The 68,468-nt window shown below is 39.6% G+C and overlaps 8 protein-coding genes and 1 long non-coding RNA gene across 17 annotated transcripts in view; 2 read left to right on the top strand and 7 right to left on the bottom strand.

The window, feature by feature from the left end:
* Positions 1-22,332: 22,332 nt before the first annotated feature.
* On the bottom strand, positions 22,333-25,786 carry fbxl15 (F-box and leucine-rich repeat protein 15). Of its 4 annotated transcripts, none has more exons than XM_077501958.1 (4): positions 25,649-25,786; positions 25,137-25,290; positions 24,249-24,751; positions 22,333-23,411 (listed from the first exon to the last, which is right to left on the bottom strand). In XM_077501958.1, exons 1-4 carry the CDS (start codon positions 25,705-25,707, stop codon positions 23,228-23,230), a joined length of 900 nt encoding a protein of 299 aa, XP_077358084.1. In that variant the 5' UTR covers positions 25,708-25,786; the 3' UTR covers positions 22,333-23,227. The 4 variants fall into 4 exon arrangements, with proteins under 4 accessions (XP_077358084.1, XP_077358083.1, XP_077358086.1 ...); XM_077501957.1 differs by having other exon boundaries at positions 25,137-25,293; positions 25,649-25,768; XM_077501960.1 differs by lacking the exon at positions 25,649-25,786 and adding an exon at positions 25,452-25,636.
* Positions 25,787-29,037: 3,251 nt separating this feature from the next.
* On the top strand, positions 29,038-32,290 carry tbx6 (T-box transcription factor 6). Its single transcript, XM_077501939.1, is given in 8 exon segments — positions 29,038-29,063; positions 29,065-29,337; positions 29,412-29,679; positions 30,222-30,365; positions 30,442-30,512; positions 30,597-30,655; positions 30,761-31,049; positions 31,348-32,290. Coding segments are annotated over 8 exon segments (2,073 nt in total).
* A 1,471-nt stretch (positions 32,291-33,761) lies between these two features.
* LOC144004625 (uncharacterized) lies at positions 33,762-39,941 on the bottom strand. Of its 2 annotated transcripts, XR_013279416.1 has the most exons (4): positions 39,868-39,897; positions 37,811-39,768; positions 37,196-37,399; positions 33,762-34,298 (listed from the first exon to the last, which is right to left on the bottom strand). It is a non-coding gene; the product is annotated as an uncharacterized LOC144004625 (long non-coding RNA). The 2 variants fall into 2 exon arrangements; XR_013279415.1 differs by having other exon boundaries at positions 37,811-39,941.
* prodh2 (proline dehydrogenase 2) lies at positions 33,762-40,968 on the top strand. The gene is made up of 10 exons (XM_077501943.1): positions 33,762-33,851; positions 33,929-34,308; positions 37,226-37,416; positions 37,568-37,694; positions 37,800-37,952; positions 39,090-39,233; positions 39,336-39,502; positions 40,269-40,379; positions 40,474-40,562; positions 40,645-40,968. Exons 2-10 carry the CDS (start codon positions 34,069-34,071, stop codon positions 40,833-40,835), a joined length of 1,413 nt encoding a protein of 470 aa, XP_077358069.1. The 5' UTR covers positions 33,762-33,851; positions 33,929-34,068; the 3' UTR covers positions 40,836-40,968.
* A 192-nt stretch (positions 40,969-41,160) lies between these two features.
* Positions 41,161-50,276, bottom strand: eif3c (eukaryotic translation initiation factor 3, subunit C). The gene is made up of 23 exons (XM_077501936.1): positions 50,120-50,276; positions 49,762-49,879; positions 49,619-49,684; positions 49,337-49,526; positions 49,016-49,141; positions 48,796-48,847; positions 48,551-48,672; positions 48,303-48,433; positions 48,028-48,178; positions 47,853-47,956; positions 46,627-46,768; positions 46,421-46,546; positions 46,236-46,329; positions 45,450-45,637; positions 45,140-45,364; positions 43,520-43,711; positions 43,278-43,449; positions 43,043-43,202; positions 42,837-42,902; positions 41,852-41,939; positions 41,585-41,750; positions 41,474-41,515; positions 41,161-41,400 (listed from the first exon to the last, which is right to left on the bottom strand). Exons 2-23 carry the CDS (start codon positions 49,857-49,859, stop codon positions 41,321-41,323), a joined length of 2,781 nt encoding a protein of 926 aa, XP_077358062.1. The 5' UTR covers positions 49,860-49,879; positions 50,120-50,276; the 3' UTR covers positions 41,161-41,320.
* A 295-nt stretch (positions 50,277-50,571) lies between these two features.
* Positions 50,572-56,463, bottom strand: LOC144004606 (uncharacterized). Its single transcript, XM_077501930.1, has 8 exons — positions 56,338-56,463; positions 52,469-55,477; positions 52,252-52,392; positions 51,502-51,588; positions 51,291-51,413; positions 51,088-51,186; positions 50,823-50,894; positions 50,572-50,702 (listed from the first exon to the last, which is right to left on the bottom strand). The coding sequence occupies exons 2-8, from the start codon at positions 55,377-55,379 to the stop codon at positions 50,668-50,670; spliced, it is 3,468 nt and encodes a 1,155-aa protein (XP_077358056.1). The 5' UTR covers positions 55,380-55,477; positions 56,338-56,463; the 3' UTR covers positions 50,572-50,667.
* A 914-nt stretch (positions 56,464-57,377) lies between these two features.
* LOC144004621 (transcription factor 7-like 1-B) lies at positions 57,378-62,349 on the bottom strand. 3 transcript variants are annotated; one of them, XM_077501962.1, is made up of 10 exons: positions 62,182-62,349; positions 61,592-61,659; positions 60,696-61,009; positions 60,577-60,621; positions 60,373-60,434; positions 60,212-60,268; positions 58,949-59,111; positions 58,766-58,873; positions 57,872-57,920; positions 57,378-57,538 (listed from the first exon to the last, which is right to left on the bottom strand). In XM_077501962.1, the coding sequence occupies exons 3-10, from the start codon at positions 60,978-60,980 to the stop codon at positions 57,411-57,413; spliced, it is 897 nt and encodes a 298-aa protein (XP_077358088.1). In that variant the 5' UTR covers positions 60,981-61,009; positions 61,592-61,659; positions 62,182-62,349; the 3' UTR covers positions 57,378-57,410. The 3 variants fall into 3 exon arrangements, with proteins under 3 accessions (XP_077358088.1, XP_077358087.1, XP_077358089.1); XM_077501961.1 differs by having other exon boundaries at positions 60,696-61,012; positions 62,182-62,347; XM_077501963.1 differs by lacking the exon at positions 60,212-60,268 and having other exon boundaries at positions 60,696-61,012; positions 62,182-62,346.
* Positions 62,350-62,718: 369 nt separating this feature from the next.
* LOC144004610 (uncharacterized) lies at positions 62,719-67,652 on the bottom strand. 2 transcript variants are annotated; one of them, XM_077501938.1, is made up of 6 exons: positions 67,415-67,652; positions 64,839-66,380; positions 63,312-63,480; positions 63,179-63,222; positions 63,007-63,104; positions 62,719-62,916 (listed from the first exon to the last, which is right to left on the bottom strand). In XM_077501938.1, exons 1-6 carry the CDS (start codon positions 67,595-67,597, stop codon positions 62,856-62,858), a joined length of 2,097 nt encoding a protein of 698 aa, XP_077358064.1. In that variant the 5' UTR covers positions 67,598-67,652; the 3' UTR covers positions 62,719-62,855. The 2 variants fall into 2 exon arrangements, with proteins under 2 accessions (XP_077358064.1, XP_077358063.1); XM_077501937.1 differs by having other exon boundaries at positions 63,312-63,513; positions 67,415-67,649.
* A 723-nt stretch (positions 67,653-68,375) lies between these two features.
* Positions 68,376-68,468, bottom strand: part of LOC144004608 (uncharacterized) — a 16,960-nt gene continuing 16,867 nt past the window's right edge. For both annotated transcript variants that reach the window (XM_077501934.1, XM_077501935.1), the window contains exon 13: positions 68,376-68,468. This exon is cut by the window's right edge and continues 190 nt beyond it. The gene's annotated coding sequence lies outside the window, so the exon portion shown is untranslated.

Genomic DNA, 68,468 nt, shown 5'->3' with positions numbered 1-68,468 from the left:
AGGAGTCGACGATGTAAAATCTTGCTGAGGCACCAGGGAGGTGCTGGACATGCTTCCTTCACACCAAGTCGTTGTTCCGTGTTCCACATCTCCCCGCGCCCCTACCCTCCCTACCCCCTGGTGCCCCTGCGCTTAATCCCTCACCGCACTCGCTCAGTAACCCCAGCAGGTGCAGTGGGAATCCATAAACACAGCTGGTGCGCCTCAGAGCCAGAACGCTCAGATTTAGCCTCACCTTGCAACCTCGCTCTGTTCATTTTTACCAGAAAACCACACATAACATGGGTCTTAATTCCACCATACAATTTGCACCTTTGGGTTGATGACATTCCACAAATGTACTATAGATGGAGGTAATACACATCGGAAATCTTAAAAAAGCAATCTTAAAAGAAGAAGTGTTTTTTGCAGACACAAGTAGAATTGTACTGGTGGCTGTGATTTGATCTTTATTTCTTCTATTAGCGCATCAATCTTGTGGTAATGCTAACTGCGATTGCTAATCATTTAGCATAGGCGAATACTTTATTTTTTTATTTTTTTACTTAGGACATAATATTGAAGCATCGTCTGTAAGTGACTTTTAAGATATCACGTGTAATGTAGATATGATGTATGTGTGTAATGTTTGTTTACCTTAAGTTGTAATCGCTAGTGCGCTAATGCTAAGTGCGATTGCTAATCATTTAACGTAGGCGAATAACCCTTTTTTACTCGTGACATAATTTTGAAGCATCGTCTGTAAGCGACTTTTAAGATATTACATGTGTAATGTAGATATGATGTATGTGAACTAAATGGAAGTTAGTGTTTGTTTACCTTGAGTTGTAATCGCTAGTGCGCTAATGCTAATTGCGATTGCTGATCATTTAAGCATAGATGAACACCCTTTTTAACTCACGAAATAATGTTGAAGCATTGTCTGTAAGTGACTTTTAAGACACTATTACATGTGTCGAGTCGATATAATGATGTATGTGAACAAAATGATTGTGTTTGTTTGTTGCTAGTGCGCTAATGCTAATCGTGATTGCTAACCGTTTAGCATAGGCTAATTTTGTTGGTGTTATATGTATAAAGATAAATTATGAGTACTTACATCAACTCAATCCCCAATTACTCGATTAACAGATAGAATAATTATGATAATTAATAATAATTAAATACATGTGTCAAGTCGATATAATGATGTATGTGAACAAAATGATTGTGTTTGTTTGTTGCTAGTGCGCTAATGCTAATCGTGATTGCTAACCGTTTAGCATAGGCTAATTTTGTTGGTGTTATATGTATAAAGATAAATTATGAGTACTTACGTCAACTCAATCCCCAATTACTCGATTAACAGATAGAATAATTATGATAATTAATAATAATTAAATACATGTGTCAAGTCGATATAATGATGTGTGTGAACAAAATGTTTGTTTGTTTGTTGCTAGTGCGCTAATGCTAATAGTGATTGCTAACCGTTTAGCATAGGCTAATTTTGTTGGTGTTATATGTATAAAGATAAATTATGAGTACTTACATCAACTCAATCCCCAATTACTCGATTAACAGATAGAATAATTGAAAGGATAATTGATTTTAAAAGGATTCGATAGTGACTAGGACCAACCAAGAGATGCATGACAACTGCATTCCGATGTCGTCTTTAAGTTCTAACGTTGCGCTTACCTTTCCAAAAGGTTTTCTTAACGTTAGCAGCTCATCCACCGTCTCTGGTGGACCGGTTGCAATTCCGTGTTCTTCTGCGCCTTTGCATTGCGCCTCGTTAAAGCGCGGCGGCCCCGCGCCTGTCGGCCGCCGTTAGTCTTGATTGGCCGGGAAATTCACTGCCTCCTGTCCGTAATGAGAGTGGACAGAGGTTAGAACAGCTCAATAAAAGAGATAACCAGTCTTTGATCCAAACAGCCATGCAGAACATTGCCGCCAATAGCCGATCGGAAAATGTCGTGTCAGGAATTTTGGATTTTAAATTACACCTGATTAACCTGACGCAGGAAGACTTTGGCTGACTTGGGCAGAAAAGAAACATGAGGTGGAGTTTGAACCGATAAAGCTTTGCAGAATGAAAAGTATAAATGCTAAACATGTAGCACAGTAACCACATCCATTTTTAATTAAAACGCAAGTCCTCTGTGTTGAGGGATGTTTTTTGTTTTTTTTACTGTATGCACCTGTCATTCACTTCCACATGACGCCGTGCAGAAGGGCGAGAACAGACTTTGCTGATCAAGATCAGTGAACAGATTCATGTCTGCAGATGTCTGCTTGGATGTCAAGAGGAAAACCGCTGCTAGGAAACAGCGAGGCGTTTCAACCAAAGCAACATGTGCATGTGAATGACAACGCCATAACCACTAATTCATGTTCATGTAACATCAGTGACAACTACACTTCCCGTAATTGGTTACAATAAACAATTCTGTAGTTCTCAAGTTTGATTATGTTGAATTTTCATGCTGCAACGTGTAGTTTACTGCGGTCACAAAAAAAAAAAAGCGGGAATAGACCAGAAAAAGCTAATGCTAACAAATGCTAATCTTCGCTTGGTCAGTTACAACAAAAATGTGTTAATTTTTGACAGTTTAAATCGTTTAATTTGTCCACTCCCCCCTTTTTTGTGTGAATATTGTTCACTCACACAAAATTTAAGGAGCCACAATTCTGGTCTGTTTATATTCTGCTGTTCTTAGCTTAGCTAGCGGACATTAGCAATGATTATTGAATTTCAAACATAGTCTCATCACAAATCAATGATTTTAACAAAATCACAGAGAATACTCATAAAAGCTAATCAATGCTAAGATGCTAAAAGCTAATGAATGCTAAGCTTTACTTTGTAAACTGTGTATGATATAGTGAGAGCGGTCAATGAAACAAAACTGCAGGCTAACTACCGGTATGGCTTGTAAAACACATGGTTAGCGGGGAAATGGTTTAGCCAACCATGGATAATGATGTTCCTTTCGGTTAATCTATTGTCCGGTCTTTTCCAATTTGGAGGGTGTATCCTCACCCAGCACCGTCTATTACACCAAGGAGAAACCACCTTTACACCCCCAATCTTGTGGCACTCGAGTTTAATGTTAAAGAATGAAGCCAAGCAATTAAGCAATTAAGACGTTCCAATCGTGGAGCCAAAGAAGTGGACAGGATGGAATTCATTTGAGCGTAATACTCTATTATGTCACCTTTTATTTCCGCTGCTCTTTTGCGCGGACACTTGACAGAGCGATGGCAGCAAATGTGTGCTTAAAAGGGTCCTGAACATGTCGCTTTAAGACAGGGGTGTCCAAACCTTTTCATTTGAGGGCCACATACAGAAAATCAGAAGGACGCAAGGGCCACATAATGTTATGAAGAGAAATTGTGTTTAGTCCTAAAAATTGTACAAATAATTGATTTGTGCTTTTGCATATTTAGAAAAATGTTACAGTATATAAACCAATTTATTTGTAATATGGCAGTAGGGTTATTGTAGTTTTGGAATTTTTCATTTTAGTTTGTTATTTTTTATTAGTTTTCAGGGTGGTTCTGTTAGTTTTTTTTTTAATTAGTTTAGTTCTTTAAAAATGCTTAGTTTTAGTTTGTTAGTTTCAGTATTAGTATTAGTTTTTTTTAAGTGTATTACTTGTGCGCAATATTTAAAAAAAACACCATGGACGTGACGTCATCTGAAGGTGCTTTTCTATTGGCTGCTGTTAGATGACGTCACTTCTGTGTGACATACTTTCAAACGTCATTATTACGGTTTATATCAAAATAAATCTACTAAAAATCACATTTAAAGTCATCCCCAAAGGCTCGTGCATTAAATTAATTACCAAAGACTAAAACTAAGGACATTTGCTACAATTCTAGTTGGTTTTAGTTAGTTTTGTAAACATAAAATGTAGTTTCAGTTAGTTTTCGTTTTTTAAAAAGCATTTTCGTTTTTATTTTATTTCGGTAACAATATTGTTTTTTGAATTTTAGTTTTAGTTTTTTCTTTAGTTTTAGTGAATTAAAATAATTTAATGGCACCTGTTTTTCGATACTTCTTACTTTGACCATCTCCAAAATTTTTATTTTATTTGAACTGAGCCAAATGCCATTTGTAACATACGTCACAGGCCACTGCAAAATGGACGGCGGGCCGCAAATGGCCCCCGGGCCGTAGTTTGGACACCACTGCTTTAAGAGGGAATAATGGGAGGGTCTTTCAATGTTTTACTCCCAAGTAAGCTTCAGCCCCGCCCTCTTCTTTTGGTGTCCAACCAATCAGCTCCTTGTCTGCCCATATGTCTTTTGCACATGTCAATTATTGGTCAGTTCTGATGCTATAAAGTCATTTAGTGCAATTTGCGATTCATTGCTAGTGTATACATTTAGTCCCTCGGTTTTACCATTGGTTGGGTTATTGTTCGTCAGCTACAAATGTGGGGATGTGCTTATTAAATTACTCCTTCAGATGCTGTTCTCACAAAGTAAAAGCCGACACGTACACGTTTCCCCATTTCCAGTCAGCGTGTTTGTGCCCAAAACAACAGGCGTGATTAACACTTTTTAGCGACTGCATTTACACAACCCAACGCGCACACAATTGGAGAAAGATTACAGTCGTGCTTAAATATTCCCGATAAGTTCAATTACACTCCCTGCAGAATTTATTTAGTCGAGCAAGCTAATGTTAATCAGCATTGTATTGGGGTTAATCTAGCCGGTTATTACCAATTTGCTCGGCGCAACGGATGCGACCGTGACGAAAGAAAAAAGGCGTAAAAGGGGTAGCAATCATTTCCCCAATCATGAGCGCGATGGCTTATAGACACTAAATGTTTGAGAGCAAACCATTTTCTCTCCAGCTGGCCTCTTTATAGATCATGAAAATATACTACTTAAATCAAAGGGAGACACACAACGGCAGCCCTGCTGTTCAATAATGACTTTTGTATTGGAGATCATCTACCGAGGCTATCAATCATGTCGAGGATCTACCACTCTGGGGGGGGGGGGGAAGCTAACGGAAAACACTGACATATAAACTACCTCCTCCTCCGTATTTTTCCCTAATACATACAAACTGCGGTGTCACACGAGCTTGATATTTTACACTAAAGGGAGTCAATACAGCAAATTGTTCCAAATTCACTGCCAGGCATTTTCGCAGTTGAAAACTCCCTGGTTGAGCTAGAAACGTACAATTGACCCCGTCCGACTCGCCGGGAATGGTGCAACATTATAACCTGAGGCGACGTGTTGTCATCCAAATGAGATAAGTTTATTTTCCCGCCACCCGGCATTTGTCCCATCAGTCGGGAGGCGATAAAGCTGGAAAGGAGCGTCAGCGGGTGGGTGGTGGTGGTTGGGTTGTCGAGATCGACACATGTGGTCGGCAAGGCTTGGCCGCCGCCCAAATGTCTGCCCCTGCCTTCTGTGCAGGCGCAGGCACGGAAAGCGGGAGGTTGACAATATTGAGGTACAAATTTCCTCTAATCGGAGCGTGATGGTCTACAGGCTCCGGAGGGAAGGCGAGCTGCCGCCAACACACGGCAAGATGGATGCAATGTCAGCAGGTGGGACGGCGGCGGGGGGGTGCCGAGGTTTTACGGCTGATGTTTCCAGGGATTCGGGGCCCTTTGGTGGAGCGCTCATGTGTGCTCTCAGCAGGCCGGCGATCTGCCCTGGAGAAAGGAGCTCGGGGGATAAGGGCTGGCACGCACACGACAACGGTGAAACTTTCACAACTTTAAAGGCTCTTATTGGACGGAGATTAATTGCCAAGTGTGCCAACTTTTCAGATTGACTTTAAAACTTTGCGTCACGGAGTATTAGCGGTTTACATTTTAACCTGTGGGTCAAACTTTGAGCCACGGCGTCGTTATGGTTGCCTGGTTATACGGTAAAACCGCATGTATAATGCTACGTATGTTATGCTACGCTAACAAGCTAGCTAGAAACTGACCTCTACTACATTTACATTTCTAGCGTAAAATCAGTTCAACAATCACTTATGGTGTGTTAGCTGTTAAACATTTTCGTTTAATGTAAAAAAATTGACAATTTGACTGAAAGCTGACAATTTATCTTTCCCGTTTGAAAATGTGAGCAGTAGATGTGATGAAAAGCTTTAAAAAAAAAAAAAAAAAAAAAAAAAAAATATGAAGATGTTCATGAGAGCAATTACTTTCACTTAATGCCCATTTTTCGCGGGGGATTACGGTCATGAGCGTAAAAGACCCGCCGACTCATCCGCCCGAGAGATGTTACTCTGATGCGGCGGCCTTGCGGCTAAACCAATTTAAACATTCATCACATACTTGCTGTCTCGCGATGATCCTTTCATTACGCCGCCCCAAATTTGAGCGTAAGCCGGGAATCGCAGGTCACGAGGTGATGCTTGGAGAACTCTAACTCAAAGCCGTCGATTTAAAAGTTTTAAGAAAGTAGAAAGTTGTTTTTTTTTTTTTAGGGGTGTGAAAACAAAAGTGCTGGAGGCCCAAGTTGTGCAAATGTTAGCTACGAGCAGTAGGCACACAAAGTGAGTGATTTCTTTTTTTTTCTTTCTATGGCTGGAAATATAAGAACAATGCCGGCTATTTAAGTAAAAAGGTAAACGATTAAAAACGAGGAACATATAAGTGACACCAAGCTGCGCTTTGGTGGAACCAAGCACACAATCCGACAGATTCCAAAAATAGTTATAATTGTTAGCACGCTGTGAAGACAAAGAGTCTTGTTACCAAGAAACATTATGTGCTCATCTTTATTATTATTATTATTATTATTAATCGTGGTAAGGCACACCACTTCCAACCCGCCGGAGCCCATTCTAGGAAATGTTCCAGCTCCAAATCCGAGCTAAGCGTCCGAGTACACCCGGGGCCATTTTCCGTGCACTTTGAAACGGGGCAGAACAACACCAAAGTTGACGCGTTAACACGGAAAAGAAGCAAAGCAGGGAGGACTTGTATGGTCTCAAATGAGCAGTCGGGGGCATTTGCAAGCACTGGGGGGGGGGTGGATGAACAAGCCCCCCAACCCAAGAGGAAGATGAGGAGGAGGGGCTGCAATATCCATAGCAACAGTCAAGTCCCCAGCTGTCATGTTTGGGCTGAGATTTGGTGGCGCGAGCCCAGGGACCACTTAACCTCGACTGCACTTCAACTTAGGAAGTGAAGATGCCGCACCGCACCTCACTTAAAATGCAAACTTTACACCCCCATCCTCCACTTTTTTGGAATTAACCCGAGTAGCTCTCTCCTCAGAAATAATTAACCATCAATGAATGCTGTGGGATGTCATTGGAAAAAAAAAAAAAAAAAAAGTAGCGATGATAACATCAAGCTAAGCATATAAACGAAATGAATCCCCAGTTTATCACCGCGTGTCCTTGAGAATGTTTGCTTGTTGACATTTATTGTTGCCAGGCTCTATTTTACAACATTAATTAATCCAAGATTTAAATCCATATTAAATCCATGATGCAGTCGGGATAGACCCCCGTGTATCAAGATGGAATGTCAAAATAAAAGTCTACTTCGTAAATATTTCCATAAACTAGTGAAATAAAGAGCTTCAAACTGTCGCCACACATTTTTATAACTTTTTTTTTTTTTTTACCCAATTACAATTTACTTGACGCTGCGCAGATGATGTGTGGCCAGAGAGACAACTTTTATTTCAGAATAAAAGCTTGTAACACAGCCCACTAATTGGTGTGTTGGATTTGGACTCACATTTTTGGAGTAGAGAAGAATAAGTTTGAAAGTCTTCAAGACTCCATAAACTCAGTCACAGGATTTTTTTAAAAACATTATTGTGCACCATTTCACCCAGATCAGAGCCACATTTGTCACTAATTTTAATTCTTCAATGAATGTGAGGATGACTAATTTCAGATCAGATTTTATTCAGATTGAATTCTGATCCAGACTGCACATTCGGAAAATGCATATTTATGCATTCAGAAGTCACAATTCTATCAAAACATGTTCAATTTGAACAAACTTTCCAAGGGTCAAATGTTGTCATGTTAACCCAATTTCAATCCAAATCAAATACAAAACATAAGCTCTATCTTGATATGGTCAGAATTTCCTAAACATCTCTTTGCTAGGTTACTTATCATGTAAAACCTGTTATAATCAGGATCTGATCCAGATTACACATTCAGAATCACTCCCAATTTAAAATATGGAATTCAAAGTTTACATCTCTTAAATCGTGTCCAATCTGGATCAACTTTATGATCTATTGAATCTAAATTCATTCCAAATTCAGAGTTTACATGTCTGGCAAATTTTATGCGGTTTTGAGCATGGTAAAACCAGGTTTAATCTGGATCCGATCTATAATGCGCATTTAAAATCAATGTAAATATAACACAGAAATTCCCCCTGATGGCTCCGTTTTAAGACGTAATTCAAATTTAGCGGTTCATTGCATTGGATCTGATCAAATTGTTGTGGCTGGTGAAGCTTGACAAACTGGTTTTGAATCCAAATTTTAAAGCCCAAATCCTGCTTTCCTGTCTCTGCACATTCTGCCTTTAGAACTATTAGTGATCCCCAGTGATGGTGGTGATGGTTTCCTCCTTGGAGCCCATATTGCTCTCCACAGGCCAACCAAAATGGCGGCTGTTGTTTTGCAAGGGAAACTGCGGCATTGTCCCCGCACGGCGGTCCCCTTCTGGGCGTGAATGGCCATCTAATCGGGCTCCCACTTTCACTGCAGCTGCTTTACGGCGAGCGGCGGCTCTGACCTCTGAGGGCCCGCCTTCCAAACCCCCCCCTCCCTCCCTCTTTCTGGTCCTTAGGGACCCTTCAACAAGCTTTAGAGGCCAAATGAGGTGTAAGTCTATTAAAAGGGAGTTTGTGTGTAGATCACAGTCCCTATGGGGGCGGCAGCTTTTTTTTTTTTTGCCTTGTCATTCAGGTGCGGCTAATTTCCGTCTGCTCGGCGAAGCCCCGCCCACTCTCAAACCGGGGCCCGCTGCTAGAATTTCAAATGACGAGCGTCTCTCTGCGGAGGAGGAGGCAGGTGATTTATTATCGCGACGCCACGGTGACACAAAGAGACGTGGTTTTAATGGCGTGGATTCTTATTCCATTCCATGTGGCCGTGCCATGTGCGCCGATTCATTTACGAGAGTCGTAACTAGAGTGCAAATATCTCCGCATGCAAATGAGTTGGGCGGGCGCTTCAGAGTCCCTTTATCATGAAGTTCTGAACTACAGTGGTACCTCGTCATATCAGTTAAATTTATTCAGTGAAAAAAGTCGGTGTTGGAAATGTGTCATTAAGCTGTGTTGACCACTAGATGGCAGGCAACGCTTACCAGCGCCTCCATCCCTACTAGCGAAGAAGAGAGAGAGGGTCCTGGTATGGTCAAGAAAATGGCCGTTTCTCAATATCAAGAACAGAGTACGTTCTTGTGATGCAATGAGTACGTTCTCGGTAAGCCCGGTCTCAAGAACGTACTTCCCAAGCACGGGTATTTCCGTAATTCATCGCAGTTATATCATGTGACTAGATTTCAATGAATCTGTGCTACTATTTTGAGGTTTCAAAATGTGTTTGTACAACATATGTCGGTTAAAAACCTTACTTATGTTGTGAAACGTCATCCAACGTGTTCCAATCGAAAGTACACATCAGCCAAAACCAAATAGAATTTCCAGATGTATAATTCCAAATGACACTCAAATGACGTTGAGTGTCCTTCCTTGCCTGTAGCTGGCGCTACCCTGCAGCAGTTTAACACCATGGCAAATCATGAGGATCACTTCCTGTTTTGACAACAATGAACCCACGAGCATGTCTGTGCTTTTCACCAAAACTTCACCGGTTTGAAATTACTTCAAAATTGACGATTGCTGAAAATACAGAGATGCTTCTGTTCCTTAAAAAGAACCTTCCGCTTACCTTTTTAGTTTCAGAACGCAACTGACAGTTAAGCATTTAAAAGTTTAAGCTTTGTTTTTTTTGCTTCAGTTGTGCACCTTTGAATAAAACTCAGCGAGAGTAACGGTTTTTTTTTTTTGCACTGATTTTTTTTTTAAAACAAATACTAAAGCTCAGAAAGACCTGAGGTTTTTTTTTGTTTTGTACTTTTATTTATTACCTAAACTAAAAGAGCATTTTTGTGTTTCATTTTGAGCGTGAACATTATTGAAGAGTGACTGTGCTGTTTTTTGTCTAAATTAAAAAAATTAAATAAAGGGAATATTTTTGTTTAAAAATATCTTTTTGTGATTTTTTTTTTTTATTTATCAAAATGTACTACTGGTATCGGCACTTGGTATCGGTGAGTACTGAGAGTCTGAGTATCAGTATTGGTATCAGTCTGGAAAAAAGTGGTATCGAACATCCCTACTTGATAGTGTTACAAACCTGTAAGAGTATTACAACTAATATAGGTATTTAAAAAAGAAATAAATTAATTAATTAATTAATGTAAAGAGAATCAGCTACTCACAATTGATCTCTATTCACGTCAAGGTTTGGTCCCTTGTGACAACACTGTACGTCTACACAGCTAGCAACCACTTGGGGGCATTAACTCTTTGGCTGCCAAATGTTATCCAAAAAACAACAACGGTGGCAGCCGATTTGGAGCATTTTCACTCATCTTTCAAAACAAACAGAATATTGTGTGGTATGACAACATAAATATGGTGGATACCATATAAAAGATTGGATTCCATTCTTTCATGAGAAAAAAAAAGTATGTTTCTACCTTATTCCGTACTTTAGTAATCAGCATTTGAAATGAGGTCATTTGATATTAACAAGCTTTTTATGAAAAGATACATGTTTTTATTTTTTTGCACAAAAGTGACTTTGACACTAATATTTTTTTGTTTAGTGACAAGGCAGCGCAGCACAAGACGTTGCGCTGCCCATTGAGAGAAAAAAAACGTACTAAAAAACAAGAACGTAATAAACGGAAATTAACGTTTTTGGCAGCATTCATGAGGATTTTAGAATACGTCATTTAACGTTTCTGGCGGTCAAAGAGTTAATTGTCTTGATATCTATATGGACGGCGAGGATATGCAGAAATGTATGCGCCCCCTCCTTATGGGCTGAGGACCATCTTTTCCCGATCAAGCGCTGACAGAGTTTGTCAGAAGGGGGAACGGGGTCAGCGGTGCAGCATTAACCTCGGGGAGGCCATCTCTGTGCGGTGCATTAGTCACACTGGGGATCGGGGACCAGTGTGGGGGGGTGGTGGGCGCTTCGTAATAGATTATTGACTGGCGGGCAGCGGCCTGCACCGCACCATGTGGTCCTAAACCTGCACTGACCTCTTCATCGCCATCTGCAGAAAAGTGACACTAACACATGTAATATTCACATAGCGACTAATGACGAAAACAAGATTTTTTTTTCCGTGTGTGTGTTTGTTATCAGAACAAAAAAAAGCATATTCACGAATGGCTATAAAATGGTAGTCGCGGGCTCATCAAACGGAAAGTGCTGAGGGGAAAAAACAAACAAACAAAAAAAACAAAACAATTGCTTCCACCAACTTAGACGAGCTAATTAAAAAGGCAGGCAATTTCTCTCCAACAGTCACACTCAGGATCTTTAATTGAAATCAAAATGAATGGCGCTCAGAAGGAAAACGGGGAGCAGGCTGGTGGAGGAGGGATGGGGAGGTGTCGCCATTTTACTGGTCTCACTGGAAAATGGTGTTGTTATAATTAGATTTGTTTTGTTTTCTTGAAGGCAAAAAATAGATTGGTAGGCATGTTACAGTACGACACAAAAAAAATAACGTTTTTGTTTTTATTTTGTCGAAACTGGAATACATTTCAAATGAAACAAAATTCTCATGTTTAAATAAAACAATATCGATAGTTTAGCATTTCACTATGCAGAGGCTGAGCTGCACTATTTCTGTTTACGAATCACTGAATGTGTGACTCCCGACATCCACACACTGCAACTTACGATCGTTCCAGAACTCTTGCAGCTCTTCTCTGAAGAGTACAACCCACGATATGAACGAAATACTCTTCCATCCTCCTGTATGACAATATGTCCCAATACTTTTGCCCTTTTACTTTATTTTCCACTCATAACATGCCAGTTCCACGTGTGACTTCCCTTTGGCTCCGTAATTCATCTCCGAGCACTAATTTACCCCCCATCGTCAGCCCCGTACGGGCACGATGCTGAATTTCAAATGAGCCAATCGCGAAAAAAAAAAAAAAAGTACGGTAGCTATTTTCGGACGTGTTTGTTTGCCTTCCGTCAACGATTAACCCTTTAGGCGAGGAATGTCCGTATGTCGTCTTTTCGAGTGTTCCGGCGAACGTCCTTGAGCGGGAAAGTCACGCTGTGCTGGGGTCAGGTTGTTTTGCTCAGTGGCTCCATATTACGCATTAGCGTTATTAATTGGTATAATAATTTAGTCTACTTTTAAAAGTCCATGACCTACATCATATGACTTAAGTGGGATCTGTGTCACATTCATTTTTTTATTTTTATTCATAAGTAACAAGACAGACTTGTGTCTTTTCCGGAATGTACTTCAGGTTTTTAATTGGCTAAAATGCCTGCCACAAAATGTTTAGAATCGCCTTTAATAATTCAAACCACAAACTATGATCCAAGAATACTTAAATATCATTTACATTACACTTAACTCATTCACTCCCAGGACTTTTTCGCTATTTTACTGGATTTTGACTGATTTTGCAAGGCCCATAGAATATTGTGTCTTATTGCTATATAAACATGGAATCTACCGAAAGAAAGATTAGAGCCTCTTCTTTCATCAGGAAAAAAAAAAAAGTATATTTCTATCTTTTCCCATTTCGCATCAATTAGCATTAAAATATGGTTACGTTTCATCATTATTTACAAATCTGTTTAAAACTATGGGGAAAAAAGAGCTTTTTGATCTCTTATACTCTGCTGCCATCTGCTGGCTGCTTTTGTAATAACTACCATTACTTCAAGAATTCTCTTCAGTTCATAGGCTGCATCACAGCCAAAACGTATAAGTACATCTTTGGGGACATGGTAATATTTAAAATAGAACGTATTTATACGTTTTTGGGAGTAAATGAGTTAAAAAATAAATGGCTAACAGATTTATTTACAATGTAGCAGCCATAACTGACATGCTGCAAAAACTTCAAAACTACCAACAACTCAAGAACTCAACTTGAGATGCATCACTTGAACTTCCTTGGCAACAATGACTACTTTCCTATTAGGCCGGCTACAAACAGCACCACACGGATGAGCGGGGTTGAAGTGGGAGAGTCAGAAATAAAAATACATTTGACAACTCCCAACCACACCCTCACCCGACAAATTCACCGTGACGGAAAAATTGCAACTTGTGTTGTTCTTAACCGAACGACATTTTTGATCCACCGCGTACACTGTACTGTTTGAACCATAAACAACATGGCTTGATTGTCAAGGTACTGTAGCTCTCTTATAAGAATACAAAGAGTGGAAACAAATGTGTAGACTTTTCAAAGGCTGCTCCTTCCATCCAATAACACTTGTATTTCAGTAACAACAGAGACTCTCTGCGCTCACTTTTTTTTTTTTTTTTTATATGAAATTAGAAATGTAGTTAAGTTAAGCTCAACATCGACTGGGATAGGCTCCAGCTCACCTAATGAATTGAAAATTAATGGAAGGATGGACAATATTTCATTTACTGGGTGGATTTATTGCTAGAACTTTGTTACAGAACAGTGATTTTTGGCATTCTATACAACAAAAATTATATACACAAACGTAAGTATACTAGGAATGTAACGATATCCAAACATCACGATACGATATCACGATATGAAGGTCACGATACCATAATTATGACGATATTGTGGGGGCGTTGGAGATATTTAAAAAAGATCGCAATATTGTAAATAAGAGCGCTCCTACTGAAAAAAAAAAAAAGCACAATATTGTGCTTTTGTACGTAACAGCAATGCATAAACACCACCTACAATCTCTAATAACAATATTGAGGCACTTACTTGCTAATGCTAGCAGACATTGATCACTTCACAAGCACATTAGGTTCCCCTTTATCTGACAATTAGCATAGATTTTAAACATAGAAGGCCAAAACATCCCTAATGAAAATTAAATTGCACTAATAAACTAGCCACTAGAGGGTGCTAAAATTACACAAATGGAAATCAACCTGACTTTTTTAACAGATGTGTTCCTTTTAAATATTGTGAACATGACGACGACGATATTGTGGAAGTTTTAATATCACGATATTGCCCTTATCGTGACATCCCTAAAGTATACTATAATATAGAAATACAGTGTATTAGTACAAAAACAAATCACCGTGTGTTGAAGCTGACATTAGTAAACTAACTTAAGTGATCTTAAAATACGTGTTGTGCTCTTCAAGCGACTATGAACCTGTCAAGATGCGCACCAAAAGGTTCTGGGAATACGAGGCTATCAGCGGGCCATACATGACATTGACTGGTGGAGGTCTTCACTGTTTAAGTGGGGGGCAGCCTGCTGAGGTTTCCCTCCTCCGCCAGCAGGCCTATAAGAGTGGTAAGTGGCAGTGATGAGACACTGTCCCTTGTGCCTCCTTCGGCTGCCATTGCCTTTAAATTGAAACAGAGCCCTGCAAATAAATGCCACATTCTGAGCCGGAGGACGGTTGGTGGTGGTGATGGGTGCGGGGTGGGGGTTGGTTCGACGCCTGAAAGTTGCATTTCATATAAGCACCCGTCGGGGAATTGGCTTTGATTCGCTCTGTTTTTTGTTGTTTATATGGCGAAGGAACAGGGCTGCGCGGGGGTCAGCCGCCGTTCCATTTATCTTTTTATGTTGCGTCGTAAGGCGAGCCGCTGCAGTCAAAAGCATCAAATTCCGCAACATACAGCAAGTCCTCTGCATCCTCCGAGTATCAACACACATTAGTTTTACTCCCTGCTCATTAGCTTGAAATGGCGTCTCTCTTTAAGATTAATTGAAGCCGGGATAAGAGAAGATGGCTCCCAAGTGCGTCCCGCTGTTTGTTATTCCCGCCGCCCTGGATAAAAAGCGGTAACAGTAAATTCTCCGAGTTGTTGTTAAACTGGCGGCATTACCATATGTGTGCCATTTCCATAGAGTGACATCCACCCCAACAACCCCCTCCTGGATCAAATGGGGACTATTGATCCTGCAGCACTCCATTTCAAGTTAATTGTGCTTGAAATGAGGTGCACATACTCAAGCATACCTGCGCCTGGAAGGTTTTATTTATTTATATTTGTCAGGGAACCTCTTGTGACAGATAAACAGAACATATTCAATTCACACACACCAAAAAAAGGAGCCATTTAATCTCCATTGGATCAAACTTTTAGTTGGCTCATACATAGATGACTTGATTTTTTATTTTTTTCCCAGAAGTGTTTCCCAAACTTTTTAACTCTTTGACCGCCAAAAACGTTTAACGATCAGTAAAATCACAACGTATGCCGCCATAAACAGTTGACGTCATTTAACGTTTATGACGTCAACTAAGTTTTTTATTTTTTATTTTTTATCAGTGCAACGTCTAAGTGCAGTGCTGCCTGGTCAATGGGTTGTGGAATCACCCACTAACTATGGCCAGCAGATGGAAGCATTGTATTTCTTTTCGTGAATGATCAAAGCCTTTGCCATATCAAATTTTTTGGATAACGTGTGGCAGTAAAAGAGTTAAGCGTATAAATATGACTATCAAAAGGAAAACCCGAGGCCGGAAAAAGAACAACAACATTCAGCGGAAATTTGAATAATAAATTTCAGTTATATTCGAGGAAAAAAAAAAAAAAAAAAAAAGACTCATAAGTAACCGATGCCCCGCCTGTCCAAAAAATATTTTTTTTATAATTAGTTGCATATTTTTTCAAAACAAATACGATTCCAAAACACAATACACTTGAAACTTATTGTACAAGATTAGCGCCAAAAATAAATGACTTACAACTTGATTTAAAAACAAAATGCACTGAAGAGTCTTTCACTAACCAAGGCTAAACTTAGCTCCGACCTAAAATGAAGATTGTCACTTCCCTGTATAAGATTTTTAACCCAAAAACATAGTTCAAATAAAGTTTTATTGAAGAAACGAAAATGCCAAATCTTCTCTGACGTAAAATCAAAAAGCTACTCACAGCCCTAGCTTGCAAAACTGACTCATCTCTCTCAGGTGGAACGCTCGGAGTTCATTTTAATTCTCGCGTATGCAGAGGAGGTTTGCGTCTGTCTGAATGTTTGAGGGGCAGCATGGCTTGAAAAGTTTGGAAAAGGCTCTGCGCCAACGAATGCCTGCTCCGCCTCCTGTCCGTGGGGCGACATTGCAAAGAAAGAAAACGCTTGCAAGGCACCATATCAAAAACACAAACCGCTCCCTCTGTTTGTTTCAGAGGCGATTCTTTTATAATAGTATATATAAATAAGTGGAAACGCTGTAATGGATCGCATTAAACTGGCGGGCACACACACACACACGCGCACGCGGAGGCAGGATTTAATTTGCATGCCAGATTAGCTTGCTCTCGGGTCGGGCCGTTGCCCGAGGGCGGCCTGTTCATTAATAGGATCTAGTCTCTTTATATGCATTAAGTCAATTGAGCCCATACATAATCTGATTTCAGCAACGCTGTGTAAATGTTGAACTGTGCTCCCTTAAGTGCACCGCTGGTGTTGTTTGTAGTGGTGGAGGAGCTTGTCTAAGCATCCAATAAATAAATACAATCAGATAAAATGGGGACGCTTGTGTCTTTGTTTCCGAGCATTAGCATCATTGTAAAAGCGCCATTTTGCTCCAAAGTTACCTTAACCCACTGATATTGCTCCTTTTTGCGAACAGTTGATGGGTACTTACCTGGGTAGTGGCTAGCTAGCATTAGCTTTCAACACCATTGCTGGCTTTGTGACAGAAAACCAGGAATTTCTGATTATTTTTTTTTACTTCCACTGGCAAAAGTCCTGTTAGAAAGCTGCTCAAAATCAATTCTCACCTATAAAAAAAATATCCATAAGTCACCTACCAAACGTGAATGATAGTGAGTAGCTAGCTTAGAGCAACCGCTAACAATTAACTATTACAAGTCTTACCTCACTGCCGAGACTTTTGACTGAAAGTCTGAAATGTATGACTTCTGATTTAGAAAATAAAATGTAGAAAAGTATGTTGTGTTGGAATGGCAATAGTTTGTTCCTTGTCATCAGAGATTCATAAATTGACGGACAATGTCATGAAGAAAGTACACATAAGATATTTATGTGTATTTAATGCACTTTTATACAGGAACTCACCATTACACAAACTGTTTTTTTTAATGGATTTTGTTGTTATTGTTGTTATGAATCAGGGTTGGCGAAAATGAACTGAAAACGATTAAACAAATTAGCTTATTAGCTTATTAGCAAATTAGCTTACCATAAACAAAGCAAATATTGCTCAATTGTGACCATCCGCCATTTTTGTTTGTTTTGACTGATGCACTTTGAGAGTAGAAGTCATAATTGCAGAATAGGATATTTGACTTTGGAGCAGTCGTGAATGCAGACTGCTCGTTTCCAACAACAGAGATGGAAAGTGTGATTAAGAAATGTGTTGCCCACTAGAATTTTGGTTTTAGCATTTACTTTACAATTAAAATATTCAGTGTTTATGGACAAACTGATTTTTAGGGTTTCAGAACTAGTTTTGAAAGGCCGTTTCCAAGTAGAAAATAAATGTAGTTTGGTTCAGATGACCTCAAATCTGTGATGAGGAAGCTGGCTGGTCAAAGATGAGAAGTGGAGACGCTGCTGGTTGTAACCGAACGACGGGGCCCGACAGGGTGCAGGTCATGCCTGAGCAACCTGGCCAAGTCCTGCATTTGCACACTGTGTACACCCTAGCATCTGGGCCAATGGGAGCTCACAAAATTGCCCACAAAAAACATACACAGTGAAGATCTGAGGGAAGCTTGACAGCTGATAATGCAAATATCTAAACAAAGCAAGTTGACTTCAGGCTTTAAATGTGTCCTATAGTGACGGTTTGTCACTTTTCTGTGAGTTTTTTTTTTCCCAAAACACACAATTGAAGGAAAATTCAACCCTTAGAAAAGGATTTGGAGACTTATATAATCCCCCAATTATATTTTGTTCTCTCGTGAAAGCTCAGTGCCCTCCCTTCTGTTTATATGACTCACAAATATCTAACACTGAACCGTGTTGCACGCCAGTGCGGCCTCATGACTGCAGAAGAGGTTCTTTTACTTTCTGCCCGACTGCGTATGGCATAATGGGGGGCTTGAGAGGCGGTGGGCTTAAAGCAGCGAGAGCGCGCCGTCTTGACAAAGCCCTGGTGGCCTGCTGGGGAGTCCGTGGTGCATCCGAGGAGGCTGCCACAAGAAACTAATTTTCAAGAGCACTCGGCATGCTCTTAAAGCTGTCTAATGGAAGTGTACACGCAGGCTGGACATTAAAAAAAAAAAAAAAAAGCCTCCACTAAACTGTAGTAGAGCACAATTTGTTTTTTTTATTTTATTTTATTTTCCCATGTAAAGTTGTAACAGGAACTTCAATAAATGATCAGTAACAACTTCGCCAGGTTTCTGTTAGGGGTACAGACAATTTGGTACTAAAATCCTGGTACCAGAAGGTAGATGCACTCAAGTCTGTTGGTTGGTTGACTGAGAATAGTCAACGAATACCAAGAAGAGTAAATCTGTTACCAGTGTTCTAAAGACTGCGATAGAGACTGTTTGTGGATGTATTCCACTCATATTTCATTATAAAGCTAAAATCACTGACAGGACCACCCTGGCCTCAAATTTTCTAATTTCCTCAACTAATATTTCCCCCCACTACTCACCCGTGGGAGGTCCTACGAAAACAGCCACTCAAAATGCCATGGAGTAGCTTTTGATCAGATTTCAAGAAATGGCCGAAAGAGCAGTAAAAAGGGGTATGGGATCTCTCAGCAAAGTTCCCCTGGCCTGGCCCCAGGACCACCTAAACTGCAGCGAGGAGGGGTATTACCTTGTTCGATGACAGCGCTTCCTCCTTCCTCCCCGTCCCCTCTGAGACCTTACAGTGGGCAAACATAATGCGAGGCTTCATGAAGCCTGCGCTTATCGGGCCCCTGAAACTATGTGAAACATGCCAAGGAACAAAAGGCCGTCTCTCAGCCGGGAGGTGGTCCAGAAGATCTCTTTCAGCAGCCACAGATTGCCCTGTGTTTTCTTAATTGACAGACCTTGGGCACATTGGCAGGGAGCTCAAGGTCCTTTTAGGTGGACCACCTTTCAGTGGGAAAACCTTGAGTCTGGGTAAAATGATGGAGCTCAGATCATTCAAAAAAACACATTCCTAATCCACCTGCATGGGTAAAGGCATCCTCACCGTGCCTTTTGACACGAATAGGGCTAGTTATCAGACTGGATACTTTTCAGATATCAAAGTCGCCAAGTTGTACAAATCAAGGGTCCAAAGCCTCCCATTGAGCATTAGACCCCCGGTTATACCCGTAAGAGGTAAGACGTACATTTCATGATACACTATCAATCCAGTCACATGGTTCGATGAGTAATGATCAAAACCTGACAATATTCTCGTACTGGTGAACAACCTTGACATTGACAGTTTGGCCAAATGCGGTTGACTCCAGTGTCAGTCAAATTTGCAGGATGGAACTGATCACCATGTCCTCAAGGCTTCCAACAAAGATTGTTGAATAATGTCATAGGATATTTTAATCGATCTTATCCTTTTGGGTTAAAGGTGAAATGCCTCCAAGAGGTCCAACTGCCTTCTATGCCGCTGTACGACCTCAAATGGCTGAGAATCTACAGTTCACAGACGATTTGCTAAGATTTACTGTACAGCAAACCGGCACATAAAACTGAGACGTCCATATCTCAAGTCCCGATGATCCACTCGGTCTTATCTGTTGTCCAATGTTGGTGAACGGCTTTCAGCGGCTCAAAGCTGCGGCTGCTGGTTGATCCCCTGTGGATATTAGCGGGCTGTTGAGGAAAGGCCATCGCCGACAGATAGTTCCATGAGCGGGATATTGCGCTTCCACTTGGAATCCCCTCTGATCCGGAGATAGCAAAACGGCTCCTATTCAGGATGCTTTTCCAGAAAGATCTTTAGCGCCCGCAGCTATTCCACATAGGAAACTTTCTTTAGAGAGCATGATGGGAGGGGTCACAACCTCCCACCCGCGCGCTAAAGCTGCTCGGTTAATGAAGTAACAACAAATTGGGCTGGGAACTAATTTGGACTGGCGTCTCCTGGACCCTCTTGGCCTGTGGAGATGTGTTTCATTTTGTCTTATCAGCGACTCCGTCATGTGGATTTACGCACGGGCGCCTCCGTCTCCCCCTATCACTATGTTAATGGAAACTTCGTTAATGTCATTAAGGCTCAGGTGGACGGCCACTGTGTTGTCTTTTGTGCATTGGGGCGTGACGTTTGTTGGAGGTAAAGTACAAAATGACAGAGGCCGTATTGCCTTTGGATTTTGTTGACTATTGTATACTAAATTGCAAAAGTAAGGAGGAATTATGTTTAAATGCAAGCATCATTTGTATTGAAGTGAACGATGGAAGCGTCTTAACTGTGAACCGTGATTATAGCTCAATGCTGACCTCTGCTGGCAGCTGCACATCAGTTCAACAGTTGATTCATTTTACTGTAGTTGGATTTGTTAAAAATTACAAAAACAAAGGCAGAATTTATTTTGGGCATTTTAGAGGTGAAAAAAAAACTTTTGGAGCAAAATAGGGCCGTTTCAGTGTTGCATGTTTAACTGCTATGAACATAATCTTCATTTTGTATAACTTCATGCTATATAAGAGAAAATGAATCATGTCGATTTGTTGGAAGGCAAATTATCACTGTAGTCCAGTGGTGTCCAAACTACGGCCCGGGGGGCATTTACGGCTCGCCGTCCATTTATTAGCGGCCCGCAACATATGCTAAAATGGGTTTTGACTCAGTTCAAAGAAAATAGAAACAAAAATGTTTGGAGATGGTTAAAGTAAGAAGGGAGGATCTCGAAAAATAAAGGTGATATTAAAGGTTATTTTAGTTATCTAAAACTAACGGGAAAAATAAAATTCAAAAAATCAATTTTGTTAACAAAATAAAAACAAACTGAAACTACATTTTATGTTTGCAAAACTAACTAAAATAAAACTATAACTATAGCAAACATGTCCTTCGTTTTAGTCTTTGGTAATTAATTTAATGCATGAGCCTTTGGCGATGATTTTAAATGTGATTTTTAGTGGATTTATTTTTATATAAACCGGAATAATGACGTCGCACCCATGGTGTTTTTTTTAAATATTGCGCACAATACACACAAAAAAAACTAAAACTAATACTGAAACTAACTAAATTAAAACTAAGCATTTATTAAAGAACTAAAACTAATAAAAACAGAATCACCCTGAAAACTAATTAAAACTAACTAAATAAAAAAAATTAAAAAAAAATAAAAACGAAATAAAAAGTAAAATGAAAAATTCCAAAACTATAATAACCATATTCCAAATAAATCGGTTTATATACTGTAGCATTTTTCTAAATATGCAAAAGCAGTAATCAATTATTTGTACAATTTTTAGGACTAAACACAATTTCTCTTCATAACATTATGCGGCCCTTGCGTCCTTCTGATTTTCTGTATGTGGCCCTCAAATGAAAAAGTTTGGACACCCCTGCTGTAGTCAGTTAATTTTTGGTCCTACTTAAATCACAATATCCAAAGCAGTTGCATATTCTACCCATGCAACCATTTTGTACATCATTTATCCTCATCAAAAGAGTCGCGAGTGAGCTGGAGCCTATCCTAGCTGGCTGCGGGCGACAGACCAAGTAAACCCTGGACTAGTTGCCAGTTATCTCATGGTACATATAGAGACAAGCAGCAAGCATTCACAGATTGAGCAAACAAACAGAAGACCAATAGAAACAAGAACAGTGACAATTGGGTAAATCAGACATTGCAATGTGTATTACTAAAATTGTATTTCGATTTAACGCCTGTTCAGAAAGTTTGACACTTCAAGCTTCGGCTGTATACAGAATATAAATGTTTTGTTTAGGCATGAAAAGCATGAAAAACAAAATGGCAGCTTTTTGATACAAAAATAAAACAGGTGGGCTCCCCCATTCAAATCAAACAGAAATCATTGCATGCAAAGAACACACTGATGTTTCCCCCATCCCTGCAGATCAATGATAAGTGTGCTGCTGTATGATGACTGTAAACTAGAATGATTTCAATTCAACAAACCTTTCTTGCAAGCAATGGAAGGTGGCGCAGAAAAAAACTCAAATCTCAAGGTAATTATTGGCATTTTGTTTATTAAAAAATTAAGTGTATCAAATCTGTAAGTTTTTTGCAACACAAAAAAGCTCATCAAATGGGTTCATCCCATTTGGGTATAGCAGGTTTTTTTTTGGTTTTTTTAAAAGCACCATTTTTATGTTGTCACAAAGTCAGAGTGCAAACTGAACAGAATGCAGGGTCATATACACAATAAATTACTTTGAAAAAAAATAAAAAGATCAATAAAATGACTAGTAATAGTTAATTTTGTGTCCAATCTAATACAAGATAAAATCTTTTTGATTGTCATGACTGTAAATCAACATAAGTTAACACACGTGGCATAAATATTATCATGATGCCATTCTTCCATTCCATTCTTCAATTGAGCTTGTTATCATTTAGCTATAGCCTATCACAGTAAACACTGAGCCAGAGGTAGGGCACAGCCTGGGCTGGTTGCTAGTCATTCGCAGGGCACATATTGTGGACCAAAAGTTTTCAATTGACCCTAAAACCACTGTTTTAAAATGTGGAAGGAAGACGGACTGCCAAGATTCAAACCCACAACCCACAATCTCATCACTACTCCACCATGATTCGCTTGTACTATCATTTCAGCTAATCTAATATGTATAGAATGTTTAAACATAAACATTTTCTGTACACATAAGACACATATGTATGCCCAAGGTCATTTTAGAGCATCTTAAGTCATTTGTGGAAAAGGTTGTCAAAGGGAAATGAACTTTTACGCGTTAATAAAACAAACAAATCAAATTGGCTCAGTTTTTGACATGGTTTTTACAGTTTTATACTTTCAGTCCCTTAAAATGTGCAAAAATGTTGGCAAAAGGCCAAATAAAAACAAGCATTTTTTTTTTTTTTTTCATCCAGTGTGAACATGGCTTATACCTGGATATTGACATAAGGACCACAGTGCACGGCGAGGGAAAGCCGCTCCCTCCCGGGTGGCGGATGAACATCCACCAGCACGTTGCGCTTGCGTAGAGGCTCCAGGCTGGACTCGCTCACATGGTGGCAGTGTTTCACCTTCAAGGACTGTAGCTTGGGGCAGTATTCGGCAACGGTCCTGCGAAAGGCAATATATGTTCAGATTACGGAGGAACCCAACAATTTAAATCTCCCCATTTTAACAACGTATGGTAAGACTTCTAATTAGGGATAGACCGATTATCGGCTGGGCCGATTATCGGCGCCGATATTCAGCATTTTGAGAAATATCGGCATTGGCCATTTTGAAGAATCATATGGCCGATAATAGATCCTTTTTTATTTATTTTTTTATTTTTTTTTTAAGTGTTAACTTCAGGGAACTAATTTAAATGTACATTTAAAAAAAAAGTTTTTATTTTCATTTTTGTCGACCCTGGGAACTCTCTGCACCTTCTGTTTTTGATGGAAATTAAAACTAAGATTTAAACATTTTATACTTTGGATGTTTTGAAATTTAGGAAGACTTATTTTTTATTGTTTGTTTTTATTTAACTTTTGAAAACATGCTACTGGGCCTGATAGATCCCAGAACTTGTCTATTGACTAAGATTCTGGGGGGGGGGGGGGGGGGGGGGGGGGGAAAGACTTAAAAATATTTTACTAACCCTAAAAGTTGCTCAATAAACATGTGCTTTAAAATTAAAAAAAAAAAAAAAAGAAAAAAAAAAAAAAAAGATAAGAGCAGGAGTTTGTTTTTTTTCCAAATTTTGATGTCCCTTTTTAGTGAAAATGAATATCGGCTCCAAATATCGGTTATCGGCATCCTTCACTACTAATAATTGGTATCGGGCCCAAAAAAACCTTATCGGTCTATCTCTACTTCTAATGGCATGTCAAGTAACTTTTTCATGATGTATGTTTTTTTTTTGTATTATTTAAAAAAAATAAAAATACGAAAATAAAAATGCAATACCTGATGGCCTGGTCCCTGACCCGCAGGCAGCAACTCAGGTCCAGATGCTCAAGGCCCCTGCAGTTCTTGGCTACCTCCTCCACCGACTCACCGGTGATATTTTCATTGACAGCCAAAGACAGAAAGGTTAACAGCACACACTTCTTGGCCAAGTAACAGATGGCATCGTCCTTCAGCCGGCAGCAGCCGCTCAGGTCAAGCGAGCGCAGCTGCTTGCAGTGGTCGGCCAGGCTGCGCATCGACGGGCAGTCCACGAAGTCGCAACGAGCCACTGCGAGGTGTCGCAGGTGTATGCAGGTCAAAGACAAGGCCACCAGGGAGTGGCGAGTGAGGCCCACGCAGCCGCTCAGGTCCACTGTCAGCAGACGCTGGTTCCAGCTGAGCAAGGGCAGCAGCTCCTCGTCCGTCAGCCAGGAGGAACAACTCTCAAGTGATAGCTTTCGGAGAACGGTGTTGTCCTTCACCAGGGAGTGAAAAGCATCCTTTGGAATACATATTCCAACCTGTGCATAATTACAAATAACATTCAATAAGCAATATTGAAATTGAGCCATGCAGGGCCCGACCGGTTACCGGTAATCGGATGATATTAGTTCTCTTAAAAAGGGCAGTTTTTTTTTTTTTTTTTTTGTTTAATATTACCACATAAGACAAAGATAATGACAGTCAAACATTCCGGCATGTAATGAAATTGATTATATAAGTAGAGTATATAAGTTTACTATTCCTTTCAATGAAACTATTTTGCAAACAAACAATTTTTTACGTCCATCTACAAAAAAAGCAAACGTGGCCCTTGAGCACCAGAATGTCCACACCTGCTAGATAGTCACATAGACGGAGAGAGAGAAAAAAAACAATATATATATATCATAAACAAATACTTACTAGGTCAAAACTCGTGCATTTGTTAAAGAAGAGTCGGATGAGCATGCGGAATTGCTTGCTCACTCTTTGCAAGGCGACAAGCTGTCTCAAAGGCAAATGCGATAAAATACGAGCGACCAGTACGTCCTCCCATGGTAACATCAAGAGGCGACACCTGCTGGAGAAATAGTAGTAAGTACAGTACTGTAAAGTACTGATGAACTTTGAACTCCGTGCAAAGAAACAACAAAAACTACATCAATATAGTATATTGAACAGTGGTATTATAGTTATACAACTGACGCTAAAAAATATGTATACATTTTTTATTTTCACTTAATTTAAGTGCCTGTACCTTCTTTTACTTAGACGAGGATATGCATTACATTTCGTTTAGACACGAGTCTGCCAGTTCTTATCATGTACAGTGTAAGCACAGAATATTATTGTGCTAGTCGCTATGTAAACAAAGAGACTCGTAAAAGAAACCGTGCTCAAAATGCTTCCAAAAGTGCAAACAAATCATATCTTACGTTGTTTTGTCTGCCTCGTCCTCCATGTTGCCACCATTTTCTTCTTCGGCAATTAGCATCCTGATTATGGCTTCATTACCGCCACCTGTAGTTAGGTGTCCGCAACTCCATAGTTACCAGCTGGTGGGCATCGGGAATAGAAACAAACATTCGTTTACTTTTGCTATAAGTAGGCTTGTTTGAGTGAAATAAACCTTTTTGCTTCATTCTTTATCATTATTATTATAAACTAATAACAAATATATTTGCAGAAAACGAAAAGTGGTAAAACTTTCAACTTATGGGCCTAGTTTCTTCATGTATGATTCGACTAATTCAGAGCAGTGTGTTTTAGTGTAATGACCTTCAGATCTCATTAATCAAGCAAATATTAACTTCAAACTACTTGGCACTTACATGGCAAGGAGCAGGCTAGTGGTAATGCTTCATGCACTAAAACACCACCACCTGTCTTTTCTCCCTATGCAAGCCGCATTAAAACAACAGCACCCTCATTATTGGCTTTTACATGGACCCACCTGTTAGTTTGTAAAAGCATTAAGAAAAAGACACTTACACCTTGACTTCCCCTCATCTCTTTAAACATACACAAATGGGCAAAGAAAACAACAACTACAACAACATTGACTCTCTTGGCTGCTACCTGATTCCATTTGTCACTAGTGCACACAGCAACAACAGTTTGTTGGATTTAACTCACATTTTTTAACATTTATCAAAGCTTTTGCCGCAAGATAAATAAATACATATATAAATAAATAAAATCACAGTTTTCTGCTGACTGCCTCGAGTTAAATATGAGTTTGATTGTGATTGGCTGTCAGTATAATATAATGATAAACCACTGTACACTATGTTGTTAGTTTAATAACCCCAAAGTGAGTTTATCTTAAAGGGTTAAGATCTTTATGATCTTACCGCTGGGCACTACTTTTCTGTTCGTTCGTATCACTACGCGTCGCCCTGTAGACAGCTGATCCGCGCGCCTTCGAAAAGACAAACAACTTGTAGATTAGTGCGCCTCTATCAGCTTACGGTAATGGCGTCTGACTTTTTTTTCAGAACGGAGTTTAGTGTGCAAATGTATCACTCTTTTGAACACAAATTGTTTTTAGAAGAAAAACGCTTTATTTCCGTGACCCCAGCCAACTTGCTGGACTATTTTTCTTTCGTCCAACACTGGACCAGAGCTCGTGTCACAGAACACTGTCAGTGATGATCGCACACACTGGAGGTGAGGATGAAATAGAGATTCATGTCAGTCAAACTAATGCAATGCAAAACCTTTCGGCCCATTTTAAGCATTCAAACGTCAACGATCAACTTCTCAGCGCTGATGTTTGTGTTTTAGTGGCCAAATTGCAGCCACCCGGCAACTGGCTTCCTCTCCTACTAACATCCAAAGACTCCCCACAGACGACTAAACAGACACACTGCTGAGAGGAAGAAACGTGTCATCAGGCCATCAGTGAGCTGCAGGGGATCTGCTTGGAAACAAGTTTTTTTTTTTTTCTTCATCTTCATCTGTCCTGTCTCTTCAAAACTAGGCGGCAACACATTACATGTATTATTGTATTTTGAAAAGGCAGTTCGGAATCTATTTACTTGAAATGTTATAATGAGGCTGCATTAGGGGAGTTTGCTGTTGTGGCAGATTAAAAAAAATAAAATACAATAATAAAGCAAATTACCACAAACAAGTGTACTTTTTCCATACATAATTTGACAAATAAGTCATTTAATATATTTTGCATGGTCTATGTTTTTACACTATACTTGTAAATGCTTTATTAACCCTCCTGTTGTGTTTTGGATCAAATTGACCCCTTTGAAAAATGTAGAATTTAAAAACATGGATTAAACCTGGCCTTGTGGCTTCCGTTTTTCATTTTCGTTTGTTTTTTTTTAACTGCATTGCATTGCGTTACGTTATATTTTTGGATGATTCAACATTAGAGCGGGTCACAATGACCCATGGAAACTGTTAAGAAACAAACACAACAGAAGGGGATTATCATGCATATGATTTTAAATGTTATTTTTGGAAGATCATGACTAGCATGTGGCCCTGCGATTGGCTGGCAACCAGTCAAGGGTGTCCCCCCCCCGCCTACTGCCCAGAGCCAGCTGAGATAGGCTCCAGCTCCCCCCGCGACCCTTGTGAGGAATAAGCGGTCAAGAAAATGGATGGATGGATGACTATCAGGTGATTTTTAGAATACATTAACATTTGATATTTATATTTATTCATCTTAAGGGACGAGAGGCCTTCATGATTACATGGGTCAATTGGTGAGATGGATAAATAGATAGATTAGGTAGAATGAAGGGTGTGAAGAAGTGTGGTGTGAAAATGTGGCCATTTGGCCTGTACGTGTTAACAGCCACACACCTATATAACAGCGCACAATCAGGCTGAAGGCATTTGTTGAAAGCCAGACCATGAGACAAACTGGAGCAGAAGCAAAAAGGAGAAAATTATAAAAGCCGTGAGGAGAGGTACTACTACTACAACTTTAGCTCATCTGAAGAGCACAGAGGCACATAATGCTTGGTGTGGACGTGTATCCCGGTTTGGCTCTGGGACCTCAGAGGATTGGAGACTGCTTCTACAGAGGTGAGAGGGTCTGCACATGCAAACCCACATAACTCAGTTTTATGTAGAGAGTACTTGTAAAACGACTGCAGCAGACAAATAAACAGAAAATATTCAATTCAATGGCACACACACACCAAAAAAAAAAAAAGAAAAGAAAAATGAAAAAAAAAAAGTCATTTAATCTACATTGGATCAAACTTTTAGTTGGCTCATACATAGGTGACTGAATTTTTTTTTTCCCCAGAAGTGTTTCCCAAACTTTTAAAGCGTATAAATATGGCTATCAAAGGAAAACCCGAAGCCAGAAAAAAAAAAACAACATTCAACGATAATTTGAATAATAAATTTCAGTTATATTCGAGGAAAGACTCAGATATCAGATAAGTAACCGACGCCCTGCCTCTCCAAAAAACATTTTATTTTATGATTAGTTACATAATATTTTTTCAAAACAAATATGATTCCAAAAGTCAATATACTATACACACAATACAGAAATAAAGTGCTGCACATAAATAAAAAGTAATACATAAGACAATTGAACATTTGGGACCTGCAATACAAAAAGTTCTATCCTTGCTAAGCTTCTACTGGACGTAGACTTCAGTACCGGCAGAGCAGCTGGTCAGCTATAGGCAGAAGCGTTGGGATGGAGCAGCCCAGTGAGGTAAGGTTTGGGCAAGACCATTTAGACATTTGAAAACAAATAATCTTAAAATCAACTTTAAATTGCACAATTTGCCAATGGAGGAAGGCCAGAATAGAACAGGAGTTATGTGCTCCCTCTTTCATGTTCCAGTTTAGAGGCAAGCAACACAAAAAAAAAAAAAATTGGTGCTCATTCCCACCATTTCTCCTCAATTCCCAAAGATCGGGAGCCTGCAGCCCACATGCCACTGTTCCCTTCCCCGAGTGACGGGGTGGCCAAAGCCCTGCCCCCTGCGAGGCTTTTGGCGCCCCCACCCATCCTCCGCAGCGAGCAGACAGCCCAAGTGCAAAAAGACGACGTGAAGATGGACCTGGAGAACTCGTCCCTGTGGAAGCAGTTCAGCTCAGTGGGAACGGAGATGATCATCACCAAAAAGGGCAGGTGAGTGACATGAACTCGATCTTGTCCTAACATCCATCTTCCCTAAACCACTCCCATCCCTTCACCCTTCCTAGACGGATGTTTCCCGGTATGAAGTTGAAGCTGTCGGGCCTGAGCCCGTCCCTACGCTACATCCTCCTCCTGGACATCATCCCCATGGACAACTCGCGCTATCGCTTCCAAGGAGGTGGATGGCAGGCGGCGGGCGGGGCCGAAGCCAGGCTACCGGACCGCGTGTTCATCCACCCGGACTCCCCAGCCACTGGTGCTCACTGGCAGAGCCGCTCCATTTCCTTTCACTACGCCAAGCTCACCAACAACACACTGGATACGCATGGACATGTAGGTAGCGCACAACTTTGTATGACGTGAGACTCTGCAGAGCAGTCGGTAGGTAGATTGGTAGAGATAGGTCAAGAAGACCAGTAGAGGTAGGTAGGTAGATTCCTTGAGATGTGTAGATATTAGATACTGATGGAACTGGTAGGTAGATAAATTGGTAGAATGGTGGATTGGTATAGAGTTAGAGAGTCATCGTAGACCAGGGGTGGCAAGCCCCGGTCCACGAGGGCTGGAGTTCGGCATGTTTTGGACGTTTCCCTTCTCCAACACAGCTGATTCATGATCAGCTCATCAGCAATCTCTGCATAAGCCTGATAACAATCCTGTTTATTGGAATCAGCTGCAGTTGGACTAGGGAAACCTGTAAAACCTGCAGGACTCCTGCCCTCGAGGACTGGATTTTGCGACCCCTGCCATAGACTGATAGCCGGTAAATGTATAATGTCTAGGAAGTGTTGATCTCAGATACAATGGAGAGTTGTTAGTCATGGAATGAAACATGATTGAGATGGTCTTAAAATTCAAACCTTTCCTCTTTCCAGATTATTCTTCACTCACTTCATCGCTACCAGCCTAGAGTGCACGTGATCGAGGCCAGAGACATGCTGAGTTGGGGCGGAGGGCAGCACTCTTTTGTCTTCCCTGAGACCCAGTTTATCACAGTCACTGCCTACCAGAACAGCAAAGTACTTTTGTACTTTTTTTTGCAGGGAACCCCATTGGTTCCTCAAAATAAACTAGTTTTTTTATGATATCTTGCAGATCACAGAGCTGAAGATCAACTCCAACCCCTTTGCCAAAGGATTCCGGGAGGAAGGCATGAATAGCAAAAAGTAATTCACAATAAAGACATGCTTGCTTCTTGTTGGTGCACATATAACTGTTCTAGTCTTTAAATGTTTTTTTTTCCTCGACAGACAACGTGATGCAAGACAGAAGCGGAAACTAGCGGATATGACGGAAACCGTGGCTCTAGGTCAGTGGGTAATCCAGACCAGGGTCTAGACTGACGACAATTTATAACTACATAGGATATTTCTCCTATCGTCATGTTAATAAGCATGTCCCATGTCTTCCACAGAGAACTGTGATCAATGTGACTCCACTCAGCAACTTCCCACTGTCCTCACCACCAGCCCAAACATGACTGGAGCAGACCTGCAGCCCCTCACTTTGGCCTCTCTGCCAACTGACCCCTCATGTGGGTTCACACCAGAGGACACCCACTTCGAGGATAGTCTCGGACCACAGCAGCCTCTGGACCTTGACGAGGCCTTCATGGCCTCCCAGATCCCAGACATAAGTCTCACCATGAGCGCTGGGATGCAGGACACGGCAGGAAGTGAGGTCACAAATAATATAATTGAAAGGTATACATATTACAATTTTGGTTGTAAAATTATATCAGGCCTTCTGATAAGGTTTAGGCCAAGGGTCTCCAAGTTCGGTCCTCGAGAGCCCCTATCCAGCCTGTTTTCCATGTCTCCGTCCTTCAGCACAGCTGAATCTAAGGATCAGCTAATCAGCAACCTTTGCAGAAGCCTGATAACGATCCCGATCATGACAGGCTGGATAGGGGCTCTCGAGGACCGAACTTGGAGACCCCTGGTTTAGGCCCACCATCGGTTGTCATCAACGTGTAATCTGTTACATGTGCTCTCCCCACAGTTCCGACTCCCTGAGTGAGGCGATGTTCACCGCCACCTTCCCCGCAACTCAGACCACTTCCCCCTCCTTTGTTCCTCTCCCTCAGCCCCCCACCTTCCCCTCAAACTCATCCGACCCTCCCATGGACTACCCCACCATTCTCTCCTCCTCCCCCACCCTCTCCACCACCTCCTCCACGACCTCGCCTTCTTTGCAACTAACCGCCTTCACCTTCCCCACTCCACCACCATCCTCCTCCTCCTGCTCCTCCTCTTCTTCTTCACCCACCTATCACACGATACCGTCATCCAACCCGGAACCCGACACCTCTTTCCCTCCGTGTCAGTCCCAGGACCAAATGTCCCTGCTCATGCAACAAGATGACAGTCTTTCCAGTGGCCACAATGCACCCGCTAAACAAACTTCGGAAGCCTTCATTTATCCGAATTCCCTCCCTTCTAACCCTGAGCCCCAGGCCCCACTGGGTGCCCACTCAGCAGCCATTAGTTTCGCACCGCCCACGCAAAACCTGTCTTTCCCAAGCCAGGCCCTTCACCTCTCCAATCTGACCCAGCCAAATCAAGCCCCTGGCTTTTCCGCCACCTTCCCCCACCCATCTTTCCAACCCTCCTCTTGCTTCCCCTCTACTCCTCACACTCAAAACCTGAACCACGTGGCCACCTCATACCCCTCAGTGGAGGTGGGTGCCATCCCCCAGTTCCCCACTGCCAGCTGCTACCGCTCGGACATGATGTTGCACCCCACCCTGCTCCCCCAGCTGGAACCGCCCCTCCCTATCCGACCTGCCACCCCAAGCATCTACCCGGCCTTTTCTTCCTACCCACTCCGGCTACACCAGGACCCTCACCCGTCTCTCACCATCCCCCTCAGGCCACTATACAGACACCAGCACACCCACGCCCAAGGGTCCTTCCTGGATGTGAGCACCAGGGCTGTGTTCTAAAACAAAAAGGATGTTTGGATGCTAAATTGTTTTGTAAATAGTGCTTCGGTTGAAATAGCTATTACAGGATATGGAATTAAAAATACGTGATTCATATTTTTTCCAAGATGTATCTGTATTTTATATGATTGCACTGTAAAAATATCATCAGCAAGATAGCTAGCTAGGTAGTTACAGAAGATAGATAGCTACAGTAGCTAGCTAACTAGATAGCTACAGTAGCTAGCTAGCTAGAGTCGCTCGCTAGCTAGCTAGATAGTGACACTATCCAGCTAGCTAGCTAGTTAACGACAGTAGCTAAATAGTTCACTAGATAACTAGCTCGCTAGATAGCTCGATAGATTCTCTGTTCATATAAATAACTTAATAAAATCATCATGGACTTACCATTTTACTGTGCATTGATGTGTCAACGAGCATTTTGTCAATAGACATTCTCTGTTCATTTAACTTCATTAAAACATCATGGACCAACTATTTTATAACGCATTAATGTGTGTACAAACATTGCATAAAACACTAACAAAATGAGCGCTGTCCTGGCTGGTTTACCAACATTTTACACTAGTAGAGCAAACATGAGACTGCCATCGCACAGTTTATGATGCCATCGCAACAATTGTGAAACTGCTACTGTGACATCAAAAATCAACATATTGATACATTAAACTGAATATATGGCAATGGCGTCCATTTATAAAAGTTAGCTATACTGTACCGTTATACTGTGTTTGCAGTATCCCCAGAACAAATGTCTGGCACACTCCAAAAAAATTGAGTAAGTCACTTTACAGACATGACACGGCTGCATGGTTAATCATTTCCTCTGCAGACTTACTGATTGGCTTTCTCGCAGACATTTGATGTGACACCCTCTCAATATGTAACTCAACCCAAACATCGTGTGTTGACAATTAACCTTAAATTTGAGGTGTTAACAAGTTTAGAGAACGACTAGATGCAAGGGTTATCTAATTTAACAGCTGAACTGGTAATAACAAAAACAACTGGTTATGTTTTTTGTATTTGTTAATATGTCAGTATTTAGAATATTTTTAATCCAAATTATATTGATTTCTATTTCACCATTTTTAAATGTCTTGATTAAAATGTCCAATTCTAGTTTAAAGTTGGGTATAATTTACTCATATTCCTGAGCAAAAAAAATAAAAAATAAAAATAAATTAATTAAATAAATAAAATTAATTAAAAAAAAATAAAAAATGATGTTGGACAGTCCCTAAGATAAATAGGGACAGGTGTTCTCATCGAGTGGATCCCAAGCACTTGTGCCACAGAAAACGATCACATTTGAAATAATTGCGATGAAAATGTTTATTTAAGAACTCTATGTGTGTCTTTCGTCTATTTCTTGAACTAATGTTAGCAAGAGTGCGCTTTTTGGTCAATGCCAAGGGTCAACCTGGTCTTTGCTCGAATTCCCACAGTCACTCATTAACTACTCAGTGGGTGGAAACTGGAAAAATGACATTTATTTGTCTGATTCTGCAAAAAACACCTGCAAAACTTGCTCAGCTGTCCAAGTTCACATGAACCGGAGGTAAGGTAGCCCGAGGCTAAGAATGAATCATCTGTGTCACTAAGTAAAACGAAAATAATCTATTTTTATTCTGACAGGACCAGTTTTGACGGGACCGGTTTGAACAAGCCGCATACTTTTCTTGAACCCGCATGCGTGTTGACGTTGGAGCACACCTAAAAACGTGTCAACAGGGAACACCCAGCGTGAATCTTGCAGTGAAATCCGCACGGGGAAGATGATGTGCACTCGCCTGTGCTCTTCGCACCTCTACCTGCTCTCCGCGAGACTCGTGTCCACCGCCGCCCCCAGGGCGGTGCAGGCTGCCGCTGCAGACAAGCCGCCGAACATCCTGGCCGCTTCTTTGGCCTTCGAGGATCCGAGCGCGTTCCGGGTGAAGAGCATGAGGGAGTTGTGTCGTGCGTTGGCTGTGTTCCGATTCTGCTCCTTCCCCGTGCTTGTCAACAACTGCAACAAGGTGTGACACATGATAAGATTTTTAATTTTATTTTTTAGTATAAAACAAAAAATGACCATGTATAGTAAGACTTTTTTTTTTTTTTAAACAAAAAAAAAAAAAAAAAAAAAAAGACCATGTATAGTAAGGCTTTTTTTTTTTAAACAAAAAAAAATGACCATGTATAGTAAGACTTTTTTTCTAACAAAAAATGACCATGTATAGTAAGACTTTTTTTTTCGAACAAAATATGACCATGTATAGTAAGGCTTTTTTTTTTTAAACAAAAAAAAAATGACCATGTATAGTAAGACTTTTTTTCTAACAAAAAATGACCATGTATAGTAAGACTTTTTTTTTTTCTAACAAAATATGACCATGTATAGTAAGGCTTTTTTTTTTTTAACAAAAAAAAATGACCATGTATAGTAAGACTTTTTTTCTAACAAAAAATGACCATGTATAGTAAGACTTTTTTTTCTAACAAAAAATGACCATGTATAGTAAGACTTTTTTTTTCTAACAAAATATGACCATGTATAGTAAGACTTTTTTTTTTTTTAAACAAAAAAAAATGACCATGTATAGTAAGACTTTTTTTTTCTAACAAAATATGACCATGTATAGTAAGACTTTTTTTTTTTTTAAACAAAAAAAAAAAAAAAAAAAAAAGACCATGTATAGTAAGGCTTTTTTTTTTTAAACAAAAAAAAAAAGACCATGTATAGAAAGGCTTTTTTCTAACAAAAAATGACCATATATAGTAAGGCTTTTTTTTTTTTAAACAAAAAAAATGACCATGTATAGTAAGACTTTTTTTTTTTTTAAACAAAAAAAAAATTACCATGTATAGTAAGACTTTTTTTTTTTTAAAACAAAAAAAAATGACCATGTATAGTAAGACTTTTTTTCTAACAAAAAATGACCATGTATAGTAAGACTTTTTTTTTTTCTAACAAAATATGACCATGTATAGTAAGGCTTTTTTTTTCTAACAAAATATGACCATGTATAGTAAGACTTTTTTTTTTCTAACAAAATATGACCATGTATAGTAAGGCTTTTTTTTTTTTTAACAAAAAAAAATGACCATGTATAGTAAGACTTTTTTTCTAACAAAAAATGACCATGTATAGTAAGACTTTTTTTTTCTAACAAAAATGACCATGTATAGTAAGACTTTTTTTTTCTAACAAAATATGACCATGTATAGTAAGACTTTTTTTTTTTTTTAAACAAAAAAAATGACCATATATAGTAAGACTTTTTTTTTTCTAACAAAATATGACCATGTATAGTAAGGCTTTTTTTTTTAAACAAAAAAAAAATGACCATGTATAGTAAGACTTTTTTTTCTAACAAAAAATGACCATGTATAGTAAGACTTTTTTTTTTCTAACAAAATATGACCATGTATAGTAAGGCTTTTTTTTTTTTAAACAAAAAAAAATGACCATGTATAGTAAGACTTTTTTTCTAACAAAAAATGACCATGTATAGTAAGACTTTTTTTTCTAACAAAAAATGACCATGTATAGTAAGACTTTTTTTTCTAACAAAATATGACCATGTATAGTAAGACTTTTTTTTTTTTTAAACAAAAAAAAAAAAAAAAAAAAGACCATGTATAGTAAGGCTTTTTTTTTTTTAAACAAAAAAAAAATGACCATGTATAGAAAGGCTTTTTTCTAACAAAAAATGACCATATATAGTAAGGCTTTTTTTTTTTAAACAAAAAAAATGACCATGTATAGTAAGACTTTTTTTCTAACAAAAAATGACCATGTATAGTAAGACTTTTTTTTTTCTAACAAAATATGACCATGTATAGTAAGGCTTTTTTTTTTTTAAACAAAAAAAAAATGACCATGTATAGAAAGGCTTTTTTCTGACAAAAAATGACAATATATAGTAAGGCTTTTTTTTTTTTAAAACAAAAAAAAATGACCATGTATAGTAAGACTTTTTTTTCTAATAAAATATGACCATGTATAGTAAGGCTTTTTTTTTTTTTAAACAAAAAAAAATGACCATGTATAGTAAGACTTTTTTTTTCTAATAAAATATGACCATGTATAGTAAGGCTTTTTTTTTTTCTAACAAAAAATGACCATGTATAGTAAGACACTTTTTTTTTTTAAACAAAAAAAAAAAAGTATGATTATTGTTTAGGAAATGGATTAGTTGATTTCAATTGTGAGAAGAAAAAGTCGTTCTCGCAAATTATTGAGACAAGCTTGTGACATCTTAGTTACTTTCCACTGTGTTTATTTTAATGATATAGTTTCTAGTTTACTGATGTCAAATTGTCATGTTTCGAATATTTGAAGACAGTTACAAAGAAGTCAAGACCACTTGTTTTGTTCATTTAAAATGATAATTATGTTGATACGAAAGCCTGAAGAAGAAGAAAGCATGACCAGAAACATTGCGCACTAGAATGTCAACACTTCCAAAGCCTGTTTTGTGATGAGAAAGTCAAATTTACTCAAGGAGACATTTTCACAAAAGCATAAAGGAATCTATTTGCTATGTAATTACGAACTAAAATGTGATGGATGCAAAAGTGAACACACCCTTGTTGAAATGTAGTGCACTATAACCTCGTCTTTTTTTTTTTTTTTTTTATAGAACGGATGTAAAAAATAAACGACATAATGTGGTTGCACAAGTCTGCACACCCTCTCCTGCTAAAAATTACCAATCATATTGAATCATAGTAACCCCTTCAGACCCGCATTTTTTTCTGCTGGGCATTTTTTTTTTTTTTTTTACTGATTTGGACTATTTTCTCCACAAAAGAACCAAATGGGGGGGGGTGGGGGGGGGCATTTCCGCTCCAGTTCTCCAAACCAAACTAAAATCTGTCTCGTGTCAAACACTTTAAAAACAGTAATGACAGGATAACCTGGTCATGCATGATGTGCGTCTTGTGCAGCTGATGTCAGCGGCCCGCAGCGTCCTGGGCAGGCGCGTGTTCTCCTCGCTGATGAGATCCACAGTGTACGCGCAGTTTGTGGCCGGGGAGGACGAGAAGGAGATTTCGGAGTCAATGGAGAAGATGAGCAGGCTGGGACTGAGGCCAATGCTGGCGGTTCCCATCGAGGAGGACCTGGGAGAGAGCACAGGGTCAGGAGCCCCCCCCCAAAAAAAAACAAAAAACAAACTTCCATCATGGTTGAAACATTTCTCACATAAACAAATCATATCAGATTTTGTTTTCATAGCTATAGAGCCAACACCAGTGATTTTTTAACTGCTCTGTGTGTATCACCTAAAGAGAGAAGCGATATAACGACAACATGGATGCCATGTTGGAATGCGTTCGAATGTCGCACAGCAACGCTTGGAGCAAAGATCCCATGATGCAACTGAAGGTCACGGCCCTGCTCAGTCCTGAGCTCTGTGTAAGCGCCTTCGACTATTAACACTATAATATTTAAAACTATTATATCTATTATACTATTCAACGATTAAACTATTTAAAGCAGCGATTTGTTATATCTATCAAGGTCAAACTCACCAAGGTCATTTCTAAACAAGCGTACGACTTGGACCTCCTTGTCAGAGCCATGGATGGCGAGGACGTGAAGTTCCCCGGCTTGGAGGAGAGCGAGGCGGCGCATTTCCACTGCAGCCTGAGGAGACTCAATAGGATAGCCGAGGTACCGTTGAAGCATGTACTGTGTGAAGTCTCTGCTAGGGGGCGCTCAGAAGCAATTAACAGTCAACATAGCCGATTGGGGAGAACTGAGGAAGAATAGAGTAACAAAAAAGTTCAACATTAGTAGGTGGTGGATCGCATTTTTTTTTAAATTTTTTAAATTAGAAATTAATATTTATTTATTACATATTTGTATTTTTTTAGGTAAAAAAAAATATTCAAATTGATTTAAACAAAAAACATCAGTCCAAAATGTTAAGTTGTTGGAAAAAGATGAAAACGTTAAAAAAAATAAAAAATAAAAAAATGGCCAGTCAAAACGTTATGAGAAAATTTTCCTAAAATGAAGAGGAAAAGCAGAAATTTGCCATAAAATTACCATGAGGTTGCAAAAAATAAAAATAAATAATAATAATAATAATAATAATAATAATAATAAAATAAAAATCAAATTAAAAAAAAGGTAGAAAATTACCATGAATTATTTAATTAAAAAAAGAAAAAAAAAAGCAGAAAATATTCAAAAAGTAACTATAAAAAGTCGAAAAACAAAAGAAAAAACAAATATTACCATAAATTGTCAGAAATTCAGTGGCAAAAAAGGCAGAAAAAAATTCCACAAATAGACAAAGATGTTTTTTAAAAATGAAATAGAGAGGCAGAAAATGACTATAATGTCTATAAAACTGCCAAAAATGTCAGAAATTTTTAGAAATGCAGAAAGTCTAAAAATGTATGGAATATTACGCGCACACACAAAAACAAAATGAATGTCAAAGTATTGGATGCTGAATATTTTTTTGTCATTTGTGGTGCAGCACTAATTAGCCATTCAGTATAGTATTAGACAAACGCTAACGCACTGTTTCCTTCATCACAATCCTCAAATAATTAGCAGCTCCAGACACATTTGTGGTTATTTATTTGGCCTAAAACGTCTCTTTTGACAGAACAGGTTGCACCATTGACCGAGGTGATAATTCAATATCGCACTTAGTATTTCACCTTTTCCAGCTGTAATGAGTTCTTGTATGAGTATGAATGATCATTAACCAAGATAAAGCAGTTGTGACTTTTGGCTTGTCCAATCAAGCAGAAGCAGATAAAACGTGGTCAACATGGTTCTTGTGTCCCTTAGGCTAGTGTGAACAAAGTGCGGGTCCTGGTCGACGCCGAGTACACCTACATGAACCCCGCCCTGTCCCTTGTTACCATGGCAATGATGAAGAAGTTTAACAAAGATGGCGCCTGGATCTGGAACACATACCAGTGTTACCTGAAGGTACTAAAAATACAACACGCCCAAATCTAAGCTGGCTCATTACTCTATTGTGGCCCACAAAAGGAAATAAAGTGGGTTTTGTTTGGAAATACTGTCTTTTAGGAGACCAGGTCGCTCCTGCTGGAGGCGATCCGTCAGTCCCAGGAAGGAGGGTTCTGTTTGGGGGTCAAGCTGGTGCGAGGGGCCTACATGGACAAAGAGAGGAAGCTGGCGGTGAAGGAAGGTCGCCCGGACCCCGTCCAAGACTGCTGGGAAGACACAAATGACAAGTTAAGACATTTGTTACCTCCGCCAGGGAGCCGATTTACATCAAATTGTACATTTTCATTTGTTTTGACGTACTTCCTGTTTATACAACTACCATCACAACATCACAAAAATGGACATTGTTGGAGTCCATCATAGCTCAGAATAAATTACCAAATAACATTAAAAATGTTAAAACTTCGTACTCACCAGGGACGCTGGTTATGAAATAGTGCGCAGTAGATTACAACTGCTTCTTAAATACTTCCTATTTTACGTACTGTATTTCCTGTTCATACGACAAATGGACATCTGTTGTAGTACATCATAACGTGGAATAAATTATGTAAATAACATTACAAATGTAAACAAAATACATCGTACTCACCAGGGGCGCTGGTTAATAAATGGTGCGCAGATTACTACGAACATGTTTGGCTAGTAAACCTTTATTACTGGAGCCAACCAATCAGAGGGCAGCAAAGTGGAGACGGCATTCAGACGGCAGATTAGTTTGACATAGCAACACACGGAGGCTGAAATCTGATTGGACAAAAAGTAAAAATTCAATGTCTAGCCGCTAGACATTGAATTTTTTATTTCTCGCTATAGTCTAGCGTGTCGAGGAGAAATCAATACTATTTTACGGAAAAAAAATATTAGGATTTAGGTTGTCAATATAGGTCAGTCCTACTGACTGTGTTTCGGGTAGCAAATAAGACTTGCTGGCAATAATTGTTGCATGTCCCTAGTTTCTCATTAAATCTAATTTCTTAAATCGTTTTACAGTTATAACAGCTTATTGGAGGTGATGCTAAGGCTCATCGCCCAAGACCCGCAACGTTACAGGATCATAGTCGCCACACACAATGAAGAATCTGTGAAACGGGCGGCCAAATGGTGAGTTGATGCGGACATTACATACATAGTTTACAAGAGAATTTGGAGTTATCTTTTTATTTGGTTTTTAATGCAGTGTATTTATCATCATCAGGGTTGGAGAACTGGGCATAGACAAAGCAAGCGGCTCAGTGTGTTTTGGTCAGCTTCTGGGCATGTGTGATCACGTTTCCCTCACTTTAGGTGAGAGATCACCATCAAGTCTTTTTCTTAACTTCAACTGTGGTTGTCACAGCAACCGTAACCCTCTCCAACTCCTCCACAGCCAAGGAGGGTTACGCCGTGTACAAGTCGGTCCCGTACGGCTCCGTGGACGACACGCTGCCCTACCTGGTGCGCCGGGCCCAGGAGAACCAAACGGTGCTGAAGGGCATCCGCAAGGAGCGAGATCTGCTCAGGCAGGAGCTCCGCAGGAGATTCAAGAGTTTGGAGTTAAGGGGCGGGGTAAAGGGATGAAGTCAACTGGTTATTTTCGTTAACTTAACTCATATTTGTATCTATATTAGTAAACACCCAACAAATGTTTACTTTTGGGACACCCTGCATTTGGAAAATGTAGCAATTCATAGTAAAAATCTGAACATACTGATCTTGTGAGTACTTTTAGTTTTTTTTTGCTGTTCAATAAAAGGTGTACTCGGCTCAAGGAAGTAACTCCCAAAAACTGACTGACAGTGTCATGAAAATGCTGCCGGAAATTATCTAATTTCAGTTTATTGCACTTTTTTTTGTTTGGTGGTGTGATACGTGTACAAAAAAGTACAACGGTAGCAACAATAAGTAAGCAGTATTGAAGAATGTTTATTATTATTATAACTGATCAGACAAAGCAAGTTCACTTCAAACAAACTATTTTTTCAAATTAACTTATTCAGGATCAGCTAAAAGAGCTTCAAGCCAGATGGTACTTTACGACAAAACGGAATGTGACCTTTCCAAAATCAATAGTTGCCTTGGTTCTGATTCCTGTAGCCTCGCTGGTAGCCCCCCTGCTTGGACTGGTAACCGCCCTTCCCTCCGTCTACGCAAGGGGCACAGTCGACAATTAGCCATGAACAAATCAACACACGAAAAACAAAATGTGCGCTACGTACCTCGCTGGTACGACTGTTTCTGTTGATATCCTCCTTTTTGATCTGGAATGCAAAGTTTTTAAAGAGTATTTCAAATGTGGTGTTCCAAAATCAAGTCGCCTGATCTTTTACCTCTGTTGAAGTATCCGCCGTAGACGCCCTGCTTGAGGTCGAAGACGCGCTCGTTGTTCTCCACCAAGCTGCCCAGTTTCTCGGCCAGCTGCAGGGCCATGTTCTGCAGGGAGGTGGGCTCCGTGCGGTGCATCACCACCGTCTGCGTGGGCTGGTCCAGAGAGGCCTGTCGTTGGGCGGATGGTGACATGAAATATTATTATTATTTTGAAATAAATACATAAAAAATTCAAAGGAATCTTTTCACTAGTAGCCATGCAACGTCACCATGAGCTCCTCGTTGATAATCATTTTGCTGATGATGCTGTGAACTGTGGCTATCTCCAATTTAAACATGTCAGATAGTGTCGCCATGCTAGAAAAAATAAATAAATAAAAAATTGGATCAACGGGAGGTGGGTTAAAGAAAGTTAAGCATCAGAAATGTACAAAGAAGTCCTGTATCGTTTATCATAGTACAGGACTGTCTCAGAAAATTTGAATATTCTGATAAAGTCCATTATTTTCTGTAATGCAATGAAATAAGTAGAAATGCCATACATTCTGGATTCAGAAAATAATGAACTTTATCACAATATTCAAATTTTCTGACACAGTCCTATATACTTATAATTTCCTGTTATTAACTTATTTTTTTTTTTTTTTTTTTTTTTTATTTGTGAGTTTTCTGTAACTAACACCACAAGATGGCGCCAAAGCCCTGGCTAATAGGAAAGTAGATATTAGTGTCAAGGAGGTTTTGCTGAAATTTGTGATGTGCCAATGAACTATATTTTTTTAAGACCTCAGCAATACATTAAGAAAAAGAGGACATCGAAATTGTCAGTTTTTCCATTTTAACCCAACTTCAAAAATTACTTATTTTTCTCCCCTCACCTTGACACCAATCAGCTGAAAATGTGATTTTCCCTGATTCCAAGTAAATTTAGGAGTTGCCTGCATTAAGGCGAGTCTTCTCTCCATAATGTATGTACATGCGCAGTTGCAGTGCATTTCTTTTTAGAAATTAAACTCTATCACAAAGGCAATATTAATCACTTCTATGGGCGATCAATTACTTGCTCAATCCCCATTCTGTTTCTTCTCAGATAAATGAAGTAGGAGAAATTTACTCATCAATATTTTCAAATGACACTAATATACATTCCACGATATTTAAAAAAATATATATATTTTTTTCCATCTTATTACTATAACATGAAAAACAAAAAAAACAAAAAAACCGAGATACTACATTAGCAAAGAGGCTAACCTGATGGAGTCGTACACGCTGCTGTACGTGAACAGGTACGTCCTCAGCGATTCCTCTTGGATCTTCCTACACAAACCAAACGCATCACAATCACCAAGCGAACGACGACACGGCAGCGGCTGACCAACGTGTCCGTTTATGAAACGTTGAGCAACACGGGATATAAAAAAAGAAAAAAAAAAAAAAAAAAAAAAGAAAAGGCCAACCTGACGAGCATCTCGCGCACTCGCTGCGTTTCGGGGAACAGGTCCCAAACTTTGCTGTTCATCTTCTCGTTGATGATGAAGGAGTGGCAGGTGCGCCAGTCGCCCATCTTCATGGCCTTGCTGGCCGCCACCACGTGCTCGCGCATGCTCTCTGGGGGGCCTGGAAAGGAAAGCAATATCATTTGAATGTGAAGATATTGGATTTACTATGAAACGTAAACAATTCTTTACTTACCGAGTAATGGCTGCCTCTCGCCCACTCGCAGCTGATGGTGGAACTGCTTGCTGATCATGCGGCGGCGGGCGTCAAACTCGTGGGCGGCCATGTAGGGGATTTCCAGCAACATGGCCGACACCAGGTACACGCACTCCAGCAGCTCGAGGTTGATGTGCATGTGGAAGGGCACCTGTGACGGACACATACCGGCTGAGTTTTGCTCAAATTGTTGCAAACGCGTGTGCACTGTGACGACTGACTTGTCGTCTCTTCTCTATCTTCTCCTGCTCGGCGTTTCTCTCCTGCATGTTCCTCATGAGCAAACCCTGACCCAGAAGCTCCTTGGCACGGCCCGAGGACTGGATGTCCAGCAAGGCGTTGTGGGCGTCTTTGATCATGCCTTGACGGAAGGCACAGATTCCCAGCTGGACCATGGTTCTGTTGTACAGGATCTAGGAGGAAAGGCAAGAAAATGCTTAAAGAGGAAGTCGGCCTTCAACATTTCATGGCAATAAAATGTTATATATGACCTCACTAGTCTAAACATGACATTCTGGTTAGTATTGCATTTGTGGAATATGATTTATGCAGCAAAATCCAGCCATTTTTATCCATCCTAGGAGGCGGCCATTTTGTCACTTGCTGTCGACTGAAGATGACATCACAGTTGCACAGGCAACGACCAATCGCAGCTCAACTGTTCTTTGAAGGTGCGCTGTGGTTGGTCATTACCTGAGAACTGAGCAACATTGATGTCATCTCCAGTTGACAAGTGGCAAAACGGCCGCCTTCTGATATTGATAAAAAACAGCTAGCTTTTGCATCTGAACTCATATTCCAATTAGGAATGTAACGATTCCAGCAATATCGTGATATCACAATATTAAAACGGCCACAATATATCGTTGTCGTCATGTCACGATATTAAAAGCAGCACATCTGTTAAACAAAAAAAACAACAAAAAAAGTCAGTTGATTTCCATTGGTGCAGTTCTACCAACCTCTGGTGGCTAGTTGGGTTTTTTTTGTGCAGTTTAATTTTCACAAGGAATATTTTGGCACTTCTATGTTTCAAATCCACACTAATGGTCAGATGAACGGTAACGTAATTTGCTTGTGAACGGAGTCTGTGAAGGAACTGTGCATGCATTAGAAAGTGCCTCAATATATGTTATATATTGCACAATATATCGAAAAAAAAAAGACATCCCGATACTGGCCCATGCAGTCTGCATATCGCAAAGACATGCATTAAGTTTCATATGGAATTGTATGCTTTTATCTGAATTTGTGAAGTCAGCCGCTAATTAAAACGTGCACCACCATCCAATATCGAGCGGTAAGTACAATTAAGATTATATTGAGTTTGCTGATTTTATTACATGAAAAAATGTGATTCTTTCATTAGCTAATAAAAATGTAATTTCTTTAGGTACACCTTAAATATCGCAATATTGATATCGCTATATTCAGCAACTATATATCATGATTTTCTAATATCGTGCAGCCCCATTATATATCATATTGATATGTTTATAATATAATTTTACATTTTTCATTGCTGTATTGTACAAAAGCACAGTATTGTGTGGTTTTTTAGTAGTCGCTAATTTATATTGTGAATATTGTGACCTATTTTTATATCACCAACCTCCCCACAATATCATAATTATCGTATTGTGACCTTCATATCGTGATAATATCATATTGTGATGTTAGGATATCATTATGTCCCTAATTCCAATAACACAACATGAACCGGAATACCATATTTAGCCTAGTGGGGCCGCAACATATTAAGAATTTCTTTTGGGATCGACTTCCCCTTTAATGCCAAGTCCGCACAACGGCGGTTTGTTCCGAGGGGCTGGCGTGCGCACCTGAACGGGCGGGTCGGCGTGCTGGATGTTGTCCTGCAGGTGGCTCATGAGCATGAGGTCGCGGGCCTGGTACCAGCGCGAGTGCAGCGCGTGGTGGTAGATGTGGCAGAGGATGGCGCACGTGCGGATGCGGTCGGTGCGGTCCTTGGCGTAGATGAACTTGCACAGGCGGTCCATGATGACGGCGCTGTCCTCGCCCTCGCTCTCCTCCTGGTCCTGCTGGGACTACGCCACGCGGGAAGCATTTTTGATTGTTGAGCTCGCCTGACAAACGCTGACTTTCCTGCATTTAACGTGCAACTTTCCTCACCTTTGTTTCTGCCTGGATGCCAAGGCTGCGCCGGTGAGCCTTGTAATCAAACTTGTAGTAGGTGTGCATGATTCTGCGCAGGTAGATGCGGCAAATCTCCTCCGTGGTGCCTTTGTTCTCAAAGTAGTTGAGCAGGCGGTCTATGATGCCGCACACGCGGCCTTCGTCTTTGAGATTATCCACATATTCTACAGGGAGAAGGTGCAACATTAGAATTGCCTAATCGTCACTCATGTATACCTCAACTCTTAGGGGTGGGTATCGATTCTAATTTCGTCAATCGATTTGATTTTGATTCATGAATTCAGTTCAATTTCATATATTTTTTTTTATTTGATTTGATTCACTTCAACAGAATCCGATTAATTATGGCACATCAATTCTTCGTAAAAGTCAAGGACATGATTTAAAAAAACAAAAACAAATATAAAATTCCAAAGTAAGTGGTCATATGATTTAGTTTATTAATTAAAGTAGCATGTGTTCTAATCTGTTTTTCAAACATTAAATTCAGCAAGGATGAGACGAAAATATTTTACATTCTAATTCAATAATTGTACCGGTAAATATAAATGAAAAAGATTCTGAATCGTCTTAAAATGCAACAAGTCGGGTCTTTCAGAAATGGAAGAAAATACTTTGAAAATTCATGTGATAGTAAACATTAAATTTCAAGAAAACGGTAAGATACAACAAAAATAAATAATTTGACCTTTAAAACATTTTTTTCTTAAGAATTTATGGGAAAAATAATTAAAATAATTAACTCTGAAAGTGCGCGCTTACCCTGTGAATGCGGATCTGTGTTCTGCATGATCTTTGTGAACTCTTCATCCATCCTCTCCACCAAAGTTAAAATGCAGCCACGGACCCTGAAAGGCTGAACACACACACACACGAGAGGAAAAGTAAATTATTGTTGCATTTTTTGCAAACTGGGCGAGCAGTTAAGGCTGGGAGAAGTGATAAACCTGATCTGAGATGGTCAAGTTCTCACTGTCCTCTGCAATGTTCTCCCCGATGAACATGTCACTGTTGGCATACAGGATGTCCAGCAGCTCATCTATGCAGCCCAGACACGTTTTCCACATTTCCGGCTGATAAGACAAAAATAAAAACATGTCAAGAGACATCAATCAAATCTAGAGCGTCTTATCTGAATAAAAGAGTTTGCTACCTTCATGAAAGTTGCCATGTTGGGGTTGTAATCATACAGCGAAGCAACGATGTTGAATTTAATTTTCACCAGGACACCCTGGCCCAGGTTATGCTCTGCAGAGATGCCAGCGAGAGCATGGAGCAGTTCAATCTGGCCGGTCCTGGCGGAAAGGAGATTCCATTTAATATGTTTACCGAACGTTGGTGGCATCATGTCTAGGGCTGCAAGTATTTTTATTTTATTTTTTTACAACAAAGCATTTATGATTATTTCATTTAATAAACTTAATATCTAATACACCAAATATATTATTGCAAAGACAATTTTGGGATTGATTTCTCCTTTAAACAATACCAACACATGTGTGCTAGGGATGCAACGATAAGGGCAATATCGTGATATTAAAACTGCCACAATATCGTCGTCGTCATGTTCAAAATATTTTAAAAGGAATACATCTGCTTAAAAAATAAAAAATAAAATAAAAAAAATAAAAAAAAAAATCAAGTTGATTTCCATTTGTGCAGTTCTAGCACCCTCTAGTGGCTAGTTTTATTAGTGCAATTAAATTTTTATTAGGGATGTTTTGGCCTTCTATGTTCAAAATCTATGCTAATTGTCAGATGAAGGGGAACCTAATTTGCTTGTGAAGCGATCAATGTGTGCTTGCATTAGCAATATTATTAGAGATTGTATGTGGTTTATATGCATTGCTGTTATGTACAAAAACAAAATATTGTGCTTTTTTTTTTTTTACTATGAGCTTTTTTCTTTACAATATTGTGATCTTTTTAAATATCGCCAACCCCCCCACAATATCGTGATAATATCGTATCGTGATGTTTGGATATCGTTACATCCCTAATGCATGCATTTTAGTCTGCAAGGGGCCGTCGTCCCAACATTCTACATTGTAATATCTGTGACTTAAGTTCAGTAATTAGCGGCTGGCTGTAAACTTGCTAACCGTGAGCCAGTCGGCATGTTGAGTGGGCCATACAAGCAAGTGTATTAATTCGCTGTTTGCACTTGACAACTTTCTCGATCCATGTGAAAAAAAATATTTCTGTGAAGCTTTGAGGCAGGTATTTTACCACCCCACCAAAATTATTCAATTAATCACTTTAGCCCTCAAGTAAATTATATCACCAGGGAAATAATTTTGAAATATTGATTGAGAGATGGAGACGCGATGTACAATTCTAATTTGTTCCTTCAAGATGTTGTGTGCACAAAACGGATACCGGTCGGTGCCCTTTTTGCCTCTGGCTTGCAGGATCTCATGGAGCTTCTTCACCACCACAGCTGTGTTGATCTCAGTGCCCTTTGCAAACATCTTGGGCTTCTCCTGATGGTTTCAATTGAAGGTAAACGTAAAGGTCGTTTCGTTGAAAACATTTGTATACACATCGTCCTTACCTTGACGAGAGGGACGCCTCCCTTCACCTTCTCCCAGCCTCCCTCAACCTCTTCGCCGCCCTCTTCCTCAGCCTCTTCCTCCAGCTTCTCTTTCTTCCTTAACTTTTTCTTCTTCCCCACCTTCTCGCTGCTCTTCTCGGGCGCGTGGGTCCTGAATGTGTCACAACACGGTTTAAGAGGGAATGCCCACCATGTGCCAACATATCTGAAACACTCAAGTACTACTATCCATTTATGTGAGAACGGAATGAATTGCGGACTGGAGAATGACTCACTTTTTGAGGAAGACCATGGCAAGAGACGCACTCTTCTCCTCTCCGTCATCAGAGCTCTCACTGCCCGTGTCCACAGTGTCGGAGCCCCAGTCTTCATCATCATCATCATCGTCACTGGAGGATGACTCGTCCTGTCAAAGGGACAAACCACATGTCAATCATACAAAAGGTCCAATAAAGTCTGGACTGTAAGCTTCGGCTCCTCCTATCTTTTGTTTAGTTATTCAAGTTATTTTCTAACTGCTTACCCCAGAGCCTTTGGTAGGCTTGAGGAACTTGCTCGCTTCTGGCACGGCCTCAGGCTTTTTCTTCAAGAAGGCTTTCGCTGACACACCATCATCATCATCTCCATCACTGTCAGAGGACGAAGCTGACCAAAGAAGCATGATTAATATTCATCACTGTCTTCACATGTGACTTAACATCAATGTTGATACCTTATGCAAACTAGTAAATATGTAACAATTTCATTTTTTATTTTATTTTTGCTTACCTGAATCATCTCCGCCTTTGTCGTCCTCTTCATCTGCAGATTCTTGAGGATTCTAGGACAAGTACGTTGAGAGGTTAATGTTCTCCACCAGTGAAACACACAACAATAATCACAGCTGATACTATTTCGCTTAAAAGTACAACTTTGAGTGATGGTCACAGCTGTGCTTATGCCCCAAGATCATCATTTTAAAACTGAATGTGTGCCGTTATTTTCTCACCTCCTTGTAAGCCGTGATTTCCGTCTCGTAATCCCGGTTGTACTTGCGGATCTTCTGTCGCAGCGTACTGAGGGCTTTTGCGTTGTTCTTATTCATCTTCTTCTTGCCCTCTTTGTCTTCCCAAAGCTGAAACAATCCATTTCAAAACATAACATGATTTTATTTGAGTTGTTAAAAAGGAAATAGTTAAAGTTCTTTTTCACAGTAACAGCAAGAGTAGAAATTCAGACAGATATATTGTCTGTATTGAAATCAAGCACATTTCCAACCCTGAAAATTCAAGCAGAGAATTTCAAGGAGAAGAAAATTAAAAGCCCTGACCTGATTCAGGTAGTCCTCCAGGTCAGCCAAAAGACGGATGTAGAAAGGTGGAACTCCCTCTTTGTCCACTATATTCTTGCTTTTGAGGAACGCTCGACATAACTGCTCAAACTCCTCCAGACACTTGGCCATGTCGCGGATCTTCATGGCATTGCGGATAGTCTTGATGAAATTGGTCAACTCCTCAAACCTATGACACGGAAAGATATTCAAGCAAGACGGTTAATGCATGTCGCTGAGGGAAACAAATTCCACGTTTATCTTGATCAAAACCTGGCCAACCTTTTGTCTTTGGCACTGCGCACGACTCTCTTGGTGTCCTCCTCATCGTCACTGAGCAGCAGCGACCTGGGGAGTCAAACGTGCGCTGTGAAACTGCTTCAATTCTAAATGCAACACTGGAGTGATTGAATAACTGCACTGACTGCTTGAGCGTGGTCCCGGGTGCTTTGGGGGTGATCTCATCGGCCGATGAGGACTCCTCTGACTCGCTGTCAGACCCGGTCGCAAAGAAACGAGACATTTTTGAAGAGTGGGCTCAATCTACAAAAAAATAAAAATAATACAGATTTTAGAGTTTAGAAAAACACATGCAATTGACAATAGTAGCTTTACATCTCACGGGGTAATTCCTAATTTGACAAAGCGTATGTCAGTGTGTTCTGATGTATGAACATCTAACGTGTCGAGGAGCTAATGCTAATTATGATAGCACTCGGTCCTCACAAGGCGAACCCAAACAAAAGTCTACCAGTGGCGACCGCATTTCTATCCGAAACTCACCTACGTCCTAGTGAAATGTGACCTCTGGAACTTTTGTCTTGCTTGAGCGTTGATAAAATCCAGCTTTGCTGTTTAGTTGGCACGGAGAGAACGTGCGACGTTCAGTGTTGGCCACTCGCGCCAGGAAAGGAAGTGGCGGACCGGAAGTGAGGTGCTAACGATCAGCCTCACACTTTTGTTCGAACAAGGGCGACAGCGCCCACTATCGGCGGAAGTAAAACGGTATTCTCAAGTAGAAACTTTTTATTTTTATTTTTTTTTATTATTTCAACAAAAACATACTTGCGTTAATATGCTCATTCGGGCCACACTTATTTGCTGTCATGTTGCAAGAGTTTTCAGAGTTGTTACATATTTATTTTCTAATGAAGAAAATGCACTCAAGATTGATTTATTTTTTGAAAATCTAATAAATAAGAATGTTCAGGGGAAAAAATGACCTCTGCGAGCAATGAAGTTTTCACACAAATTTTATTATAGAAGAATTTTAAAAATAAAATTAAAATTTAGTGTCACAATGGTAACAGTAAGTGAATTTTCCTTCAGTTTCACTTATCCTTTTCTTTCTTGGAACTCTGCTGCTCTGTAAACAAAGCAGGGTATTATAACAGGATAAACAATAATATTGTACTACATCATCTGAATATATTTTATTCATTTATTTTTAAACGGAGCGGGGTTTTCTATAAGGAACCAGTCATACCTTCTTTCAGTCGTTGTAGTTCTTCTGTTTGCATTTGAAGCTGCTGTTCCAGAATAATGCATTTAACACAACCTATAACAAAACATAAACCCAATGACAATCTTGGCTGTATACTACACTTTGGGTTGCAAAAAGAGTTGGATAATTCACTGTAAATTTCATCAACAGATTTCCATTTTAAACTTTATTAAGTCAACCCTCAATTGTGTAAATGGGTGGTTTATTCCCATTAATGAACTACACTTGTACCACCTTTTTAACCTACCGGAAGCTTTAGCCAGCTGAGGTCTCTGACTCTTCATTGGTGGTTTTAAAATTTTGGGTCTTGTGTCAGCATCACAGGCCACTGGGGACACTGCAGCATCTGAAGAAAATTAAACGGAGTCATCAAATTCATTTCAAGGTCAATGAATTGGTGAGATAGCAGGAAGTTGCACATTTTCGTCACTTTCATTAAATCCAACCAACCGTCTTTTGCGTTTTTTGGCGGTGGCTTGTGCCTTGGTGGAACCTGCCTCGAGCTTCTCATGGCACTCGTTGCATGCATGGAAGGCCCTAGTGTAACAATGTTAGTAGATGATGTGGGAACATCTGAAACGGCAAAAACAGCAGCCACACAGTCATCGTCACTGCCGTCTAAAATATTGCGTGGGAATTTAGCTTTTTTTTCTATTTTTACCAATCTTTGTTTTCTTCACGGCTAATTGTGCATCTCTGCTGAAGTCACGCTTCCTGGTTTGGGGAATGTTGACTGCAGCATTCGACGCTAAGGAGGAAAAAAAATTTTTATGACCAACAGAAACAAGCCTTTATTGAACTATCATCTCATTCAAACATTTTGAGTTGTCGAAGCCTACACTGGCCATGGAAATGTCTCAAACTCAACTTCCTTTAAGCACCAGGATCCCGTGCCGTGTACCCTGATCGATGGGAGAACTAAGGATGCTCTTTTGTCCCATTTTAAATCCATCTGCGTCATGTGGACTAGCCTGTCGAAGCTTCGTCCTTACTTATGCTAAAATCGCAAATGCTACGCTAGTAGCTTCAGCTTCGCTAATGCTAAGTTCACTAATTCTAGGCTAGTAGCTTTGTCCACGCGAATTCTACGCCCGCTAATGTTACGCTAGTAGTTTCGTCTTTGCTAATGCTATGCTTGCTAATGCAAAGCTATTACTCATGCTAAGCTCAGCGTGAAAGGTGGCCAGCATCCACGTTTGCAAAGTCTCTTTCATTTGTTGTATGAGAGGCCAACAACTAAATGTTAAAGCAGCCAATTATTCCATTGCTAGCACAGTGTCACACAAACGACTTCCGGGTTATGCGGCGTACATCGCTTCTGCGCATGTGCAATCTGCATTCAAACTCTCTATCTGTACTTTTTAAAATTGTGTCTGTTTCACTGTGTGTAACACCTCATCACCTTACTTACGTTTCTTGTCAGCACTTGCTAGCGTGCTGCTTCTCAATAGCGGCTTGAGAAGTGGGGGCCCTCTGGGGATGCTTGATAGTTTTCCACCGTGCTGTGGCTTCTCCACTCCAGGCTTTGGCTGGTGTGTGTTTGGCCTCGATGCTGGTATCACATGTGAAGGTGAGGTTGTAGCACAAAAATAGCAGCAGCACATATGTTGAGAATTCAGCCTACTTACCTATGGTTGTTGCGTGAGGAATCAAAGTTCGTTTCATCAAGGGGAGACTTCGCCCTGGAAGCAACGTTGACTGCTTGACCATCAGCGGCAGTGATGACGCTTTCGAGGAAGGCAGCAGCGATTTAGCAGGTAATTGAGACTGGAATAATATCTTTGGATCACAAATGTTCGACGCAACGTTGGACGTCGCCTGAGCTTCTGGTTTACTGGTAGTATCAACGTGATTTTGCTGCAACGCCAGCAATTTGCTCTCATCTGTCCTGCCGCTGAGTAAGTCCATTTTAAAATTACTCGTCAATGGCGTCGAAGTGGCAAAATTTCCGTGCTTTAATTCGAGCGGGTCATCTAAACTAAAAGTTTTGCTGTTGTCGTCTAGATACAAAAATGGGTCATGCCTCAGTGACTGTGAATGATCCTTCGCCTCACAATGACTGGCTGCGGATGCTGATGCTTCGCCGAGGTTGGTCTCACAGGCATCGGCATCAGGATTGGTGTCTGTGCCGCCGGGATGGGAGGGAGGTTTCGAGTTCAAGGTGTTTGGGTGACTGTCGCTACGACAGCTTCCTGGCATATTTTTTGTGCCATTGGCCTTGGCATCAAATGTGCTGTGGCGAGCGTCATTTGAGAGGCTTTTAGACATGCTCATTGTTCTGTTGGGCTTTGGTGTCGCGGCAAAGTTGGTTTGGTGACAGACCCTCGATTGGCTCTCTGGTATGGTTATTTTAATACTGGACTGAGGTTTGGCATCAAATGTGCTGTCACTTGAATGGCTTTCTGACATCGCTGTTGTGCCACTGTTCTTTAGGGGGGGATTAGTATCAAAGGTGTTGCAGTGACCGTCATTTGAAGTTATTTCAGGCAAGGTTATTTTGCTACTGGATTGAGGTTTAGCATCTAAGGTACCATGGAGACTGTCATTAGAGCCCCCTTCTGGCATGAGTAAAGTCATTTTGGACTGAGAGAGCAGATTTGCATCAAAGGTATTGGAACTGCTTTCGGAGGTCTTTGTTTTACCATTAGACTGACAGGGCGGTTTTGTAGCCAAGGCAGTGTGGTGACTGTCATTAGAACCAAGTTCTGGCATTGATAAAGTGCAATTGGACTGAGAGGGAGGATTTGCATCGAAGGTATTGTGATGACGGTCACTAGAGCTGCTTTCCGATGTTTTTCCGTTGGACTTGGGCGGTGGTTGAACATCAAAGGTGTTGTGGCGAATGTCATTTGAGCAGTTTTCTGATACGGATAAAGTATTATTGCACGGAGACGGAGGATTTCCATCGAATGTATTGTGGTGACGGTTGCCAAGCCTACTTTGTGTAGATTTTCCACTGGATTGTGAGGAAACTTTAGCATCAAAAGTGTCATGGTGACTGGCGCTGCAACTGCTGTCTGATAACGTTAATTTTCCATTGGCCTGAGACGGAGGTTTGGCATCAAAGGTATTGTGGTGACTGTCACTGGATGTCTTTGTTTGCCCATTGGACTGAAAGGGCAGTTTAATATCCAAGGCGTTGTGGTGACTGTCATTAGAGCCAAGTTCTGGCATTGATAAAGTGCAATTGGACTGAGAGGGAGGATTTGCATCAAAAGTATTGTGATGACGGCCACTACAACTGCTGTCTGATAAAGGTAATGTTCCACTGGCCTGAGACGGAGGTTTCACATCAAAGGTGTTGTGGTGAATGTCATTTGAGCAGTTTTCTGATACGGATAAAGTATTATTGCACGGAGACGGAGGATTTCCATCGAATGTATTGTGGTGACGGTTACCAAGCCTACTTTGTGTAGATTTTCCACTGGATTGTGAGGAAACTTTAGCATCAAAAGTGTCATGGTGACTGTCACTGGATGTCTTTGTTTGCCCATTGGACTGACAGGGCAGTTTAATATCCAAGGCGTTGTGGTGACTGTCATTAGAGCCATGTTCTGACACTGACAAAGTGCTATTGGACTGAGAGGGAGGATTTGCATCAAAAGTATTGTGATGACGGCCACTACAACTGCTGTCTGATAAAGGTAATGTTCCACTGGCCTGAGACGGAGGTTTCACATCAAAGGTGTTGTGCTGACTGCCAATGGAATTGCTTTCTGACATTGTGCCATTTGACAGAGAGCGAGCATTTGCTTCAAAGGTGTTGTGGTGACCATCATTTAGGCTACTTTCTGTCGACCTGGTAATTGTGCTGCTGTCACTTGTCACAGTGGTTTTACACCCAGCTGTGTTTCCAGATGGCAGGCCATCCTGTCCTGTAGGGCCACTCGCCAAGGTGGGACCTTCATTGGATGATGGCATAACCTGTTCTTTAGTTTGAAGGAAGCTTCTTTGGGATGTAGTTAACGGGGTAGGCTCAAAAGTCTGGCTGGTGGATTCATCAGGAGTTGAAGTTGCTACGCGTTCTAAATTATGCTCAATGGTTGGCTTCTGTGCACTGTTAAGTAATTCCATGTCAGAAGGAGTTATGTTTATAGTAAAGTTTATACTCCGCTGCATTATGGAGTCAGGTGAGCAATCAGTAATGTCCGGTAAGCACTCATTACGCAATGAAACTATGGAAGCGTCTGCATCCAAGTTACAAGGTTGGCTGCCCTTTCCTTTGACCATTGGTGTTCGAATGGAAGACAATTCAGAGTTGTTCTTCATGATTTCCCGCATCCAATCAGGCGTTCTGACCAATGTACTGGTGGTCAGAGGCGTTGTTGGCATGTTTTTTAGTAGAGATAACTCATCCATAGTCTGATGCTTGTCAAGGCTACATGTGCTATCAAGGAGAGTGATATCTGGGAAGTATTCCTCAAACAAATACTGCCTTTTCAGTGGTGTCGTTACTCCTGGAGGAATGTTTTCTGTCATTTCATTCACTTCTGGATTTTCCACATCAGATGATGAACACCTTGTTATCAAATCAGCCATAGTGAACTTCTTGCTCTTGGGAAAGAAGTGGCTAGATTGAGTTGCTCTGACAGGACTGATCTAATGGTGGCTACTTCTTCTTTTCACTCATCTGTAACCTGTGGATGAAAGGTACAATGCTTCATAGATTATCTTTCATTCATCACAATTTGCATTATCAACCAGCTATTGTCATATCCATGATGGAAATAGCTTGGAGTCATTTGGGATATAATTGCTCTACAATGTATAGTTGACAAGGACAGAGAAAAATCCAAAGTCCTCTCTGTTTTGGTAATGAAACAAATGCAAATACTGTCATGAACTTGATATGTCACAATCATAACTAAAACAAAAGTCTATCATGAAAAACTAAATTATTTTTGTTACACATTTCAGATTTTAAACCCACTATTATACAGATTAGTTTGACCGAATGAAATCTTAATTGTCAAGCCTTTTTGTCTTTTCTTGAGCTATTCTGCCGTGAATTGCGCAAGAACTAAAGTACAAATCAAAATGTTGCAAACGAGCCGTTTTACTTCACGTGATTATTGCCGAACTGAACACTTACTGAAATTCCCCCATTTTAATTAAATTAGGAAGAGACACGATTGCTGCATTTGAAACGACGCAAACCTGATAACCCGGCTGACACCTAGGGTATGCCTCGTACTGCGAACAGCCTATTTTCGGTGGCAAACCAAAATGAAAACTTGAACCCGGCGATTAACCAATCAGAATAATTCACGGCAAAATAGCACTAGCAGAAGAGTGGCCACTCACGGCAAAATAATCACTGCCGTACAAGCAATAACAACGTGGACTTCTTAAATGAGTGACACGAGCTAACTTTTTCCATATTATTTTTTAAGTGTACTGTACCTGCTGAATACTACTCAAAAACAAATTCTCATCGTTATAAACAGAAGCTTTGGAATGTCAGTGAGTTGACAGAGTAACAACGTAAACAACTTACGCCTTTAAGTTGATCACCGTCACGTAGACTTGTCAAATATTTAAGCCGACAGCATCCACAAAAATCACTTTCAGCGTGACATACCACTAAAACGTCGATGCCGCTCGACTTTTTAAACGATTAGAAACCAATCACAGCGGCGAGTATCTTCTTCGAAAATGTACACAGTCTGCCTACACCGCCCCCATTTGCCTTGGTGGAGAGACTGCATGTGCTTGAGCAAGGTAACCTAAAAAATGCACGTGGAGAAAAGTAAAACGTTAAAACAAAATGTATATGTTTATCTTGTGCAATACATCATTGACCTAATTCTCGTTTTATTTTTTTTGTTATTTTATTTTATTTTTTTACGGTCAATTAAAATAAAGCATTATTGAGCGTCCTTGAGTGTCTTGAAAGGTGCTCACAAACACACGTATTTTTTTATGAATTATTTTGCCGTTTAAAAAAAGGAAAAATAAAAAAAAGAAATACATGTACATGTGTTAAATAAATGGCAATGTATTTGATTAATATTTTTTGTAAAAAAAATGTTTAATTAGAAATTAATGTGAAAAAAAAAATAAAATCCAATTAACCCATTGTTGGAGAATCTGCCAAATTAATGCAAGAATTATTTTTGATTCAAAATTCTAACATGAGCCACCTTTAGCACACCTGCATTAAACATAGTCTAATAGAATATGTCAACCATAATTTACTGTTTTATAAACTTGCAATCCCGTTTTTTACACAATTGGTTAACATACATTTAGCAGAGAGAGAAATCTGTCATGCAAAACCTGCTAGCCACTGAGAGTTCAGACTGAACTAGAGTTTTTTTTCCCCCTCCCACATAAGATTCCAGACAAGATATATTAAAAAATAAATAAATAAATAAATAAATAAATAAATAAATAAATAAATAAATAAATAAATTTTTGTCAAAAGGTTCAAGAAAGTTTGCTTTTTTTTTTTTTTTTTGTCATTCAAAAATATTTTTGGAGATTCAAAACATTTTTTCAGTCACACAAACATCCAAAACAACAACAGCAACAAAATGTGATTCCAAATAGTTTTATTGAATCTTAAAGTTAAAGCATAAACTCGAGCATCACTCGCAGCTGCTTTTGGGTCTCGTCCTCTGTGTGTTGACTTCCTTGCTTTATTGAACGAATTTCGCATGTTGCGACGTTTGGGCTTGTGGTCTGGCAAGTTTCCTCTACGGGTGATAATCAGAACAGAAAGAGAAAACAAAAATTAGGCTATTTCACTAACTTATGACGTGGTTTTATTCCCCAGCTCAACATCAAAGTGCCCTCAAGCTTGCATTTTTTGTCACATTTCCAAAGCGAGGGAAATTTTAAAGTCAATTTCGGCTGGCATAACTTTTGACAGTAGATTCAGGTTGTTTTAATGCCACTCCCAGGTAAGTTAGATAAATCCGTGTAGCTTATTCCTAACAATACAAAACGCTATATAGTGGCTAATCAACATCACCCGTGTCAAAAATGCTGAATTGGACAAAATAAATTGCGATTTTCTAATGTCTTACCTTGACTCCGGCCCTTAAGTTTGGCCCTTTTCCTCTTCCGCTTTTTACCCTGAAAAACACAAACATTTCTTATCAGTTTCAAGCAGAGCTGTCAAGTGCTCAGTTGTTACTTAAAGTGGAAGTCAAACCCAAAACATTTCTTATTGTTGTATGCGACCCTACTAGCCTAAACACGACATTCTGATTAACTCATTCACTGCCAGTCCAGGACAAAAAAAAATCTTTGACGTCTAAAACCGTCTATGGCAGTGAATGTGTTAAAGTTGGATGTCCGCATGTTTTGAATATTCTTGGAGACGACACAAAAGTTTTTTTTTTTTTTTAACTATGTGTAGTAAACGCTGCAATTTACTGTTGTTGCTTTAATACCAAGTTGATGCATAACGAAAAAGCTTTTTTACACATTGTTTTATTGCGTGTGCAGGAAAAAAAATGAATCTTTGACGTCTAAAGCCGTCTATGGTAGTGAATGTGTTAATATGCGTTTGTGAAATCTGAATTAAGCAGCAAAATACACCAGTGGAATTGATCTCGGGGGCAGCCATTTTGTCATTTGCTGTTGACTGAAAATGACAGCACTCAGTTGCTCAAGGTTCAGGTAACGACCAATCACGACTCAGCTTATTAACGTCACATGACCAAACTCAGGAAACCGGTGAGCCGTGATTGGTCATTACACTGAGCAACTGTGATGTCATTTGCAAATCGACAGCAAGTGGCAAAATGGCCGCCCCCTGAGATGGATCTAAGTGGGTGAATTTTGCTGCTTAATTCATATTCCACAAAAGAAATGTTAATCAGAATGCTATGTTTATACTAGAGTGGGTGTATGAAACATATTGAAAAGAAATGTTTTGGGTTGACTTGTGTTCGAGTGTCGTCATGTAGACTTACATAATTGTCAGTGCAGGACCAATCGGGATGTCGCTGGGTGTGGAGTAGTTTCTCGGCGTCTGCGAGCTCGTAGTATTTCCTCTGCTCTTTTTTTGTCAGTGACTTCCACTGCAGTGATGTATACTGTATTAGCGCAACGTTCTATCTTTCACCAGATTTTAGGAGCTTGTGTGGCACGCTCACCATCTGCCCGACCACTTTGTTGACATCAGCGCTGTTTCGAATGTTGAGCAGAGCGACAACCTTGGGCCTCTGCTCCTGCCGGAACAGCATGAAGGCGTTGAGTGGCTTCTTGATGTACGTTTCACTTTTATTTTTGTTATCTTGCTCTTCACGGTCCCCGTTCCTACGGAAAAAGCACATTTAAAAATAGAATGAAATGCAGCTAATTATTTTTAAGCTGTCCTCCGTTACTCACTGACAGTTATTCATGTTTTTTTTTGTAGTCTTTAATGCTCTAAGATATGGAGGACCAAAACTGCCAAAATTCAAAATAAATGACTTAAATAAATGACTAAAAGTGAAAATATAAAAAAATATAAAAATATAATTCGAAAATATATGCAAAAAAAAAATGGAAATAAATCCGTTTTTATTTTCACTTTTAGTAATTTATTTATTTAGTCATATATTTATCTATTTATTTAGTCATATATTTAGTCATTTATTTATCCATGTATTTAGTCATTTATTTATTTTGAATTTTGGCAGTTTTGCCAAGTCGAAATGTTATTCAAATGAGGGGGCGGTCCTAAGCGTGTCTTGGGTTGGACTCCGCCGTTGAAAACTGCCTGTCATTGGTCGAGTGAGCAGCTCGAACAAGGAAGTCTCGCCGGTTTGGCAATACGGCCCAAAACTGCCAAAACTCAAAATAAATAAATGACTAAATAAATGAGTCAATAAAAGACTAAATAAATAAATCACTAAAATAAATTACTAAAAGTGAAAATAAAAAATGATTTATTTCCATTTATATTTATTTTTTTGGATATAATTTTCGAATTATATATTTTTAATGTTTATTTTATTTTCACCTTTTAGTCATTTATTTAGCCATTTATTAATTTAGAATTTTGGCAGTTTTGGGGCTTTATACTATGATACCACAAGATGGCGCCTAAAATATGTTGAACCAAAAAGTACTGTCGTGGTTTGTCGTCTGTGACGCTGTATTTACTCCCAGATTTCTTCAATGGAATGACAAACCTTTCATTCGATCAGGAAATGAACCAGTTTGGAAAGGTAAATTACATATATGCAAATGTATTTGGTATTATTAGTATTTCAAAGATGCAAGATGAGTTTGAAATAAACCGCTAGGCATCCTTGACAATATTTAACTCAGAGATTGCAAGGAATTTATTGTATTATTATTGTAAAGGAATGCACAGTTTATACATATTTAACAAAACGCCGAACTTAAAAAATAATAATAATAGTACATACAGTGATGGGGAGTTTGATGTTGGGGCAGGAAATTGACTGAGTGTCATATTTCTGTTCCTATTTCAAGAAGAGACCCATGAGAAATATAGGTTAATAAATAGCTAATACAATAATGAAATGATGCAGGAAGTGGCACCATATATGTGCCTCGTTTCACCTACACATGTCCAATTGTACTCAAGCCTACATCCATGGGTTGCATCATCACTGCTGGTGCTTCCTCCTGGAGTCAAACAAAAGTCAATTTTAATTTCCTCTCATGCATTTCACAGTCATTTCAAATGATAACTTCTGTTAATGATGATCTGAGAACTTGAAAAGTGGTCCAATAAGCAAACGCTGACAAAAGTTAGCGTGCGTCTTACCAGTTGCGAATCAAAGGGAGTGGCAGACCATTCATAGGGGAGAGACTAGGGACAAAGACCAGAGCCAATAATTGATTTTTTTTCCTCAGATATCATTTTGTATCAACATTTGATCTCACCAGGCCCTGGCTATACGGAAGCATCATACTAGGACAGTACGGTGGCTCCAAAGCGGGAGTCATTGTCATCACTGCTGTCGGAACCTCCAACATCTTGCCAAGGGGCAACCAGACACCCAAGCCGTCCACCTCGCCTTCGACAGTCTGAAGCTCCGTGTAGACGTTTTCTTCTGGCGGGTCACAGAACCAAGAAAAATCCGGGGATGACGAGAGATCGGGCGTGTCGCCCATCCTGTCCTGATGGCAATCAACGACCAGCTGATCTGAGAACTCCGCTCGATCCATTGGACGGCACAGATGTTGGATGTAGACGCCTGCTGTGATGAATATAGTCAGCAAAAAAAATAAAATAAAAAAAAACAGAACATGTATGGTACAGTCTCGCAACACTTTAAACATGCTGTAGTGCATGGTGTTCTGCAGGGTTCCATTTTGGGGCCCCTGTTGTTTGCATTGTATTTGCTGCCACTGGGTTCCATCTTAAAAAAAAAAAAAAAAAAAAAAAAAAAAAGGCCACAGCCTTTAATTTCACTGCTATGATGCTGACACATGTTCCCCCCCCCCCAAAAAAAAAAAAAAAAAAAAAAAAAAAAAAAAAAAAAAGACGCTTTGTCCTTAAGGCAACTTTTGTCCAGTGAGGAGGAAATCAAAGCCCACTGAATTTCTTGAATTACAACAAAAAGAAAACAAAAAAAAAAAGCTAATTGTTTGGACCCAGTGGCTATTCTAGATGCCACATTGTTGTTGACCCCTGGAATCTCGAGACTTATTCGTGCGCTTCAGCCTATTGAAATGGCATGCACAAAGTTGATTTCAAATATTTATAAAGAAGGCATTTCAAAAAGGTAACCATTGCGGTTTCTTTGCATTTGACCTGTAAACTAAGTATTACTTACACAAAGATTAGAAATGCATTAAGTTGTCAGGGACACTATGGGACGGCACGCCACACATGGTATTTTTGCTGTGGAGACAGAAAATAACATGGAATAAAAAATTTTTTCTCAAGTTTTCATACTCGACATATAGAAAACAAATGTTAAAGAAATACGGCTGCATCTTTTAGTTATTTATACTGTAATTTCATAATAAAATGTTAAAATTCAAAAGATGGACTGTAAAAAACGATTTGTGTTGGTCATTCTTCTGCCACTAGATGGCATAAATGCATTTGTAAGACATTGGTAACGACTCGGTCCATTTTTCTTTTCATATTAAGAGTTATCAAATCTTTTAACATGGACTCGTGAAATTTTGCACATTTTTAAAAATTGTAAAGTACAACTTGATCCCAGTCTCCACAAATACATATTCCTAAATAATACATAATATTCCTAAATAAATATATAACACATTTAAATTATATTCATGTTAATTTAATTTATTTTGAAATTCAGGCTTTCTTCGCAGTTTAAAGACTTTAAATACATTCTAAAAATAAACAAAATATTAGTTTGCTTTCAAGGCATAACATTTTGGTACTCACAGACAAAAATTCAGCTTGTTAATGAGACGTGTCTTGAAGACTTTGCTGGCAGTGGCACATGCTGAACCAACCCACCTTGCTATAGTCTTTCATCCCTTTGTACTCTATGACATCAGCACGCACTGTACAATCACCAATAACATTTTATATATATATACACACACACACACACTGTATATATATAAAAAAAAAAAAAAAAAAAGGTTTTAAAAGGGACCTTCTAACCGAGAATATTGGCTCAATAAGCTGAAATATTAAGATCATTAAGGAAAAGGAATAGAATTTCCTTAGCGTTCCGTTGCATTGCTTTGAAGTTATCACATCCTCGAGGAAGCGGATGCATTTTCGCCTCGGTCATTATGGCTACAAACAGCAACTAAAGATATGCCCCAAAAAGTTGCAAGAACAGATGGATTTATGTTAAACACTAAAGATGGAACAATTGTACATTTAAGACTTTGTAAGATGTTTATGTCACAAGACAGTTGAGAAAAGGATCAGATGTAAAAAAAAAAAAAAAAAAAAAAAAAAAAAAAATCATTTTAGACAAGTTTATTACAAATTTTCAACAAATCGTAGCAATTATATTCAACTTCACACAAACAATCTTTAATAATATCCAGTTATTGACAAAAAAAAAAAAAAAAAATGGGGGGGGCGGGGGTCAGTTCATCTCAGTTTTTGGTGGCTTTCTTCAATTTGGTCTTCAGCTCCGATATGAATGGATTTCGAAATCTATAAATGATATGAAATGTAAATATTAAATACTGCTTTTATGTCTTGAATCAATTTTTTTTTTTTTTTTTTTTTTAAAAAGTACTTCACCCCGTTTGTCTTGGTGGCATCCATTTTGTTTTTTGCGGCTCCTCAGCTTGTTTGGTCTCATCGATCTTTGGCACCGGTTTGAGCGCCGCTTCCTGTTGCTATTAAAAGAAAATATATATCAAACATTTAAACTTAAAATAATCCTCCAATACTGAAAATGACTACCACTTACCATCTTTGGCAACTTTCTTACAAGAGGAAACCCTGGACCAAGCCCTTAAAAAAACACCAACAAAGTGATGTTATTTACCAATTTCAATAAATCAACCAAACCATTTGTGCGTTCTTGATTGCAAGAAACCTACCAGGCAGTCTGATTCCGAGTCCCAAGCCTCCCAACACATGAACGCCGACAGGCATTTTGGATGCTGGCGGGGGTGCAGCGGCAACAGGTTCAACCGAGGGCCTGAGAAGAAGCGAGCGCCGATCTTTTGGCGGCCTCGCGCGAGGGTTTTTCACGGCGATTCTTGACTTCTGCGGGGCAAAGTTCATCACAAAGCTGCTCACCTGCAATGAAACAGGAATGTGGAATTTTAGGTGTACAGTAATAGCGTAAGGTCAAGTTCAGACCAATGTTTTGTTTTGTTTTTCTTTTCTTTTCTTTTTAACAAGGCCGATACTGATACCGATTATTATTAGTCAATGAGGCAGATAACTGCTATTTCAAGCCAATATTCTTTTGCAGTAAGATAATATATTAGCGTAAAAACCCAAAAAATATTTTTTCATTTTTAAACAAAGAATTGACAACTTCGTTTAAATATAAAAAAAAAATTGCAGAGCGTTTCCTGGGTCATCATCATGTGTTAAGCTAAGTTAAAAATTAAGCATGTTTTCTACTGTAAATAAAATTTAATATTTCAACATACATATACACATATATACACACACATACATATATAAATAAAGTGGAATTTTAACTCATTTGCTCCCAAAAACATGTTCTATTTTGTTTGTAGTGTGCCAAAGACGTATTTATATGTTTTTTTTAGAGAAGGCTTTGATGCAGCCTCTCAACTCCAAAGAAAGTGTGATGAAATGGTAGTTATTACACAAATGGCCAGCAGGTGGCAGCAGAGCAAAGGAGATCAACCAGAGAACAGCTCTTTGAATAATGAAACTTAGCTATATTCAAATGCTAATTGCTGCAAAACGCAAGATAGAAATATACTTTTTTTTTTTTTTTACACTGATGAAAAAACAGACTAATCTTTCTTTTGGTAGGTTCCATGTTTTTATAGCAATAGAAAATATTCGATGGGCCCTTCAAAAATCCGTCAAAATCCAGACAGCGAAGGGGGTTGCTTCTATGAAAATGGCTGGGAGTGAATGAATTCAATAAATCCATAAATGAAAAGTTCCCCATATCTCATTGAGCGACAAATGCATGCGAATGTAGCCATTTTGTGTTTTTCGTCAGTGCAAGATTTGTATGAAAGTGAATTATTTGATTAGCATTGAAGTAAAATATTAAGGCATAATGTTCCATTGATATAACATTCTTCCATGCAAAAGGTGTGAAAGTTAGACGTTTTGTTGAATATTTTCCATCAAAAATGGATGTTAAATAAATCGATTGGGCTGCCTATTGAATCGATTCGAGAATTGCGTGCTGTAGTATCGCGACATATTGCCGAATCGATTTTTTTTTAACATCGGCTTTATCAGCTTTCATAAAAAAGGTCAATGCCGATATTTACCAAAATGCCAAATACCAGCTCTGATCATCGGCTTAGCTGATACTCGGTCTATCCTTAATATAAGCGTTTAATTACAAAAGGGTCAAAAGGCATCAGAGCACGATTTTTGATGAACCAAGAAAGGAATCATACCTCAACTTCAGGGTTCTCAACCTTGTCCAATGATTGGATCTTCGCCTTTAAAGGTTCACCAGAATACTTAGACAGCTCCTGTCGCGACGCGTCCGAGCCACTCCGACGCAACTCAGAATCCGTCTTTTGGATTTCTGATGCTTTTGCCGCAGTCTGGGCTTCCGCAAAGGACTCGTCCGACAAGCCCAATTCGAGCAACGATAGTTCTATGAAGCTTTCTGTGTCGTAGCGCTTTTCCAAAGACTCATTTGCTATCTTGTTTTGTTTGGAGTCAAAGTTGTCTTCTGATGAAGGCTCGGGAATCGCATCTCCATTCTGACAGACTGAGCTGAGCGCGGTTTCCTCAGTTTTACGAGTTGTCATGAGACCCAAAGTGGTTCCTGAGTCTTTTAACATCTTGTTGCCCTTCTCAACAACTTCATCGGTTTCACGTTCTCCGTCTTCTTCTGTATCAATCGGTTTCTTCTCTTGTTTGGCCGATGATGATCCTGTGAGCTTGCTTTCTAAATCAACAGCCTTCACAACCCACTCATTGTCCGCGTCAGGGAGTTCTTCACGAGAGAATCCGACCGTTTCTCTTCTGGTCTCATTGTTATCTCCCGCCGCGTTGCCCAACCGCAGATCTTGTTCAACCACTTCAATCCCCTGCTCAAGGTCTTCCACGTTGTTAGTTTGGCCGCAAGGTGCATCCGATTCCTGTTCTGGGCGTTTGACTCTCATCTTAGAACTTGCGCAAGTGGCTGTCGTCTCTTCGGCATGAATATCGTGTTTGGCAACGCTGTTATTTCGAAGAATCTCTTGCTCTTTGCTTTCCGCCTCTTCTTGTAAATGCTCGTGGGTCTGCATTTCCTCCGATTCCTCGACTGCCAGGAATCCTCGTGTTTTCTTTCCATCTGGAAAAGCCTCATTGTTGTGTACAGGAAGTGGCTCTTCACTTGTTGCAGTATGTGGCTGTTGAGACACATCACATGCACTTCTTAAGGGCATCTTTTTAATTTCCTGCGCAGTCTCGCCCTCAGGTTTTACCGGCAGCAGAGAGGCTACTTCTTCCTTGCAACTGGCGCTGGCGTCCAAGCCGAAAAGTTCCTCCTCTACTTTGTCCACTTGCGCCGATTCACCCGTCATTGCGTCGGATTGCCCATTGGCAAGAGACGAGTTATCCTCACATCCTTCAGGCTGCAGTCCAACCTTGAGCTGATATTCAGTGTCAAGTTTTCCTGCCCTGTCAGAATTCATGTCTTGCGTCTTAGGCCTGCTCGAGTTTTCCAAGGTTGCTGTAGTCTTCTCGATTAGATTCAAATGGTTGACACTGGAGAATGTTGCCACAGATTCTTCTGCCAAGGCATTCAATGGCTCAGGTTCTTTGGTGTGAGCGTTTTGGGTTCTTTCACCATCCGCCTCTTCAGATTGATCCTTACAGTGGGACGCGGTGTGACCATCGCCACCAGAATCACTTTCAGCGGTGGATTCTTGGAGTGGATCGTTGCTGATGTGAGAAGGTTCTGGCCTGAGGAATCTGTTGACGGCTCCGACTAAATAGTACTGGCAAATAGGAACAGAGAAACTAATTAATGAGCTTATTCATTTATACTTTTTCTGACATGAACAAACAAGTCACATCGGTCTGGCACACCAATGTCACAATCACGTCTTAACCCTTTTGCTTCTAAATTCTTTTAAAATGTGATGCCCATGCCTTCAACACTGCAAGTCCTTTCAGAAACTGTTTATGTGCGCAGGTGTGTGCTGCTGCTTGGGTTGTAACAACAGATTTAATGCTTTAATGTTCATATATGAATAGCGTGTGAACTACTTACTTCCTAAAGATCTCACATTCAGACTTGAGAAATGGTTCTCTTATTTTTGAACCGACAAGTTTTTGCCGCATTCAATGGACATTTGCGTTCAAATCGGGGAACAAAGAGCGATGATGTGACACGTACGGTAAAAAGGAAGAAGAACGGGGGAAGAAAAGAGAACCATTAGTTTTTCATTGCACAGTGAAGATAGTGCATGTGCACTGTGCAAACCTGCAGGAATGCCCGTCAGCAGTCAGCACCTGCGCCAACCACCGTGAGCAACTCACAATAAACACACAGAGAGGCGAAAGGTGTCTTTAAAACGAAGCTACAATCAGCTCATCAAAGTAATGATTTAGGCTAACCAAGTAAATTATAAACGTCAACAGCAGGCGTTTTATTAGATAGGTTACTACTAGTCGAGCTCATTTTATTTTGGTACTACCTGTTGCGGCGGAAGTTGAATTTGGTTGCGGAAAAGAAACACGGCTAACTTGATGTTACACGGAAGACAGATTAAACAATAAACGCTTATAAAGATGAAATAAAGTGACAATATAAAAGGATATACGCGTTTATGATAGTGAAAAAATGTGTTTTTAATTATGACACCCTATTTCTATGTCGCTAAATACTAAAAGTCAAGTAGTGAAACTGTTGTTTCTTTCCTCGCTTTTACGGTGTCGGGCGTTTGTGTTGGAGTAATAAGTCAATAAAAACCTTAGATCACCAATTAAAAGTCTAATAAACACACTAGAAAGCATCGCGACAGCTCACCAAAACATTCCACAGCGTCCCCTCGATTCTGGCTGACTCCATCGTCGAAAACGACGCTTTGCAACGGAATAAAACTTTTTTGCTGGTTTCAATAAGCCACAATAAAAGCGCAAATGTTTTCCTGCCTGGCATGAGGTTTGCGTTCGCACCAAACGGCGTCAAAATGTTTGTTCTCATTAGCATCTGCTTCAGTTCCTCATATAACGTAAAGACTTCCGGTCAATGAGGATCGTGATTAAACACAGCTGAGGAGGAGTGTCCCCTCTCCAAATTGAGACAATATTATAATAAAAGAAACCCTTTATATTGAAAGATTTCTTTGGTGTATGTAAATGTGAATGTGTTAAAAAAATGTTCTTAATTATGCAATGTGTTATACTATATATTTTTGTAATATTTGACTTACAACAAATCAATATGAACAAAAAAACTAATACTGAGTTTTCTCAAAAAGGGATTTTAATGTCCTATTTCAATAGTTTAACCATAAATATAACACAGTCCACATTCAATGATCCCCAAACCTCTTCAGAAATGGTTCACTTGCAAAGATTATTGTAGATTTTGCAATGAAAAATAATAAAAATAAAAATAAACACGAATAGTTACGCACCGCCGCCTGGCGGTCAATGAGGGACAAAATAGAGAAACACGGTTTCTCGGGCGTACCTAATGTTGTGGCCACCGAGTTTGTTTCTCATGAACACCACCGCGCTTTACCACATCACATTATGTAACTACCTTTTCACAGTCGGTCTTTTGCACAAGAGGAACTTAAAAACAGCATCCTGTATTTTGACCGCTGTGAAATGCACTGCGGTCATGTATCAGGAAAAAAAACAACTATGAGTTTAATATGAAATGAGAAGTAACTCAATGACCGACATCAGTTTTGCATGGTGACAAAAAAATAAAACAAAAAAAAACAACAACACAATAGTAGACTTATTTCCACTCCAAATTGTAGTCAGATTTTATTTGCTAAATTATATAGTAATTTACATCATAAGAATTTATGGTAAAATATATTTGTACAAAAATACACACATTTGCA

This window comes from Festucalex cinctus, chromosome 17, assembly GCF_051991245.1.
Source record: "Festucalex cinctus isolate MCC-2025b chromosome 17, RoL_Fcin_1.0, whole genome shotgun sequence".
NCBI lineage: Eukaryota > Metazoa > Chordata > Actinopteri > Syngnathiformes > Syngnathidae > Festucalex > Festucalex cinctus.
Note: the sequence above shows the minus strand (reverse complement) of the source record. Positions and strands in the feature narration are given on the sequence as shown.

Bases quoted from the DNA above. Each gene is read 5' to 3' on its own strand.
- fbxl15 (XM_077501957.1), bottom strand. From the start codon at position 25,707: ATGCTAATTGCCGAAGAAGAAAATGGTGGCAACATGGAGGACGAGGCA. The intron at 24,752-25,136 runs GTAAGTATTTGT...AATTATGCACAG, and splicing joins AATGCACGAGTTTTGACCTA to GTTGGAATATGTATTCCAAA. The intron at 23,412-24,248 runs GTATTGCATTTT...TGCCTTTCGCAG, and splicing joins GTCAGGGACCAGGCCATCAG to GACCGTTGCCGAATACTGCC.
- prodh2 (XM_077501943.1), top strand. From the start codon at position 34,069: ATGATGTGCACTCGCCTGTGCTCTTCGCACCTCTACCTGCTCTCCGCG. The intron at 37,695-37,799 runs GTAAGCGCCTTC...ATATCTATCAAG, and splicing joins TGCTCAGTCCTGAGCTCTGT to GTCAAACTCACCAAGGTCAT. The intron at 40,380-40,473 runs GTGAGTTGATGC...TATCATCATCAG, and splicing joins GTGAAACGGGCGGCCAAATG to GGTTGGAGAACTGGGCATAG.
- LOC144004606 (XM_077501930.1), bottom strand. From the start codon at position 55,379: ATGGCTGATTTGATAACAAGGTGTTCATCATCTGATGTGGAAAATCCA. The intron at 52,393-52,468 runs GTAAGTAGGCTG...ATGTGATACCAG, and splicing joins TCCTCACGCAACAACCATAG to CATCGAGGCCAAACACACAC. The intron at 51,414-51,501 runs GTAAAAATAGAA...TTGCCGTTTCAG, and splicing joins CGTGAAGAAAACAAAGATTG to ATGTTCCCACATCATCTACT.
- LOC144004610 (XM_077501937.1), bottom strand. From the start codon at position 67,597: ATGCTAATGAGAACAAACATTTTGACGCCGTTTGGTGCGAACGCAAAC. The intron at 63,514-64,838 runs GTATGATTCCTT...GTTTCATTGCAG, and splicing joins TTGAGAACCCTGAAGTTGAG to GTGAGCAGCTTTGTGATGAA. The intron at 63,223-63,311 runs GTAGGTTTCTTG...TGTTTTTTTAAG, and splicing joins ACTCGGAATCAGACTGCCTG to GGCTTGGTCCAGGGTTTCCT.
- eif3c (XM_077501936.1), bottom strand. From the start codon at position 49,859: ATGTCTCGTTTCTTTGCGACCGGGTCTGACAGCGAGTCAGAGGAGTCC. The intron at 48,848-49,015 runs GTGAGAAAATAA...TACTTGTCCTAG, and splicing joins AAATCACGGCTTACAAGGAG to AATCCTCAAGAATCTGCAGA. The intron at 47,957-48,027 runs GTAAGGACGATG...TGAAACCATCAG, and splicing joins GAGGCGTCCCTCTCGTCAAG to GAGAAGCCCAAGATGTTTGC.
- LOC144004621 (XM_077501962.1), bottom strand. From the start codon at position 60,980: ATGGATCGAGCGGAGTTCTCAGATCAGCTGGTCGTTGATTGCCATCAG. The intron at 60,269-60,372 runs GTAGGTGAAACG...TTCTTGAAATAG, and splicing joins TTGAGTACAATTGGACATGT to GAACAGAAATATGACACTCA. The intron at 59,112-60,211 runs GTATGTACTATT...CTTTTTCCGTAG, and splicing joins ACATCAAACTCCCCATCACT to GAACGGGGACCGTGAAGAGC.